This window comes from Oryctolagus cuniculus, chromosome 17 (assembly GCF_964237555.1).
Source record: "Oryctolagus cuniculus chromosome 17, mOryCun1.1, whole genome shotgun sequence".
NCBI classification, from domain to species: Eukaryota; Metazoa; Chordata; class Mammalia; order Lagomorpha; family Leporidae; genus Oryctolagus; species Oryctolagus cuniculus.
Window position 1 is genome coordinate 2,288,422 of NC_091448.1, and position 67,284 is coordinate 2,355,705.

The following is a 67,284-nucleotide window of genomic DNA, read 5'->3' on the forward strand; positions in this document are numbered from 1 at the left end:
GTGCACTTGAACCCAGGCAGGCTGTCCTGAGCCTTCGAATTTTAGCCACTGTGCTGGAACCACAAGGCAAGGACAGAGATTTCCATCAACCCCCAGTCCCGCTCACTGGGCGCCCGCCCCTGTCCGTCTCCTTATGTTTTTCCCCCTCTACTCAGAGCTTTGAGAAGTCACTGCAGGACTCGCAGACGTGGCCATTTCCAGCAGAGTCCGCGAGCCCTGTCTGACCTTGAACTCCCTCAAGGGCTGGGGGAACCGAAATGTCCCGAGGTGCAAAGCCCTGGCCGCCGCCCAGTCAGAGACCTGACCTGGTGACTTAGGGACGGCGGCCCTGCAGGGCGGTCCCCAGGCAAGTCGCTGGGCCTCGCGCGGTCGGGGTCTACGAAATGGGGGCAGCAGAACTTATCTCACAGGGTCGCTCTGAAAACTTTTAAGTGGGAAAATGTGAGATGAGGAGACACTTTCCCTAGGCTGCAGGGATGTCTTCCTCCCGCGGAGAAGGTAACCGCAGAAGGCAGGGGTGCGGCGCTGCACCCTCTTAACCCTTCTCTACCACGGGGACCTGAGCCTCTTTGCAGGACGCAGAGGGAGCTCAGGGAACAGAGCTGGAGCCCCGGCCAGAGACGCGGGCGGGCGGGGGACAGGCACGCCCTGACCGGGCCTTGCGACAACTTCGCAGGGCGGCGTGTGGCGGAGGGCGCTGCGGCAGTAGGCGGTCACTCGCGCCCCGGGCAGGAGCCTCGCAGACCCGGCGGCCGCACACGGCCACGCCTCGGAGCCGCCCGCCCGAGGCAAGTGGTTGGGCTCCAAATCCGCCCGCGTCCGCGGCCAAGACCGGGCAGGTCCGACGCCCGCCAAGCCGCGGAGTTGAACCGATCCCAGAGAACGAGCCGAGGCCGGCCTCAGCCTCGGGCTGGGAGGACGCGCCGGGGCTTGTGCCGGCCTGGCCGGCTCCCGCGACCCGGGGGCCGAGCAACGCACCCCGGCAGCCCCGCCCCTCGGGCCTCTCCGCTCCGAACTCGTGGGCAGCAGACGCGGGGAGGCGTCAGAGGGGTCGTAGACTCCCGGCGGCCTTGGGACTCCAGGAGGTGAGGGCAAGGGGCACAAAGCCAGGCTCGGAATCCAGGCTGGTACCTTCTTGTGGACAAGGGGGAGGGCTCCCGCAGGCCCCCGGGAGCGGGCTGGAGACCCTTTGTGGGGAGGGGCAGGCGCGGCCGGGCGCCCGGGCCCTCGGACAGCGCGGGACGCGGCAGAAGACCCGAGTTCGGAAAAGCAGGTGTCTCGGGGCGGGCGGGTGCCCACATTTCCGTAAACAAAGAAACGGGGGCAGCTTATGGGGGCGGTTGGGGGAGCGGTAAGAGAATCGCCCACAATTTCCTTCATAAAAATGCGATCTAAGAGTATTTGATTTCCACTTTCACTCCCCCCCGCCCCGACACACGCACCGTCTCCAAAGCACTCAAATTGCAGCCATATGGGGCTGAAGTCCCGGGAAGCGGTTACCTTATTCACTGCAGAGGCGGCGCACGCCAACCTGGCGGTCGCTGCCGCGGGCCCCGCAGCGCGCGGAGGGAGGCAGCGCCACGGGCGCTCGGCTTCGGACACTTTGTCGCGTGGACTCTGGGGCGACGGGCGGTTCCCCAACTTTTCAGGAGGAAAGCGGCGTTGTGGAGGGGAGAAGGGGACAGCGGACCCGAGCCGTCGGGGAAGGGGGGGTCCAAAAAGGAAGGCGCAGGCGGGACCCTTGATCTGTTCATTCCCAAGGCCAGTGCCACCAGCTGACTGGGAGGCCAGGACAGCCTCCCCACGGGCCGGCTCTCCCTCCCCTCGCACATCCGGGGAGACCCCTGCCTCCGCTCTCTGTGAACTGACTACCAGCCCAATTTTCAAACCGGCACCTCTGCTTGGGCCGCGCACTCTGGAGGTGCAGAGGCGACCCCCCAGGGCGCGGGGAGGGGCGGTCTTCCTCGACGGCACGGAGCTCCTCCGCTGCCCGCAGAGTCCGGACTCCCCGCTGCCCTCGGGGTATCGGGTTTCTTTCCCGATCCTCCTATGAATGGAGGTTCCACCTTCGCTGTGGCCGCCCGCAAAACCCTGGACGCCGGCAGACAGAGGCCAACACAGCGGTCTGTACAGAGCAAGGAGCGGTCAGCTTGGAGACCCGCGGGGAGAGGGCGCGGGAAGTGGAGACGAGGCTCACAAGCCCTGCTTAGCGGAGTGGGCGCGCCTGGCGCAGCCATGGGTGTCCTTTGCTCCCTCGGCGCTTCCGAGGTGTTTTGGCAAAGAAGGAAAAATGGGAGAGGAAGGGAGGGGAGGGAGGAAGAGGAAGGAAGGGGAGGGAGGAAGAGGAAGGAAGGGAGAGAGAAGAGAGAACTCGGCGGGAGAAGGCTCTCGGGAGGGAGCTGGGACACTGCAGGCGGCCACCTAAGCTCAGGGTGGGTCAAGGCACCGCCGCAGACAGGGGCCCCGGCTCCAGGACCCCCTTCCGAAGGGAGCCAGCGTTCTCCGCAGGCGCAGGAGAGCTGGAATGGGGTGGGGAGGGGGGCGAGGCAGCTGGGACCCTGACCACTCCGGGCGGACTCCCTGGCTCCCGCCTCCCAGGCGGCCACCCCGGAGCCCGCGCGAAGAACGCCCCGCGGCGGGCTGGCGGATCCGGGAGGGGGCAGGCGGGGCGTGCAGAGCGACCCGGGCCCAGGGCGGAGGGTGGGCTGCTCTTCGGCCGGGGAAACCAGACACGGATAGGCGGCTGAGGCCGACTTTATTTTTACTGCCCAAACTGTTGGAAAGTATTTAAGCTTAAACAGAAACAGCTGTCCCGCTGGCACCGGTCGACGCAACGATTTGTTACCGGGAGGGACCTTGTAACGTGAAAGACGCGGCCGGCCGTCGGATCTCGGGGCGACGCGGGCGTCGCCGGCGCGCGGTGCGTCAGGACGGGACGGCCCGCGGGAGAGGGGGCCCCGTGCTTCCCGGGGCGCAGGAGGGCCCCGCGCCGCGCCCGCCGCCCGCGGCGCCCCTCGCTTTGGACAGGAGGCCGGTTTTCCGCTCTGGGCTTCCTGCCCCTTCGAGTCAGACTCCTTGGCGCGCGGCTTCTCTCTCTCCCTCTCTCGTCCCCTCCCCTTCGCCCACCCCGTCCCTGGCCAAGGTAAACTGGAGTGGCTCTTCGGGGCTGTAACCAAATCCTGGACTCCCCAGGAGCGGGCCCGGGGACCGGGAGCCTGGACGGTTAGCGCGAAGGGCGGGGTGTGGGGGGGTGGCCGGGCCTCCGTGAGCACCGCGGGCCAGCAGAGCCCAGGGCGCAGAGGGCGCGGGCGAGCGCGCCGCGCGGGGTCCGCGGCCCGGCCCTCGCCCCCTCTTCCCTGAGCCCGCCCTCTCCGCGCTCGGGACCCTCCGGCCAAGCCCGCAACAGGACCCCGCGACAACCCCGCCCCCTGAGCTTCCTGCGCTGCCCGTGCTCGCCGGGTGTCCAGCGGGCGCGTCTGGAAAAGCCGTGCACAGGAAGTGCGCGGGCCGGGCGCGGGGTCCGGAGCAAACTGGACGCGCCCCCAGGTGCTCACCCCGACCCTGTGGTCTTCCACGCCCGTCACACGCCCAGGCTGGGGGCCTAGCGAGGGCAGGGGGCAGGTGCGGGCGTCGGGGGCGCAGTCGGAGGGCGCGCGACAAAGCCCGCGGGCGGGGACGGCCTGGCACCCTCGGGAGCCGGGGCAGAGCGCTGCAGCCGGCCCGGCGCACAGGACACGGAGGGCGGCCGAGGGCAGGGCCGCGCTCAGGGACCGAGACACAGGCACATTGATTTGTTAGCGGGACCGGGCGGGCGACGGCGCGGGGGCGGCTGTTGCCATGGAGACCGAGGGTCGGCGTGCGGCTCCGAGGGGAGGGGGCCGGGGCGCGCGTCGCGGGGCGTCGGGGTTCCGCGCGGCCGCGGCTCCCCCGCACCTGTGCATTGTGCATTGTGCGGCGCGGGCGGCGGCGGCGGCGGCGGCGGCGGGGGAGGGGAGGGAGCGAGTCCCGGGCGGTGGGGGCGGGGCGGGCCAGGGTCTGCCGAGGGGGCGGGGCCTGGCTGACACCGCCGCGGGGGGTCCCAGCGAGAGCTGTGGGGGGGACCCCGAGCACCCGAGGGATGATTTGGTGGCGGGGGAGGGGGCTGGGGCGAGGACAGAGGCCAAGCGGCCCCCCTTGCCAGCCCGGCAGACTGACAGCGGCCAGGCCCGGCCTCCCCGCGGCGTCACTTCCGGCGGCGGCCCCCACCTCCGCGCGCCGGGTCTCCGGAGTGGCCTCGGACTCCGCCCCCTGGCGATTGGAACGCGGGTCACGTAGCAACGCGGGGGCGACAGGGAGAGGGGCGTGGCCCGGCGCGCGGCCAATCAGCGCGCGGGGGAGCAGGCCTCGGCCGCTCGGCTTTAGCAACGTCGTTAGCAACACGTGGGGCGGGAGGAAGCGCCGGGCAGCAGGGCGGAGGGAGCCGAGCGCGGGGGCGCGGGCGGGGGGAGCGAGCGCGGCGGGAGGGGGAGGAGAGCTGACGTCAGCGGGAGAGTATTATGGTCTGTCGTGCGCTGGCTGCTGCTTTTCTGCTCCTGGAAGCGGCCGAGGGGGGAAGCGGCGAGTCAACATGGAGCTCTCGGCGGTGGGGGAGCGGGTGTTCGCGGCCGAGGCCCTCCTGAAGCGGCGCATCCGCAAAGTAGGTGCCCCGGGCCTCGGGCCCCGGCCGGCCGGGCCTCCCTCCGGGCCTGGGCTGCAGCCCAGCCTCCCTTCCCCCCGGCCCCGGCCGCGGCGGCGGCCGTGGCGGCGGCGGCGGCGGCGGCTCGGAGCCCGGGCGCTCGCCCTGGACTTGCAGCGATGCGCAGATTGCGTGGGTGGGGGGCGGGGCGGGGAGGGTGGCCGGTGCGTGCACTTTGTGCAGCGGCGGTGCGGCGGGAGCATGCATCGGGTGCATGCATTTGCGCAAGGGTCTCTTGTGCGCGCACACACACACACACACACACGCACCCGCCCACAACGCCCCCCCTTTGCTCCTGCAGGGGCGCATGGAGTACCTCGTGAAATGGAAGGGCTGGTCGCAGAAGTGAGTAGGCGGCGTGCGGTCCTGGGCCGCGCACGGGGGGCCCCGGGAGGTGTCTCTCTGCCGCGTTCCCCTCTTGACGTGGAAATGCGATGCAATGCCACGAGAAAAGTTACACGCGCGCCCTCTGCTCCCGGGACTCACGCCCTCCGCGCCTTCCTGCTCCCCTGTAGGTACAGCACGTGGGAACCCGAAGAGAACATCCTGGATGCCCGCCTGCTTGCAGCCTTCGAGGAGAGGTACCGCCCCTTGGAAGCCCCCCACCACGCTCACCCCCTCACCCCGGGGCCCCTGTCCAGCCCGGACTGGAGCCCCACCTGCCCCTGACTCGCGCTCCCCTTCTCCCCACCTCCTTTCTCCAGGGAACGAGAGATGGAGCTCTACGGCCCCAAAAAGCGAGGACCCAAACCCAAAACCTTCCTTCTCAAGGTAGGGCACAGCGGTGTGGTGATGTCTGGCGGCTCCTGGACGGGGCCTCTCTGTGACGGGAGAGAGGGTCCCCCAGGAGGTGCCGTCCCGTCTGTGGGGGCAGTGAGGGCTGGCCGGGGTGCAGCTCAGCCATGCTGGAATCCCTTTAGACAAAACAGCCCCAGCGTCCAGGAGGGAGGCCTGGGCTGCAGGCGGCTGCTTCCCCTCTCCCCAGACGCCACACAGAAGCCCCATCGCCTGCCCAGCCATGGACAGATCCTCAGGGAGGTCAGGGTGGAGGAGGGGCCCTGAGGGAGGCACCCAGCTCGGCTCCTGACACCACCCTCTCCTCCGCAGGCCCAGGCCAAGGCCAAGGCCAAGACCTACGAGTTCCGAAGTGACTCCGCCAGGGGCATCCGGATCCCCTACCCCGGCCGCTCGCCCCAGGACCTGGCCTCCACCTCCCGGGCGCGCGAGGGACTTCGGAACATGGGTCTGTGTCCACCAGGGAGCAGCGGCAGCACCAGCAGCACCTGCCGAGCGGAGCCCCCTCGGGAGCGGGAGCGAGAGCGAGAACGAGAGCGAGAGCGGGGCACCAGCCGTGTGGACGACAAGCCCAGCTCCCCCGGGGACAGCTCCAAGAAGCGAGGCCCCAAGCCCCGGAAGGAGCTGCTGGACCCCTCACAGAGGCCCCTAGGGGAGGCCAGCGACGGCCTCGCGGAGTACCTCAAGGGCAGGAAGCTGGACGATGCCCCTTCTGGGCCGGGGAAGTTCCCCGCCGGCCATAGCGTGATCCAGCTGGCCCGGAGGCAAGACTCGGACCTGGTGCAGTGCGGAGTGACCGGCCCCAGCCCGGCCGAGGCCACCGGCAAGCTGGCTGTGGACACCTTCCCGGCCAGGGTCATAAAGCACAGGGCCGCCTTCCTGGAGGCCAAAGGCCAGAGCGCCCTGGACTCCAGCGGCCCCAGGGTGCGACACGGCTCTGGCACCCCTGGCTCAGGAGGGGGCCTGTACCGGGACGTGGGGGCACAGGGAGGAAGGCCCTCCCTCATCGCCAGGATCCCAGTGGCCAGAATCCTGGGGGACCCAGAGGAGGAGTCGTGGAGCCCCTCCCTGACCAACCTGGAGAAGGTGGTTGTCACCGACGTGACCTCAAACTTTCTGACCGTCACCATCAAGGAAAGTAACACGGACCAAGGCTTTTTTAAGGAGAAAAGATGAATACCTGGGTGGGAGACCCCAGGACGGGAGAGCAGGCGGGGGCGAGCGCACCCTTGGCAGAGAGCTTTTGATTTCCGGTGGGCCCCGTCCCTCTGGCCGGTCCTGTGCCCAGCGTCATGCCCCTTCCCTTCCTCCTTCCTCCCTCATCAGTTTTGGCTGGAAACGTGATCTCTAGAGTTATATTTTCTATTAGATGTAAATATGTTATTTAAGAAAAATATCTAAATATATATATTTCAACTCTTGAAGTTGTTTTATTTAAGCAAGGAGAGAGGGAGAAAGAGACTGTGTGGTTTAGCGGGGGTAGGCAAGTCGAGTTGGGGGCAGGAGGGGTCCCCAGCCCCCCCCAGGGGCACCCTCGGAGCCGAGGGCGTCTCGGGGTCTCGGCCTGCGTACCTCTGCCCTCCACCCTCTCCCCAAGCCCACTGCCAGGCTCTGGGCACCGAGGCAGGGCCCCGGGTCTTTGCTCTCTTCCCATTGGCCAGCCAGGCCAACAAAAGGTTGGCTCCCCAATCAGAAAAAAGGGGGGTGGGATCAGTCTGATTTTCCTTTTTTCTTTTTTAAATATTAAGAAGTCTGGTGGGGGGGGGGAGTATTAACTAGCATAACTTCTTCGTGTGTGACGTTGGAGTTAAGAAGGCGCAGGAGGTGTCCTCCCGGGACCACGCCGGGAAACGCACTTTACGGGAGGCGCGCGTGTGTGTGCGGGACGCTCGCAGGCCGGGTGGACGTCGGGTGGATGAACTCTGCCCGTTCCCTCCGTTCCTCTCCTTGCTCCGCAGAAAGAAACGAAATGCAGCGAATGTGTTTACATTCCCGAAATGCCAGGATAAATTGGGAGGATTGCGCGGCGGTGCCCAGACCTCGACGCAGTTGTTTTCCAAGAAAAGCGCTCGGGTGGACGCTTCCCTCTCGAGTCCTCCAGTCTCGCCAGGAGACGGCGGCCCCCGCCTCGCAGAAAGAGTTGGAGGAGCGCTCCCCCCACCCCACCCCACCCCCGCGCCCTCGGGGAGGGCTGGCAGCCCGCTCCGGACGGACGCACGGCCCCACCGGCCCACCCTGGGGACTCGCGGCTGGAGGCGGGGGCTGCGCTCCCGGGCCCTGGCGCGGCCAGGCTGGGGGTGCGCGCGGGGCCGGGGCTCTAGGCTTCGCGCCCCGCGCCCAGGCGGGCCGAGTGGAAGGAGGGCGAGGCGCGCCTTGCTTCCAAGAACGCGCATCAGAACTTTGGCTGGTCCCTTCCCCCCTACCCCCGCCCTCCTTCTTAAAAGCAAAAGCTATAATTTATAGGCCTTTTCGATTCGCGGAGTGTTCTCTATTTGAACTCGACTTTCAAACTCCGCCAAAGCGGGGCGGGGGGTGGGGAGCGCTGGCTGGGGGGCGGGGACGGAGGCGGCGGGTCCCGCGCCGCCCCCGCCCTGGCGGCCTCGGCCCGCCGCGCGCCTCTCTTTTGGCTCAAAAGCACAAATTGCACCCGCACCCGCCCCCGCACCTCGGAGCAGTGGTCTAGTGGCTGCCTGTGCGCCCTTACGGGGCCGGTCCAGGGTTCATTCCCAAGGGTTCTCGGGGGAGGGGCGCGGACTACGCGCAGACCCCGACCCACCCCCCACCCCCACCCCCGGCCAGAGGGCGTGGCCTGGAGGTGGGTGCTTTGCGGTGCTGGGGGACAGGCGGGAACCCCAGCCTCTGCGGTCTGCGCCCTCCACCTCGGGCTGCCCGACCTCTCTCTCCTACAGGCTTTCAGGAGAGCAAAAGGGAGAAAGGCGCGCCAGTACTTGGGTTTGGGTTGAGCTCAGCGGCGCCCGCCCCGAGAAGCCCCCGCGTGGGGACTTTGGTCTGCTCACGTTTGTAAGCCTGGTGTTTTAGCCTCTGTTTGTACAAAGAGCCCTTGACCGAGTGTGTATTTCCCTGTCGACGCTGTTTTCCCACGAAACGTCACGGCAGGGAGTGGACGGGGACTCGGGGACCCGAGGCGTCCCTGGCCGCCCCTCCCCTCGCTCCACGTCGCGCCCTTCGCGGCCGATGGTGGCCCTGGCCTGTGCCCTCGTCCCGCCGTCTGTGCGTCCAGTGCGTGTGTATCCTTAGCTCGCTCTCGCGGCGCTGACCTAGGGGGTGGGAGGGCAGGGGCCGAGCGGCTGGGGGGGTCTGCGGACGCGCGCGAGTTGGGTTTCTTGAATTCTTAAGATGTGTGCAAATCTCCAGCCGCCGCCCGCCGCGGCTCGGGGAAGCTTCGGTACCTGTCTTCGGTGGTGAATGTCTGTATCAATGCGACTTTTTATGTGTTCAAATATATACTTTGTAAATACACACGCGGCCTGGCTTCGTTCCTTTCACCCTCCGCCTCCCCCCGGCGGAGGGCAAGACAGGGGCCCCTCCCTCCTGCCTTCTTGCCCATCCCATCCCTCACCGTCGCCCCCGTGGTCGCCTCAGACCCGGAGCGATTCCCCGCAGAGGCCCTAGGTCAGCTGGGGCCGGACGCCACCCAGGAGGGACACAGGCGGGCTTGGGAGGGGGCGGGGTCCCACTCCTCTGCCTCCCCAGGGTGGGCGCGGGGTTGGCAATGTCTTTCTTCACCCAAGACCGCACTTTCCCAAGCCGACGTCGGGCACCCTTCGGGGTTCCCCTTTCCAGTGGCGGGGCTCCCCTCACCCCCGCGTGCCCCACCCCCAGAACGGACATCGACGGCCTCGGAGGCTCGGGGGACCTGGCTGCTGGGCTTCCGGAAGGGCCTGCACCCCAGCAGCGCTGTCGCGGGACCCGCCCAGCCTCGCGCCTATTGATTGAGGAATTGAATTCGCGGGCATTGCTAGGCAACAGCCGGCTCGGAGCCGGCGCAGAGCGCGCTGATGTGATTAGCGAGCCCGCAGCCGCCGCGCCGTCCACGCGGGGCTGGGCCAGGAGCGGCCGAGGGTGGTGCAGGGCGCCCGTGAGGCCGGCGCAGGAGAGCCACCTCCCGGGAGGTCCACCTCCGCAGCCCCCCTCGCCGGAACCGCGGGCTAGGCGCACCGGCACAAGGCGCCCTTGCGGCCTCTCACCTTGGCCGGGGAGTCGGGGAGGGGGCGGCCCCACCTTGGCGAGCTCCCCAACTTCTACCCCCAGCTCTGGCCCTGGTGGGGGGGGGCCGCGGGTCGTCCAGTGCCCTTCGGACGGAAGCTGCCTGCGCCGCGGGCCGGGGGCGGGACGCAAGCCCCCAGGGGTCCGCACGGCGTCCTGGGTGGGGTCAGCTCTGCCCGGGACTGTCCGGTGACTGGGGTGGCTCCACAGGGTCGCGGCCGGCCCCGCAGACGCGGTCCTGCTGCCCGGACGGGGCTCCTGCCCTCCCGCGTCCTCTCCTCAGTTTAGGGCAGCGGAGCGGGGTCGTGCGTAAGGGGAGACGAGAGGGCGCCGGCCCCGCCGCTTTTCCTGGTTTGCCGCCATCACCAACCGTGGCTGCGACCGGAGCTGCCCCGCACCTCTCCGTGTCAGGCGCGGGCGCCCCGGAGCCTGGCGCAGCACGAGCAGCGGCCTGGGGCTCTTCCCGGGCCGTCGGCCGGGGCCATCTTCTGCGCCTCCGACGCCTGCTGCGCACGGATCCTGGCCGAGGTCCTCTGCCGTGCGCGGGAGGCCAGGGGCCCGCGGGCCCGCCCGAGTCGGTACTGGGCTTCCCGTCGTCCCGAGAAGTCCTCCAGGCTCACAGCCCGAGTCCGAGATGGGGCAGCTCACGGCCCAGGCGAGGCTCCGTGCCGTCGCGCCCACTCCCCGCCTGCGATTCCCCCCAACCGCGCACGTCCGAAGCGCCCGCGGCCCCAACTTCGTGGGACGCGCGCGCCCCCTTGAGGCGACGTCCGCCCCCTCCCCAGAGGCCGGTGCCTTTCTGGCTCCCGACGTGGGGCCGCAACGGCCCCGGCTCCCTCCACCCAGGCGCGGCGCGGGAGGCTTACGGCCAGGCGGTGGGGGGGGGGGCGCCCTTGTCCAGTCCCGCGCGTCCCTGTCCTCTGAGCGCCCGCTTTGCCAGGCGCCCTCGAGCGCCATGGCAGCGACGGGGGACACGCACAAAGGCCGGCCTGTGCCGGGTCCCTCCCCGCGGAAAGGGCCGTCGTCGTGGGGGTTGGGGGAGGGCAACGCGGGCGCCTGCTGGCCGGCTCGCTCCTTCCCAACCCCCGGCGGCCGCTCTCAGACCCAGCACTGGGACTGCTGGTCACACTTGCCCTCCTAAACAAAACCGCAGGTGAAGAAGCGACTTCAGCTGAGCAGGTGTCTCTGGAGCTGGCGGGGCTGGGGGCTTGTGTTTCTGCTTCTAGTGGGAGGGTCCGCCTGGCCCAGCACGCGCAGGCCTCCTCTGCCAGCCTTCCCCCGGCCACCGACTGGGCGAAGGGCGGGGCAACACCCAAAGCCCAACCTCTCTCTCCACTTCAGAGCAGCCTGGTCCTCCCTGCAGGCTGAGATGGACGAATACATTCACGTGGGCCGGCCAGGAAGGGTCTGGCCACCAGCAAACCCCTCCTTTGGGAGCCCCGCAGGGCGCCCCTGCGACTGCCCTGGAATTTTACAGCTGCGTCCATCTGAAGTGCTGCCACACGTGGGCAACGGTGCCTTCGGGTGCCGTGGGCGTTTCGGTTTGCTGGAGATGTCTCCGGAAGGGAGCTGTCTTCAGGGGCAGGTACCGCCCTTGGACTTGGCATAGCTTCCTCCCTGGCCCTCACCATCGCGGGGAGGCCGTTCCCGCCACGCCCACACCCAGCCACGCCCACAGCCCCTTTGGCCGCTGTGGTGGGGGTCTGCCCTGTGCCTTGCAGGATTCCACAGCGCCCTTGTTCTGGCGTGGGGCCACTGGCACAGGGACGCTGCCCTTCGCTCGGAACCGTCCTCGGCACCCAGCGGATCGGCCTCGGATCGGCCTCGCCCAAGCCTCTGGTTCTGCTCAGCACCGCCCTCCAGTCCGGGGCCACGTGGGCAATCCACCTCCAGAAAGGGGACGTGAGGTCTCCCGTGTCCCCAGCGGTCACACACAAGGCACGCCAGGCAGCAAAGTTTTAAAAAAAATATTTATTGATATCTAAGAGTTAACAAAATGATGCAAACCTGTGACACCCTTTGCTAATTTCTCCAGCAAAAATAAATTAACACCGCCCTAAAGAAGCTGCACCTATGCTAGTGTTAGTTCCCCCAAATACTCAGAAAGCTCTAGGGTCATGAGGCGCACTGGAAAGTCTGCTCGTGTAGGCACTGCCTCCCCCTCTCCCCAGCCATGAGGGGCTCCCTGGGGGGCACACTGCCCTGGACTGGCTGGTGCTGATTACGCCGGCTGCTGTCCTTTAGGCGAAGGTCTTAAGTTTTCCCAAGGCAATGAAGCAAACAGCCACAGTGTAAGGCAATTACATGTGGCCTATATGGGTGATTTGGCTTTTTTTTTTTTTTTTAATTAAAAAACCACAAATCCAGCCAGTGATTGGCATGGGTTGAAAGGTCAGGCCCAGCGCCCTCGCTAGTCAGATCAGGGTTTTGAGTGTAACTAAAGCAAGCAACACTCTTTTTTGGTACCAAAAATATATATATAAAAATATCTGACCCCTCTAAGGAACAGGACAGACAAGCCATTTCTTCCTACATGATACAGAAGCAAACAAAGACAAGACGGGGTAGGAACGTATTGACACACACACACCATGCTAAGCCTCACCTAGGACCCCAGGGAGGGACACGGCAGATCAGATGGGTGACCGATGCCTAGCTACACACAGATAGCAGCAAATCAAAATACAAAAAGTACTACTTTTATTTATTGGTAAACATAGACATCCCACTCTGCGCATCTGATGCAGTGCCCTGGCAGAGGCTGGGGCCGTGTGTGCACCTGCTGGTCACATGCGCCAGGAAGACACGGACGCAGCGAGAAGGCAAAGTGGCTGGGGCTAAGGTGTTCGCAGACTCAAACTTTGGGATTGCAGAAGCTGGTAAACAAAGGCACCGAATTAGGGCAGGGGAGGTGGCCGGCGGGCGCAGGCGCCCCCCAATTCCCTGACCGCTCAGAGACCCGAGGGCGTGGCCAGGAGCTGCTCCCCTGGCCTTGGGGCCCGCCCCGGCAGGAAACACGCCGTAGAGCTTGGGGTTCAGTTCCCTTGAGAAAGAGCGAGGCACTGGCTATCGGGAGCCAGGATCCCAGGCCACTGGATCCAATCCCCAGGACAGTGAGCTGGTCTCTCCCCAGAACAGCACAGGGGCCGACTCTGGCCCTCGCTGCCTCCTTATCGGGGACCCCCAGGGCTCCAGTCTGCAGACAGGGGCACCAGACCAGGGGGCTGCACCCGGACGGCCCTCGATGCAGTCACGGACAAGTTCTGTCCACAAAGGCACGCCGTTGAGCTCAATTTGGCTTCACCAAGGCCACCTCTTGCTATTTGGCACGGAGGGTGAGGGATCAGCGGGGCCTGCAGGTGAGGCCTTACCTTCCGCCGAGCACCACCACGGACAGCAGACACAGCTGCCGTGCTGGCCCCGCCATTCTTTTTGGCATCACAGAGACCCAGTGACCTACTGCCCTCCGCTGCCACCTCCAGTCTCCAGGCCACCCACGGACCACCTCTCTGCCCCAAGCTGTCCTCTCGGGACAGCAGCTCGGACACCAGTCTTGGGTGGTCCCAAAACACAGGCATCTTGGCGGGGGCAGTTGGGAAGAGGCTCGGCCCTGAGCACTTGCCTTTCTCAGGGAGGGGTGATAGGGCCCCAGCGCCAAGGCTGGCAGACAGAGCCGGGCTCCCCAGGGGCCTTCTGCCAGGGGGCCTCCCAGATGGCACAGGGACAGGGCCTCCCAGCGGAGAGCAGGCAATGAACCCCCAAGTGGGGGGGATTGTCAGGGGAAGTGGCACCCCAGGGCTGGCTCATCCGGCTCTGCAGGCTTCAGCAAACCCCTGCACCACCTCCGGGAGCCGGCGCAGGACAGCCCCGCAATGGCTGCACGCCCGTCTTCCGGTGCCGCGGGGCCAGCCTGCGGGGTCACGGGGAGAACCCAGCGGCTGGAGGAAGAGGCTTGCCGCAGAGGTCGGCTCGCAGCCCAGTCCAGGCCCAACCACTGCCCCAGCCAGCGGAGCTGTGCACCTGCAGCCTACCTCCCCAATCCTGGAACCTGGAAGCGCCCTACTGGGCCCTGGGCAGGGGCACAGGCCAGCAGGAGAGGCAGCAGTGACATCTGTTCTGTCCCCAGAGCCGCTCTTCAGATGGAAGAGCCCTGGGACCAGCCGCCCCTCACCCTCAGTGGACTTCTGGGCCAACAGGGCTGGGGCTGCAGGTGCTCTCCTGAGTTGGGGACAGACAGCACCCAGGCCACCCCCTTCCGGCTCCTGAACTCACCCCAGCAGCTGCCAGCAACCGTCCTGACAGTAAGGCCTTCGCCCTTGGCTGCCAGGAACAGGGTCCACCCCCTTGCCCTTGATTGCCCAGGCACCGTGTTGGAAGGGGGAGGGGTCACCCCTGCTCCACCGTCTGGCGCCTGGAGAACCACCAGCAGAGCCCTTCCTGCACAAACCCACCGCCCCCCCCTTCTCTTCCACCCTGGGGCAGAGCCGTCAGGCTGGGCCAGGAGACCCCCTTCCGGCAATCAGGAGCCGGGCTGCGGGCTGCTGCCGCACAGACTGTCGGGGCAGCCCAGGCTTCCTGAGTGGAAGGGCGAAGCAAGGCAGAGGCCCAGAGAGGTAGGACGCTGGGGGGCTGCAGCCCCTGCCCCAAGCCCAGGTCAGGGGGCGTCTAGGGAGAAGTCCCTGTGAGCCTGCCCAAAGGAGCCCCCTACCCTCCTCCTGACACAGTTCCCCAAAGGGTCTGGGCTGCGGGTCGGCAGCCGGGGCAGGTGGGCCGCGGGGCCTTCAGTAATGTTTCAGGCTGAAGAAGCCCACGCTGGTGGGGGACTCCTTCACGGTGACAGTGATGAGGTTTGCGGTGACGTCAGTGACAAAGACGTGCTCGATGAGGCTGCGTGGGGGCTTCCAGTCCTGGCTGGTCTGGACGGACACGGACAGGTTGTGGCCGGCGCTGGGCAGCGAGGCGGAGTCAGGGTCCGAGTCGGAGCTGCTGTTCTCCTCGCCCGTGCTCATCTCTGACAGTGCAGCTGCCTTCCGGCCTTCGCCAGGGGCCGCGCTGCCGTCCTGCCCGCCGGGGGCGACGCTGCCCTTGACCCCGTCCCTCTTGCCCGTGGGGGTGGGCAGAGCCGAAGCCCTGGAGGCCAGCCTCTCGCCTTTGCTGGTGTCCACGGTCACGCTGCCCCCACTGCCCGCTGTGGGGCCACCCCCGGCGCCCTTCCCTGTGGCGGGGCTGGCGGCAGCAGGGGTGCCAGCCTTGTTGGCGGCGGCCTGGCGGGAGAGCAGGCCCACCCCGGGCACACCGTTCTTGACGCTCTGTAAGTCTAGGACCTGCAGGCTCAGCTCCTGCGTGGGTGCTGGCTGGGGACCGGGGCACCCAGCGGGTACCTTGCCGCCGCCATGGGCATGGGGGGGCCCCACGGTGCTCCCCGCTTTCTGCTCTATGGCCCCGCCGCTGGTGACCTTGGGGACTTTGCTTCCTGGGGGGCTCAGCCCCAGCTCTGCTTTCTGTGTCCTCACCTTCAGGTCCAGCCCGAGGCCACACTTGGTGGCGGCCTGGGCCTTGAGCGCCAGCCTGCTGGCGGCCTGCGCCTGGCCCTGGCTCATCCGGTTCATGTAGTGCACGATGGAACTCTGCCAGCTGATGCCGCCGCGGCTGGGGCTGCCCGCCATGCCCTTCATCAGGCTGGCCAGGTTCTCCGGGGTGGCCACGGCGCTCGGGCCGCCGCAGGCCTCCTTGGTGTGGGCCTTTAGGGCTGCCAGGCCAGCCACGGGGGCGCTGAGCGGCGGGGGCCCCAGGTCCTTGCGGGCCGCCTTCAGCACCTTGGCCAGGCTCACGGGCCTGCGCGCTGCCTTCTGCTCCGGGGGCAGGGGCTTGCGTCCCCGCTTCTTGCGGACCGGGTCCTTCAGCTCCGGCTTGGCCACCAGGATCTGCGCCTTCTTCTGAGGCACTGGGTGGGTCTCGCGGCCCCGGGGGCCCCTCTTGGCGTCCAGGTCGCTGTCGTCCTCTTCGTCTGAGGAAGAGGAGGAGGACGTGGAGGAAGAGGAGGAGCTGCTGGATTTGGACTTGCAGGGCGTGTCGGATTCCTAGAGGGAAAGCGGACGGCGCCTCAGCCTCCCTGCCTGGTCGCACGGTCCCCCGAGCCCCGGGCACCTCACGCGGGCGGCTTCTGCGCCAGCCAGAGGCAGCGAGGAGCGGCTCACCGCCGGGTGGCTCTGGGAAAGGCTTCAACTATAGAAAAAGGTGGCATTGGAGACGGCAGGGGACTGGCACCCGCCATGTCCCGCCCACGCCCGGCTCTCCCGGGGATGCAGGTGTAGCCGCAAGACTCCCGTCTCCGGGGCAGCTGTGAGCACGTCGGCCGTCTTGTGGCCAGACCCGGCCGCCCAGCGCCTGCCAGCCCCCAGGCCTTCTCTCCCCCCAGCGAGGTCCCCACGCTGCCCGCAGAGCTCGGAGCAGGCAGGGGCTGCCTCATCCAACCAGGAGGGTCCCGCACACAGCGGGACTCCTGCACCCCCACCATCCTGCTGGAACTTCCAGGTCAAAGACAAAACGAAGCCACAGACCCTAAGACAGGGAACCCAAATCTCCTAGAAGGGGGTCTAAGTGGCTGGCTCGTGGTCTCAGCATGGGCTGGGGGTGGGCAGCGGCCTGGAGAAAGCAATCAAGGGGACACCAGGGCCAGGACCCCGCCCCTCCTGCCTCGCCACGTCACCGGCAGCAGGACGAGCGGGAGGAGCAATGCCCCAGACTGGAGGTGCGTGCACCCCACCCCACCCCACACTGGGGACCCTGGCAGGCAGTCAGCGCTGGGCGCAAGCAGCCTTGCCTTCCGTGCACCGGAGAGAGGCCCGAGGCCCCAGTGTCCTGGCTCCACCGGCTGCCCGTGAGGGCCCCCAGGCCACGCTCACACCGCACACCCGCTTCCTGTTTCCTGGTCAGCTGCTGGGGCCGGGCAGCCGCCAGGCACAACCCTGCTGCCCGGCAGAAAGCAGACTGCCGGCAGCAGGAAGCGGCTCCGGAGCGGGCTGGGGGGCCTCCCGCAGCCCGCAGCACCCACCTTGAGCTTGGCGCGCCGGCTGCAGGCCGCCGTCGCCGTGTGCTTCCGCGGCCGGCCCCTCGGCCTCTTGCCCCTCTTCCGGTTCTGCGCCTCCTTCTCGTGCTCCCTAAAGACACAGCAGCAGTCGCGGGGGCGGGGGCGGGGGCGGGGCAGTGTAGAGCCCCCCACCCCCACCCCACGGGAGCCCCGCGGCTCCTGGCACCTCCCCGACGGACGGCCCAGCCCGGGCCATCGGCGTGGCCGGGAAGACACACCCAGCAAACGGCACACAACCCCCCAGCGGAAGTCCAGACCCCACTCTGCAACGCCTCCTGGAGCCCTCTGGAAGTCAACCTATCCCCTTAGACTCGGGTAAAGATGAGCCTGAGCAATAAAAACATCACGTCTTGGGGAGCCTACCGCGGGCTAACGAGACGCAGGCCTTGGGGTCCCCCAGTCCACACAGGAGAAGGAAGCCCGGGGCAGGGGTCCCCCTCCACACCTGTGCACCTGAGCCCTCACTGGCCCTGGGAGCAGGGACAGCACCAGCCCCGACGCCGCCCTTGGCTCTCCCCGTCTCCCTTTCCCAACACCCCTGTTCCTACTGCTCTCGACGGAGATGACGGTGGCCACTGACACCGGTGCCCCACGCAGCGCCCCTGGTGCAGCCCCAGCCCCCAGCGAGCCTGTCTTTGGGACTTTGGTCCTGGGAAGGGGCGCGATCTGCAGACTAGGAAGCCGAGACAGACCCCTCGGGCCGTCCGGAAGACAACCTCCCGAGGATCCGATTCACACACCAGGCAAGGCTTCCCCGCAGCCGTGGCCCCTGACCTGGGATCTCCGGGAAAGACAATGGGGCTGTGAGCCCCTGGACACCACCTTGCGCACTGCAGGTCTGGAACCTGTGACCTCCCCCTCTGCGCAAAGGCCATGTCTGCCCTGCACCCCACAGTGGGCAAGCTCAGAGGGCGCTCTGGTGGGTGGGGGGGCAGGACACCCCAACCGCACTGCCCTTTCTCCAGGATGCAGCCCAGACTCCTCGCGGGCATCCCCTGGACACCTCTGCTACCGCCGAGAGGCAGGTCAAGGACACCCCCCCCCCCCCCAGGATCCTGCCTTAAACACCCGCAGCCCCGCCCCCAGGCTCCCAGCACCAACGCTGTAAATTAAACGCAGACAGTGGAGCTGCTGGGAGGACTTTACCAGAGGCACTGCGCACAGGTGCCAGTTATTTCAAACAGTGCCTGCAAAAATGGAATGAGAAGACAAGCTGCATTCAGAAAAAATTTAAAAATCCACACATCCGGGGACAGGCGTTTCCTACGGAGTTTTTGAAGACCCGGCTGTGCACCCTCACCGTGGGCCTCTGGGAGACCCGAATGTCCAGCTTCCAGCATCCCCAGGGAGCGGTCCGTGCAAACAGCCGACACCACTCAGAGCTCAGAGCACGCCTGCCGGCTCGGCCGATCCCCCTGCTCGCAGCAGCACAGCACATCCGCTGCCCACCCCGGACCACCGCTCTCCACAATGGCCGTAACACCTGGAACCCCAGCCCCAAGCCGGCTCTCAGGGAGTCACCCAGGATCTTCAATAAAGTCCATGGGAAAAGTGCGTGAGAGTTAAAAAAAGCCAAACACCACGCACGTACCTCAAGAAGCTTTTCTGCACCAAAAGCAACTCCTCTTTTAATTCAATTTCTGCGGGACCCGCTAGGACAGACCCTGGGGAGCCCCCTCCCAGAGGGGCGGGGCAGGGCCAATCTACCATCCCAGTGGTTCTTAGTGTTAGCCCACCGAGGCGCTCAGCCCAGACTACTCAAGACCGCACGGCGCGGCCGCCGGCGACCTCAGATTCAGCCGCGCCCGCCCCCGGCCCCCAAGCCCCCCCCCCCCCCCCCGGGAGCTTTCTCACTTCTTCTGGAACGCCAGGAGCAGCCGAGGGTCCAGGATGTTTTCCTCCGGCTCCCAGCTGTTATGTCTGGAAGGCAAAGAGGGGGGCGCGTCAGACCCCAGGCTGCGACCCTCGGACCCCGGGCAGCCACGGGTTTGAGGGCAGGGGCGCCGCGGCGGTCCCCAACCGCAGGCCCCGGGGGCCCTCGCTGCCACCCCAACCCCCCAATTAAAACAGACCACAAGAGGGCTCCCGCAGCTGCGCCGGCGAGGAAAACACGTTCCAGTAAAACGCAAACTTGCAGAGGGAATCCCCCAAAGCCTGGCCGGGAGCCAGGGCGGGGAGGCCGAGGGGACCGCGCCGCGGCCCGGACCGAGAACAATGTGGCCGGGCGCGGGCCGGGGCGCCGCGGGGGACGCGCAGAGTCGGGTGCCGCGGCCGCTGCCACGGCCCCTTCCGGGGACACCGGATTCCCCCTCCTCCATTCAAAGAGGGCAGGAAAAAAAGAAAAAAAGCTGCCTCGCATCCATCAATAGGAAGCTCAGGTTACAGCGGGGAACTATGCACGGGAGGAGGGGGCTTGGGCCGGGCGGGGGGCGCATGCAACAAATGGGCGCGGAGCGGCGCGCGCAGCGCAGGGCGCAGCGGGCTCGGCCGCGGCCCGAGGGGAGTCCGGGCCCCAGGCCGCCCAGTCCCGCGCCCTGCGGGGATGAAAACAAAGGGCGGCCCCCGAGGGACCGGGCGCCCCGGCGCCGCCGAGCCCAGGGCACTCCGCGAACTTCCCGCCCCGCGCGCGCGGACGTCCCTGGCCCCCGGACGGCGCGGCGGGGCGAGCGGGCGCCGCGTGGTGAGAACTCACTTGGAGGACCAGCCGCGCCACTTGACCAGGTACTCCAGCTTGCCCTGCGGAAGAGAAGAGGGGCGCATGAGCCGGCGGCGGGGGCGGCCCGGGGCGCGGGGCCCGCACGCACGCACCTTGCGCAGCCGCTTGCTCAGGATGCACTCGGCGGCGAAGACCTGCTCGCCCACGCTGCTCAGCTCCTCCATGCTGCCGCGCCCCGCCCGCCGCGGCGCCCGCAGCCCCGCACCGCCACCGCCGCCGCCGCCGCCGCCGCGCTCCCGCCGGCCGCACACAAAGCACCGCCCCCGCCCCGCGCAGGCCCGCCCCGCGCACGCGCGCCGCAGCCCGCCCCGCGCGGGGCCCAAACCCGAGCCCGGCCAATGAGCGCGCGGGGGCGGGCGCGGGGCGGGGCGCGCATTGTTCGAGGCGGGCTGGGCCTCGCGCCGCGGCCGGGGCTGGCGCGCGCGGGCCGGGGCCGGGGTGAGGGCGCGCGCGGGGTCCGGGCGCGGGGTTGCGAGATGGCCCCCACCCACCGAGCGCCGTTGGGTCCCCCGGGGCGCGCGCGGGCCCGTCTGGGCTCCGCGATCCGAGCAGAAAAACGCTGTTATGGCCCGAGGGGCGCGCGGCTCTCGGCGAGTGGACCTGGGTTCCCTGGGGGAGGGCCGGGGGTTGGGCAGGGAGGCGGGTAGCGCGGGGGACGCGGAGCTACAGAAGCGGAGCGCGCCCCCTTCTCCCAAAAAAAGGCGGGAGAGGATAGGCAGTCTCCCGAGGCAGCGGGCACCGTGGTGGGCAGCCGGGCCCGCGCACGGGCGGACGGGGCTGCTGATGACTCGGGAGTGGGCAGTGGCCAGCCCGCCGGCACGCTGGGGTCCTGGACGGGAGTGCGGGTGCGGGTGCGTGTGAGCATCGTCCCTCGGAGCTGCTCGCATTTTGAGTTGGAGCGTGGCCCTTGCCCAGCGAAGGAGTGGTCCGCTAGCCTCGGCCTCCCCGCACCGACGCGGGGGTCGCTCGGAAAAGCCTCTTTCCCGCGTCGGTTCTAGGAGCATTGCGTGCGGTGCTGGGCTCGGAGAAGCCGCGTCTTGGCGCTGGGTCGCTGCCCTGGTGGGGAGCGTGCGCCGGTCCAGCAGGCCAGAGGCCGCTTCTGCCTGGTGCCCTGGAGAGAGCGCCGTGGGCCCGGCGTGGGCAGTAGGAGCTGGGCGGGGCGCGCCCTGGTTTGGGGGCCAGAATGGCCTCTCTGTGACAGAGCCGGCGCAGGCTCTTGGGCAGCCCCGTTGGTGTCCCGGCCTGTGCGACTGGGCAGTGTGCTGTGGGCTGCGCACAGAGAGTCCTCAGGTCGCTGGCCCCTGGCTGGACAGTGTCCCCTCCCGCTTCCTTGCAGAGTCCTCTGTGGGTGTAGGATTTTGCCCTGGATGTGTCCAGTGTCCTCCCGGTCCGCGGTGCAGGCGACACCAGCTTATCCCTTCCCACCTGCCTACCTTCATTTCTTTAGGAAAAGCTGGGGAGGGGGGGTTCTTTCTTCCCCTAAAAGATAAAATTGTCTGGATTCGATAATCACGTATTGGGGCAGGGAATGTGCTGGAAGGTTTAGCACACACATCACCTCTCCGATTCTGAGTGCCCAGGCGGGTACCAGAAGGGATAATTCACTTGGAGAAACAAATGTGGTGGATTGGACGGGAATGAAATCATCAGATAACCAGAGCAGGGCATGATGGAAAGTGTGGGAAGTGTCTGGAACAGAGCTGGGGAGGGGGCGGTGAGGCAGAGCCCCTCCGGTCCAGTTGTGTAAAAATGCAGGGTTCTGTCGCATCTTAAGAATTATCACGGGGCCAGCACTGTGGCAGGTAAAGCTGTCACCTGCAGTGCTGGCATCCTATATGGCGCTGGTTCACGCCCCGGCTGCTCCACTTCCAATACAGCTCCCTGCTATGGCCTGGGAAAGCAGTAGAGGATGGCCCATGTGCTTGGGCCCCTGCACCCACGTGGGAGACCTGGAAGAAGCTCCTGGCTCCTGGCTTCGGATCAGCCCAGCTCCAGCCGTTGCGGCTGAACCAGTGGATGGAAGACCTCTCTCTTACTCTCTCTGCTTCTGCCTCTCTGTAACTGCCTTTCAAACAAATAAACAAATAAATCTTTAAATAAAGGAGTTTTTACAGTCAGAACTAATATTTTGTTATCCACTCAGCCTTGTTCAGCATACAGGCAGTGCTGTTGTGAGAGGCCAGGGCGGTGGTTTGGTTTCATGGGGCTTGCCCAGGACAGCAGCCGTGAGCAGCCTGTGGCTGGGGCACATGGGGGTGTGGCTGGTGCAGGCCAGGAGCTGATTTTAACTGTTATCAATTTTTTTTTGACAGGCAGAGTTAGTGAGAGAGCGAGACAAAGGTCTTCCTTCCGTTGGTTCACCCCCCAAATGGCCGCTGCAGCTGGAGCACTGCGCTGATCCGAAGCCAGGAGCCAGGTACTTCTCCTGGTCTCCCATGGGGTGCAGGGCCCAAGCACTTGGGCCATCCTCCACTGCACTCCCGGGCCACAGCAGAGAGCTGGCCTGGAAGAGGGGCAACCGGGACAGAATCCGGCGCCCCGACCAGGACTAGAACCCGGTGTGCCGGCGCCGCAGGCGGAGGATTAGCCTAGTGAGCCGCGGCGCTGGCCCTGTTATCGAATCTTAAATTACTTCAGGAGCCACGTGCAGCTGCAGGTCAGTGTGCTAGACAGCAGCTCTGCGGAGTCAGCGGGAGTGCCCTGTACAGGTGCTGTCCGTGAAGGGAGCCCAGCCCTGGAAGTGAGTCGTGGAGTTGTGTGTGTGTGTGTGCGCGCGTCTGTGTGCGTGCGTGTGTATGTCCATGTGCATGTGTGTATGTCTGTGTGTGCATGTGTGTGTGTGTGCACGTGTCTGTGTGTGCATCCGTCTGTGTGTTTATGTCCGTGTGTATGCGTGTGTGCGTGCATGTGTATGATTGTGTGTGTGCGCGTGTGCATCTGTGTGCACGTGTGTGTATGTCCATGTGTGTGCATGTGTGTGTATGTTCGTGCATGTGTGCACATCTGTGTGTGTATGTCCATGTGTGTGCGTGTCTGTGTGTATGTCTGTGTGTGTCTGCGTCTGTGCATGCATGTGTATGTTTGTGTGTGTGCACGTCTCTGTGTGTCCATGTGTGTGCATGTGTGTGCATGCGTGTGTATGTCTGTGTGTGTGCATGCGTGTGTGTGTGGGTGACCTGCCCTCACGTGTGCTTACGTAAAGGAGAGGCTGTTTTCACTGAAGATCCCGTCGGAGCCAGCTCGGCCGCTCTGCGCGCAGCGCACCCAGTGGACGTGCTCGCGGTGCTGGCTGGCGGCAGGCATCCCAGCTGCAGCGGTGGGCCAGGTGTGGGGGAGCCCTGCAGGGGCTGGGGGCCGCTGCAGCTCGCAGGGCCCATTCTAGGGAGAGGCCCGGGAGCACTGGGGCGGGGGTGCTTGGAGTCGGAGTCGAGGACGCTGCGGCTGGCACAGCTGCGGATCAGTCAGGAGAGGAAGGAGCCGGCCCGAGACCGCTTCTCCGCTCCGCCTGACGCTTGCGTGCTGTGTGGGCTGCTTTCCTAGCCCCTCGTCTAACAGAGTCCAGCCCCCCCCTCCCCAGAATAAACAAAGAGGGGATGTTCACCAGGTACGAAGCGCACAGGCGGAGGCAGAAGGCACAGCTGGCGGGGCGTGAACGCTGCTTCGTGGGCCAGCGGCGGCCTCAAGGCTCCGCTTCCGAGGCACCACCCGGAAAGCTGTCTGTGGATGCCACGCCTGTGGGTTGACCATCAAGGGCCAAGGTCAGGGGCTGCGTGCCCAGCGTGGAGCCAGCAGGCAGAGACCTGTGATTGACACTAGCACAGGGCTGGGCGGGGGAGGCTGGATGGGGCCGCGGGAGCCGCCGGAACTCCTTATACTAAGTCTTATACTAAGTCTCCTAATACTCAGAGCACCTGCAGCCGGAAGCCAGCCCCTTGCGGCCACGTGGTCTGAGGACGTGCCACACCCGTGTTCTGTGCGGTCACCGCCCCTCCCCTCCGTGTGGCTCAGGGCTGGCCACGTCATGTCCCGCCATTCCTGTGTATGTCACGGGTAAATATTATATGCAGGCGACAGGTGGTGCTTACATATCAGCACTCAAGTAAAAATAAGCACCCCCGGGCACCTTGGGGCTTCCTCAGGCTGCTGGTTTCCTGAGAGCGGCTGGGCCCCGCCCTGAGCCCCTGACCCCTGGGTGCGCCCATGGCACCCTCTGATCAGACCATGTCTTACAAAGCTTTACAGGGAACTTGAACCTGGAGCTGTGGCAGGTACAGGTTGGGAGCCGCCCTTCCCCTCTGCCGGGGGCAGGCAGCAGGGCCCTGGGGAGCGGCGCCGTGGCTGGCCAAGGGGCCTTCCGGGGTCCACTGTGGCAGACGTGGCCGCTACATAAGCTCCAGGGACTGTCCTGCTCCAATGCCCTGCCCAGATCGGAGCCCACCCCCACCACCCTGGCCCCGGTTAAGGAACACAGGTACAGGAAGTGGGAAGTGGACAGCTGACCTCTTGCGAGACAGGTGAGAACCCCTCATGGGGGTGTGGGTTGCACGAAGCTGTCTCTTACGCGGTGCCTTGTGTGAGTTCTGCCAGCCGCCCGGTCCCTGGTTCCAGCTGCTTAGCGTCAAAGCACTGCAGTGGCAAACGGCTCATGTTGGTGTGTGCCGGGCGTGTGTGCCGCTGCCGCTCCGCTGTCCCCAGGCTGTGCCCAGGCGGACGGGGCTGCCTCTGTCCCCTCCGTCAGCTCTTCTCAGTGCGCCGCAGTCGTGAGTGTGGCCAGGGCGTCCCGGTGCACAGCACACTCCACATAGGGGCATTTGCACACCCCGTCTCACGGTGGTGCCACCTGCCGCAGCGGCTTTGTGCCGAGAGCTTTGCCTGGTGCAGAACCGTCACAGGGTCCAATGGGATGAGGCAGCTTTCCCGGGTGAGAGGCCTGCCTGCCTTCTTTCTATGTATTTTATTTATTTGAAAGGCATTGCTATGGAGAGAGAGGGAGAGAGAGAGAGAGGGAGAGAGAGATCTTCCATCTGCTGGTTCACTGCCCAAAGGCTGCAACGGCCCAAGTTGGTCCAGACCAAAGCCAGGAGCCAGGAGTTTTATCAGGGTCTCCCACACGGGTGCAGGGGCCCAAGCACTCGGGCCGTCTTCCACTGCTTTCCCAGGCGAGAGCTGGCTCAGAAGTGGGAGCAGCCGGGACTCACAAAAGAGTGTTCAGGGCACGCGGCAGCTTTGCCCGCTGTGCTACAACAGCGGCCCGAGATGCACTATATTCACAAGTTATAAACTACTTAAGTCTAAAATCTAGGGAGAAGTGCTTATTTAAAACCACATAATTAATTAGTTTAGGGACTCCGAGTGGTGAGCAGACGCACAATTCACCGGTGGGCTCACTGCTCTGCCCGTGCTGGAGACGGGCTCGGCCCTCGAGGTAAACCCTCGGAGACAGCGTGGCAGACCCCCTGTGAGGCCAGTGCCCCCCCACAGAGAGAGAGAGAGAGAGAGGGAGAGAGAGGTGGGGGGCTCTCCCACTCCCACCAGCAGGTTTATCCCCTGAAAACCTGAATGGCCAGGGCCAGGCTGGGCTGAAGCTGGGAGCAGAGAAAGGAATCCAATCCATGTCCCCTCTGCGGGCTGCAGGAACCCAGTTGCTGGAGCCAACACCGCTGCCCCCAGGGTCTGAGTGAGAAGGAAGCCGGGGCCAGGAGCTGGCGCCAGACAGGCCAGGCTGGTACTGACCCAGCTGTCCTGGCCGCTGTGCCCAAAGCTTACCCCTTTGACAATTTCTGAGCACCGACCTCGCACTACAAGTGGACAGTTCCTCACCATGAGGCTTTGTCTCATGTCACAAATTATTTAAAGTATACAATTACCTTTTTAAACTATTTATTTAAAAAGCAGAGTTACAGAGAGAGGGGGGAACAGCCAGATCTTCCATCTGCTGGTCCACGCTGAGCCAGGAACTCCATCCAGGTCTCCACGGGGCTGGCAGGGGCCTAAGCACTTGGGCATCTTTCATTGCTGTCCCAGGCCGTTAGCAGGGAGCTGGCCTGGAAGTTGAGCAGCCGGGATTTGAACCAATGCTCATACGGGATGCCGGCATCACAGGTGGCAGCTTGGCCGGCTGTGCCACAGAGCTGGTCCTAATTCCTTTCACACTACGTGTATAAGGTGCGTATGAAACATGGATAAGCATTGTGTTTAGACTTGGGTCCCGTCCCCAAGATCTCAAAATCAGAAAAAAACTTCCAAAATTGTAAAAACTGCGATCTGAAGGGTGGGGGATTGTAGCACGTGAGGACGGGGGACCCAGACAGTGTCTAGTTTGGCTGGGTGGGTGTGGGCCTGAGCCGGCTCCCAGTGGTGCAAGGCAGCCGCTGGCCAGCAGCCCGGTGGCCGATGCCTCCCCTCCCCCGCCCTACCCCTCCGATCTCTGCTTCTCCGCCACATGGGCCTCTGTGGCTGTGGACCCAGCCGGGAGAGGGGCCTGCCCAGGGTGCCACGGTGAAAGGACCTCCCCTCCCCATACCCAGAGCCCACTTTCTACTCTGGGGACCACCACCGCTGTCACTTCCTGGTCTCCCTACTGGCAGAGTGCCCGTCCCGGCCAGGACGCGGGCTGTTGTCTCGAAGCTGCCCTCCCGCCGCTTCTTCCTGTCCCACACACGCTGCCCTGCCCGGCTCACGCCCCAGCAGGTGCGCAGACTCGACGCCACCCTCTTGGCCTTTCCACAGGCTCCACCACCGTTTCTCCGGGGAGCCGCCGGCCGTCGGAGGGTGAGTGGCTTCTACGACTTAGCCTGTGTTGCATCACGGTGCGCTTGTTCAAAAGAAACAAGTTTGTCTGTGCGCTGGACTCAGAGAGAAGCGGTCTGCAGTGGCGGCCGCCCTGGTGGCTGCAGACTGGCAGGGTGGCCCCCACACCATCTCTGCAGCTCACGAGGCACAGCCGCGTCCCCGCAGCCCCGGGTCGGAAGTTCTCTCATTCCAGTTGCTGGGAGTAAGGTGTCCTAGTGGACCCCGTGTGCACTCGGAAATAGCGGCTCCCACGAGGGCAGCGTTGGCCGCTGTCTCGGGTGTGTTGTCTGGACTGTTCCTCCGGGAGGCGGAAGCCTCGTGTCTTGTATGTCCCAGCTACACAAGCAGGAGGTTTGCTGTGGGCGTCAGCTTTGTGACACAGCCGTCCCGACAGGCGGGTGCTGTTCAGAGTGGCCGCACCGGACATCAGCAGGACAGAGCAAGATGGCGGGATAGTCCAGACAGGAATTGTGTGTTTCTGGAAGTTTCCATCTAATGTTTTTGGACTATGAATTACCCCTGATGCGGGATAGCACTCAGAAGCGGAGGGAGCTCCTATTTGTTAGCCTCAGCTTGCAACAATCTTGCATTTGCTTTCTGTGCTGTGACAAAGTATCACAGAGTGGGTCCTTCAGTTATAAAGAGATCAATTAGTTTAGTTATTTGAAAGGCAGAGGGTTGCAGAGAGAGCGGTCTTCCACCCACAGGTTCACCTCCAAAATGCCTGCAACAGTCGGGGATGGGCCAGGCTGAAGCCAGGAGCTTCTTCCAGGTCTCCCACGTGGGTGGCAGGGGCCCAAGCACTTGGGTCAGCCCCTGCTGCTTTCCCAGGTGCATAAGCAGGGATCTGGATGGAAAGCCCAACAGCCCGGACTGGAAGAGGCGCTCTGATACGAGGTCGAAGCGTCATGAGTGGCGGCTTAACCCGCTGCACCATGATGTCAGCTCCTGGTGGCTTTCCAATGACAGAAAGGACTCTCAGAGTTATGGAGGCCACGTCTGAACTCCAGGTGTGAGCTGGGCCGCGCTGTGCGGCTGGGGGGTGGCTACAGGTGGCTGCCGCCCATGTCTCTCCCTCCTGTCTCCTGTGTAGACGCAGGCCTCGGACTCAGGGCGCTGAGTGCAGGGTGAGTGCCTCTCGAGATCTCTGATTCCATCTGCAAAGATCCAAAGATGGATGCCCGCAGGCCCTGTTGTCCGAGGGCCGTGTGCTGGTCAGGGCCGACACCAGCATTGGCTCAGAGCGTCGCACTCATCTGTCTGTGGCCTGGGAGCAGTTTACATTTTGTTAACCCTGTATGGGGGGGTTCTTAAAATGTTCACGGAAATTGCATATTATGAAAAAACTATGCATGGATTTCAATTTTTTTAAAGGTCTGAGTTGGGGGGAGGGGAGAATCTTCTGTCTGCTGGTTCGCTCCTCAGTTGGCTACAATGTCTGGAGCTGGGCCAGGAGCTGCATCCAGCTCTCCCATGCAGGTGCAGGGGCCGGAGCACTTGGGCCATCTTCTCCTGCTTTCCCAGGCCGCAGCAGAGAGCTGGATCAGAAGAGGAGCAGCTGGGACTTGAACCGGCATCCATAAGTGATGCCAGCACTGCAGGCAGCAGCTTCACCCACTGTGCCACGGTGCCAGCCCCAGTTATTATTAAAATTTGACAAACTGGACTTCGTCACCGTTTAAAGCTCAAGTTCATCATGTCTGGGGGCTGGGGGAGGAGGGGTTGCGTGTGCCTGGGACGCTGGCGTCACACACCAAGCATCAGCTCCCACTCTGGAGGCTCCACTTCCAGTCCTGCCACCTGCTAATGCACCTGGAAGGCAACAGGCTATGGCCCCAGTGCACCACGTGCAAGGCGAGGACGGAGGTCCTGGCTCCCTGGCTGCCGTGGCCTTTCGGGGATTGACTCAGCAGATGCTCGCTCTCTCTCTCTCTCTCTCTGTCTCTCTCTTTCTCTATGTCTGTCACTATGTCTATGTCTATGTCTCTCTGTTTCTGTCACTCTGCCTTTCAAATAAATCAAAAACTTTTTTTTCAAAGCTGAGAGCTCAGAACTCATCCAGGTGTCCCATGTGGGTGGCGGGAGCCCAAGTCCGTGAGCCATCACTGCACCCACCAGGTGCATTCGCAGGGAGCTGGGTCCAGGGACCAAAGGCAGACACTCGTGTGTGATGTGACAGGGCCACCCTAACAGCGGGGTGGACCACAAGGCCAAACTCCTACCCTTCCTGGGAGTTTTTATTATTGCTAAGATGATGTGGCCAGCACCGTGGCTCAATAGGCTAATCCTCCACCTGTGGCGCCGGCACACCGGGTTCTAGTCCCGGTCGGGGCGCAGGATTCTGTCCCGGTTGCCCCTCTTCCAGGCCAGCTCTCTGCTGTGGCCAGGGAGTGCAGTGGAGGATGGCCCAGGTGCTTGGGCCCTGCACCCCATGGGAGACCAGGAAAAGCACCTGGCTCCTGCCATTGGATCAGCAAGGTGCGCCAGCCGCAGTGGCCATTGGGGGGTGAACCAACAGCAAAAGGAAGACCTTTCTCTCTCTCTCTCACTGTCTACTCTGCCTGTCAAAAAAAAAAAAGATGATGTATTAATTTTTATATATTTTTAATTTTTTTATTTTTTTGACAGGCAGAGTGGACAGTGTGAGAGAGAGACAGAGAGAAAGGTCTTCCTTTTTGCCATTGGTTCACCCTCCAATGGCCGCCGCGGCCAGCGCGCTGTGGCCGGCGCACCGTGCTGATCCGATGGCAGGAGCCAGGTGCTTCTCCTGGTCTCCCATGGGGTGCAGGGCCCAAGCACTTGGGCCATCCTCCACTGCACTCCCGGGCCACAGCAGAGAGCTGGCCTGGAAGAGGGGCAACCGGGACAGAATGCGGCGCCCCGACCGGGACTAGAACCTGGTGTGCCGGTGCCGCAAGGCGGAGGATTAGCCTAGTGAGCTGCGGCACCGGCCCAATTTTTATATTTTTTATATTTGAAAAGCAGAGTGAGAAAGAGAGAGATATCCTCCACGCTTCGGTCCATTTCCTAAATTCTTACAACATCTAGGGCTGAGCCAGGCAAAGGCAGGAGCCCCCGGGTGGCAACGACACACGACCCTGAGCCATTCACGCAGCGGGGGAACCGAGGTCCCACTGCCTCCTGCAGCTGCGTTCCACAGTCATATCCCAGGGTCAGCGTGTGCCAGGGTGGGTGTCCCAGGGTCAGTGTGTGCCAGGGTCAGTGTGTGCCAGGGGTAGGGGTCAGTGTGTACCAGGGTCAGTGTGTGCCAGGGGTAGGGTTCAGTGTGTGCCAGGGTCAGTGTGTACTAGGGGTCAGTGTACCAGGGCCAGTGTGTCCCAGGGTCAGTGTGTGCCAGGGTGGGTGTCCCAGGGTCAGTGTGTACCAGGGGTCAGTGTGTGCCAGAGGTAGGGGTCAGTGTGTACCAGGGCCAGTGTGTCCCAGGGTCAGCGTGTGCCAGGGTGGGTGTCCCAGGGTCAGTGTGTGCCAGGGTCAGTATGTGCCAGAGGTAGGGGTCAGTGTGTACCAGGGCCAGTGTGTCCCAGGGTCAGTGTATGCCAGGGTCAGTGTGTGCCAGGGTCAGTGTGTGCCAGGGGTCAGTGTGTCCCAGGGGTCAGGGTCGGGTCGAGGCTTTTGGTGCTAGAACGAGGGGGACCCTGAACAAAGCAGGACGGACAGCGAGCCTGGCATTCCAAGCACCTACCCCAGCCTCGCCGGCTACACCGCGGGCTCCCTGTCCCAAGCATCACAATGCGATTGTCCAGCCCCCTGGACCCCCGCTCCGGGCCTGCTCCTCCCGGTCTGGCTCTGTGTAGAGTCGGGGCCTGCGTCTAGGTTGGATGGGGCTGTGCAGGGCATGGGCTGGGCTGCAGGGTGCCCGGGGGCCTCTGAGCAGCCATGTGCACCCTCAGGTGTGGACAAGCTGCCAGGTCTCTGCTGCAGCGGCTCTGAGAGCAGAGGTGGCTTCCAGCTGAGACGGGCAGGTGACGCGTGCCCAGCGGCCCTTACCCTCCCACGGCGCGAACCGGGCTGGCCTGCTTGTCCCGCCTGCATCCCTGTTTCCACCTGGACCAAGCCAGGGGACCCAGTGACGTTACTGACGAGGAGTGGAGGGAGCCCTCCAGCAATTCACTTGCCACCCCGAGACGGTGTGCGCCCTCCTGGTCACCCCCACCGCTGCTGGTGGTACTGCCTCCGCCCGGCCCAGCTTTGGGCACTCGGCCCTTCCTGCCTGCCGGGCTTGGACTTTGCAGCTGTCAGGTCAACAGCTGGGAAGGTGGCTTCTGCCCAGACCAGCTGGGTCCCCTGTGGGCTGCCTTGGCTGGCCCCGCGCTCCTGCCTGGCCACTGCGGTCCACTGCAGGAAGTCCTGTCCTACTGGCTGGGCCCCGCCCAGGCCCCATGCCGGCTGCTCCTTTTCACAGATCTGCAGCTGGCTCTGTCCCCACCGGTGACCCAGAGGCAGGAAGGGGCTTGGCCGCACTGGGCGTGGGTCCCGGTGTGCACACTGAGTGGGGGAGGGAAACCGGGTATTTCAGACTGGGTCTTGTACCTTCCGTAGGTACTGTGTTTTCCGTGTACATAAAGGCAGTGTACACTCAGTGTGAGAAAGAGGCTCACATTCTGATTCCAACGTTTATATATTTAGTAGACTTGAATTACATTTGAATACATTGTGTATTCCATATATAAATAGTAATATAAGCTCATGGTAAAAATATATTTATAGTGCATTTAATTTTTTTCATGTTTTGTTTTGCAAATATATAAAAGTAACAAGCGCTAATGGCAAAAATAGTTTTTAAATTCGAGGTTTAACTTACATACTTAAATATTACAGATCTCAAGGAGGTATCTTGATCTATTGCATGTGTAATACAAAGATATTTTTAAAAAAACTCATGACAAAGTGGAACGAAAATGTTTATTTAGTTGCAAAATTTTTTCCATTATTTTTTTTTCTCATTTTAAGGTGTATACTTTTATTTATTTTTAAAAATTTTTTAAAAACTTTTATTTAATAAATACAAATTTCAAAGTACAACTTTTGGATTATAAAAGTTTTTTCCCCCCATAACCACCCTCCCACCCACAAACCATCCTATCTCCCACTCTCTCTCCTATCCCATTCTTCATTAAGATTCATTTTTAATTATCTTTATATACAGAAGATCAACTTAGTAAATACTAAGCAAAGATTTCAACAGACTACACCCACACAGACACACAAAATATAAAGTACTGTTAGAGTACTAGTTTTACCATTAATTCGCATAGTACAACACATTAAGGACAGAGATCCTACATGGGGAGTAAGTGCACAGTGACTCCTGTTGTTGATTTAACAATTGACACTCCTATTTATGGCATCAGTAATCAGCCGAGGCTCTTGTCATGAACTGCCAAGGCTATGGAAGCCTCTTGAGTTCACCAACTCTGACCTTATTTAGACAAGGTCATAGTCAAAATGGATGTTCTCTCCTCCCTTCAGAGAAAGGTACCTCCTTCTTTGATGGCCCATTCTTTCCACTGGGATCTCACAGAGATCTTTCATTTAGGTGTGTGGTTTTTTTTTTTCCCCCCACAGTGTCTTGGCTTTCCATGCCTGAAATACTCTCATGGGCTTTTTAGCCGGATCCGAATGCCTTAAAGGCTGATTCTGAGGCCAGAGTGCTATTTAGGGCATCCGCCATTCTATGAGTCTGCTGTGTATCCCGCTTCCCATGTTGGATCTTTCTCTCCTTTTTGATTCTATCAGGTGTGTACTTTTAAATTTAAACTCTTATTTGTTATGTATTTTCATTTTTATTTGAAAGACAGAGAGAGAGACACAGAAGATCTCCCATCCACTGGTTCACTCTCCAGACACCTGCACAGCTTTGTGGGGGCGGGGGTGGGGGCTGCGCCAGAACTGGAGCCGGGGCCTGGTGCAGAGTGCCCACGTGGTGGCGGCTGTGGGAGCCGTCGCCACTGCCTCCCCTGGTCTGCTTTAGCGGGAAGCTGGAGGTGGGAGCCAGAGCCGGGGATTGAACCCAGGCCCTCAGACAGCTGGAGGTGAGGAGCACCCGCAGGAGGCGCCTGCGGACTCCTGCCGTCAGCTGTGTTCTGCCGGCCGCCCTAGGCGCTGGCTCCCTGGCGTTAGAATTTCCTGGAGATGGAACCGCCGCCTCTTCCCAGCCTGACTCTGCGATTCAGAGAATTCGTTTTTATCGCTGAGGAGTTTGCCGTGAAGTGTCTATGCCACAAAATATCTTTAAAATGGCATTGATTTGGGGGCCAGCACTGTGGTGTAGCGGGTACAGTCTCCGTGTGCGATGCTGATATCCTTAAGGGAGCCGGTTCGAGTCCCGGCTGCTCCACGTGCATCCGGCTCCCTGCTATGCGCCTGGGAAAGCAGCAGAAGGCGGCCTGGGCCCCGGCACCCACGTGGCACATTAGGAGGGAGCTGGTATCTGCACACGAAACAAACCCAGAGCAAGGCCAGCGGCTGGAGCAGCGGGTTGGGTCGTGCTGCCACCTCCGATCGTGGGCATCGTCGTGCCGGGGACCGGGGAGCGGCTCCGGACACTGGAGCGGGCCCCGTGCCCACCACGTCTTTGGTTCTCACCCCACCTTGTGTCCGCACAAGGGCCTTCCCGGGGCTTCAGAGAGGGCTGGCTGTCGACAGGGGTCTTGCCTCGTCCCCAGCTGGCCTGCGCCCCGGCGTCAGCTGCAGACTTGCTGAACCCTCTCCAGGCCGAGGGGGAAACACCCTTCGCTTGGCCGGTTCGTTCTCCTCTGCCCGGGCTGCCCCGGCCGCTCCTGCTGGCTTTGCGATCCCCTCTTGGAAAGCCGAACCTTTCTCCCGCAACCACTCTGCACGGCCAGGGTTCCCCACATCCTGCCCAGTAATCCTCTGGCTTTGCTTTGCCCTTGGCCGGCTGTGACCAGTCTGTGCCTAGGTGTGTGTGTGGGGGGGCCCCACCACTTCCAGGCCGGCACAGCACGTGGCTCGGTTGCTGCCACCTTCCCGGGTGCACCCCGCCTCCTGCCAGCTCACTTCCTCCGTGGGTGTGGACAGGCGCACACAGCGTGGACACCTGCTCTCTCTCCTGTTACAGGTTACGCACAGCACTGAAAAACCAAAACACCAGGGCCGGCGCTGTGGCGCAGCCGGGACAGCGGATGCCTGTGATGCAGCCTCCCTTATGTGTGCCAGTTCGAGTCCTGGCTGCTCCACTTCCGACCCAGCTCCCGGCTATTGCCCAGGAAAGCAGGGGAGGATGGGCCATGTGCTTGGGCCCCTGCACCCACATGGGAGACTTGGATGGAGCTCCTGGCTCCTGGCTTCAGCCTGATCAGCCCCAGCCATTGTAGCCATTGGGGAGTGAGCCAGTGGATGGAAGACCTCTCTGTGTCTCTCAATCTCTCTCTTTGTTACACTGACTTTTAAAGAAATAACCTTTTTTTTTCTTAAAGAAGAAAAACCTCAAGTGATCTTTCTCTCTCTCTCTCTCTCTCTCTCTCTCTTTCTTGCCAGGCAGAGTTAGACAGTGACAGAGAGAGACAGAGAGACAGAGACAGAGAGAGAGTTATAGACAGTGAGACAGAGACGGAGAGAAAGGTCCCCCCTCTGCTGGTTCACTCCCCTAATGGCCACTACGGCCGGCACTGCGCCAATTCTCCTGGTCTCCCATGGGGTGCAGGGCCCAAGCACTTGGGCCATCCTCCACTGCACTCCCGGGCCACAGCAGAGAGCTGGACTGGAAGAGGAGCAACCGGGACAGAATCCAGCGCCCTGACTGGGACTAGAACCCGGGATGCCAGTGCCCCAGGTGGAGGATTAGCCTAGTGAGTCGCGGCGCCAGCCCAAGTGATGTTTCTTAAACCAAGCAGCACCAAGCGCTGTCCAGGAGCCAGGCCACCCCCCCTCCAGTGGTTGGCTGCCAAGTGTGACGTGTGGCTGCCAGGTGTGATGTGTGGCCCCCGCTGGGACCTCCTGTGTTCGCCAGGTCGCGTGCAGCCACCACCACCATTGCCAAAACTTCCTCACTTGCAAAGTGGAAGCCGTGCCCCCCTCCCACCCCCATCCCACCCCCGCCCGGCAGCCTCTACCTGACCCTGCACTCTGTGAACGTGGCCCTCTGGTGACCCCGGAGGAGCCACACCTGTGGCCAGCGGCCAGCGTGCTCAGCTCTTCCAGGCCCCCTGCTGCAGGTGTCATGGCTGCTCTTCTCAAGTCTGCAACAAATGGGAGGCGGGGAGAGGGGAAAGCCAGCAATCCAATGGGGCGCCAGGCCGTGACTGACAGGTGTCACTCTCCGCACCAGCTGACTCACCAGGGTCTGTTGACACCCTGCATGTGGCCCGGCCCAGGGAGGCTGGAAGGCCGGGCAGCTGGGTGCCCGGGGGTCCCCGTGGTAGGGGTGGGGCCAGTGTCCCGTGGTGGGGGCGGGGCGGGTATCCCCACAGTGGGGCATCGCCGGTGTCCACGCTAGGGACACACAGGCTGTCTCCCTGGCTCCCCTCACCAGCCTGACCTCAGCAGCCACACTTATTAACCACCAGAGCACAGGGACTGGCCGTGGGGAGCCTGGCACAGACGCGCTGCGGCGACGCCGTGGCCGCTGTCCAGCCTCCCGCTGTGTGTCCCCGTTGGTGGAGTCCCACAACCTGGTTTTGTTTTCTCAGTTGTGGTGAAATACTCCCAAGTTTCCAGTTACCATTTCCGTCACTTAGAAATGTGCGGTGCGGTGGCTTCTGGCACAGTCCCCTAGCCGCGCCACCGACCCGCGCCCTGAGTGGCGGCTCCCCCACCCCCAGCCCCAGTCCCAGCCCCACCCTGACCCCCACACCCAGCCCCACCCTGACCACCACCCCGACTCCCAACCCCAGCCTCAGCCCCAGCCCCATCCCCACCCTCACCCCCAGCCCCAGCCCCAGCCCCAACCCCAACCCCGACCCCCACACCCAGCCCCACCCCCACCCCCCAGCCCCAGCCTGACCCCCGCCCCCACCCCGACCCCCACCCCCAGCCCCACCCCCACTCCAGCCCCAGCCCCAGCCCCACTCCAGCCCCAGCCTCAGCCCCACCCCCACCCCCCAGCCTCAGCCTCAGCCCCAGCCCCAGCCCACCCCACCCCGACCCCCACCCCCAGCCCCACCCCCACTCCAGCCCCAGCCCCAGCCCCATTCCAGCCCCAGCCTCAGCCCCACCCTGACCACCACCCCCATCCCCACTCCAGCCCCAGCCCCAACCTGACCCCCACACCCAGCCTCAGCCCCACCCCCAGCCCCAGCTGCAGCCACTTCCTCCCCCCACGGATTTGCACTCCTTGGAATCCTCCAACACGCGGCCCTTTGTGCCTGCTTCCTGCCTTGGCGGGATGTCCCAGGGTTCACGACACTGCAGCACACGCCAGTACTTCCTTCTTTAAAAGCTTCTAAGGGGCCGGCGCCTGCAGCTGCCAGCGTCCCATATGGAACCTGTTAGAGCCCCGCTGCTCCATTTCCAATCCAGCTCCCTGCTAATGCACCTGGGAATGCAGTGGAGGACGGCCCGAGTGCCTGCACCCGCGTGGGAGACCTGGAGGAGGCTCCTGGCTCCTGGCTTTGGATCGGCCCAGCTCCGGCCGTTGTGGCTATTTGGGGAGTGAACCAGCGGATGGAAGACCCCCCCCCCCCCGCCTCTGCCTCTCCCTCTCTGTAACTCTGCCTTTCAAACAAATAAATGTCTTTTAAAAAACAGATATTTGAAAGGCAGAGTGACACCCACGCAGCTCTCCCATCCACTGTGTTACTCTCCAAATGGCTGCAGTGGCCAGGGCTGGGCCAGGCCAAAGCCAGGGGCCTGGAAGTCCACTCGGGTCCCCCCTGGGGGAGGCAGGGACCGGAGCACTTGCGCCATCACCTGCTGCCTTCCGGGCGCCTTAGCAGCGCGTCTGGCACTTGGACTGGTGCTGACCTGAGGGACGGCAGTGCCGCAGGTGACGGCTTAACGCGCTGCGCCACAACACCGCCCCCCCAAATAAAAAATCTTTTACATTATTCATGAGAAGCACACAGAGAGAGACACCCCCCCCCCCCACCGCCCAGTCTGCAGGCTCACTCCCCAGCAGGGCTGGAGCCGGGAGCGGGAACTCACGGGGATGGCGGGAGCCCGGGCACCTGAGCCGTCGCCGCCTCCCAGGTGTGCATGGCAGGAAGCCGTGATGTGAGAGGCCCCAGCACTTTCTTCCAATTAAACTATTTGTATGTTTTTAAATAATTAGCTGCTCACCCAACCATTCCTCCGCAGTTCGACCACGCACAGAGCGTTGACTTAAAATGCTGTATTCCTGGGACCCTGAGACCCCCAGTATTGGAACCTGGACTGAGTGATCAATACAATCGATTGATTGACCCCATCCGTGTAAATACAGGAAAATCTCGGTCTGTATGGAACACGGAAGTTCCCGGGTTGTCGGACACCTGACTTACTCGGGGGGACGGGTTGTGCGTTCCAGATGGTTCCTGCGCCGTTGGTGAACCTGCGGGTCATCCCAGCAGGTCAGGATCCAGTCTACACCAGTCTTGTCAGAGTGGATAATGAGAAAAACCGCCCACGCCTGGGCAGTGGGGGGCTCTGGCAAGAGCTGTGTCACCCACATCCGGGGGCCCAGTGCTGGACGCTCCGTGAGAGTGGTTGGCTGCTCCTCCAGCCCTCCCCCCACCATCCAGGTCAGCCTTGAGGTCTGGGGGTCCTGGGCCCCTGCGCCCCGATGGCTGCGCGGGCACCAGGCCCTGGCAGTGCGAGTGCCCGGGGCTGCTCGGGGCCGCGGTGAGCGGCGGGGTGCAGGTTACCGCGTCAGGACCAACTGCGCCCGGAGGTGACTGCAAGGGTCGGGCTCCGCCGGGAGCCGAGGGAGCTGCTGCCCGCACTGCAGGCTGCGGACCCCGGGGCCCTGCTCGGAGCGCGCGTCCCCCGGGATCTCCCGTGTGTGTGTGTGTGTGTGTGTGTGTGTGTGTGTGTCTGGGATGCGGCGGGAGGAGGCGTGCACGGTGTCGGCGTGCGTATTTGCATACGGGTGTGTGTATGCGGCGCGTGTTGTGCGTATGTCTGTGGGGTGCGCGAGGTCCCAGAACCCCCGCTCCACCCGCGCCCCAGCTCCGGGGACTGTGGCCGCCGCAGCGGGTGGCGCGGGAACCCCGGGCTGCGGGTAACCATGGCAACAGAGGCGCCTGCATCCCTGCCACGCACCTGGGGCGGCCGGCGTGGGGGAGGGGAGGCAGGGTCGCTCCCTGCGCTCAGCCTGGCGGCGGCGCGGGGCAGCTCTGCAGGGCGCAGAGCCCACCCGGAGTGGCCGCGGCCCCTCTGACTTGGGTCTTTCCCAGCTGCTGTCAAGGGCGGTGACTTCGCAGTGTCCCATCCAGGCCAGCGGCGACAGAGTCACCCGAGAGCTGGTCTGTGTGTACACACGTGTTGCATGACTGCTCGGTCTCTGTGTGTACATGTTTGTTGCACGCTTGCATGGTCTGTGTGTACACACGTGTTGCACGCCTGCCTGGTCTCTGTATATACACGTGTGTTGCATGGCTGCTTGGTCTCTGTGTACATGCTTCGTGCACGCCTGCCTGGGCTGTGTGTGTACACATGTGTTGCACGCCTGCTTGGTCTCTGTGTGTGTACACCCGTGTTGCATGCCTGCCTGGTCTGTGTGTACACGCATGTTGCACGCCTGCCGGGTCTGTGTGTACACGCATGTTGCAGCCTGCCTGGGGTCTATGTACACGCATGTTGCACGCCTGCCGGGTCTGTGTGTACACACATGTTACATGCCTGCCGGGTCTCTGTGTGTGTACATGCATGTTATGCCTGCCGGGTCTAATGAGGTGGTCTAACACTGAAATGTGAGACCCAGTCCAGGGCGGCCCTGGTGCTCGCCCGGCTGCGGGAGCCCCTCCCCTCATGGGCCCCAAAGGAAGTTCTCTGTTTCCTCTCTGAATGGGCGTGTGCCCCGCTCCCCGCTCTCCGTCCAAGACAGCAGACGTGGCGAGGCCCCCACGGCAGATCAGAGCCGGAGCAGAGGGAGGGGGAGCTGGGATTCCTCCGCGCCCGGACGCCCCTCCCGGAGACCCACACAGCCTGCACAGCCCGCGTGGAAGCCTCTGGACAAAGGGGGCTTTCTGAGGGGGGCTCACCTGGCCACATGGGGCCCTGGTGCACACCTGTGCCTGGATGGGCCGATTAGGAGGTGGCCGTGGGCTGGCGGAGCCTGGCGGGTGCACGATGTCTCGGTGTGATTCGTCCCTGGCCCTGGCCGTGGCCTCGGGACGTGGTGGCCGGGCCTGTGGGGCTGACGGGGCAGTGTGGTGTCAGGGCCAGCCGGGGCCCGCGCTCCCCATTGCTGGCCTGGAAGGGGCAGGGCGCCTGGGAGCCACAGTGCAGCCCCACAGAGAGGCCGGGCGAGGGCAGGATCTTCCGGAAGCTTCCTGGGCCGAGTGTTGGCCCAGTCTTCTGTGGTTGTAGGAAATCCACCTTGTCTTTAAGCCGGCCTTTGTGAGGTGAGCGGGAAGTTGGTGGCACGGGCCCAGGATCGCCCAAGGCCACAGACAGACACATCACCAGCGGCTGCAGTGCAGGGCCCGACCCCCTGTGCGCACAGGACAGGCGTTCAGATCTTTCTGGAAGCACCAGCGGGCTCCAAGGCAAATTCGAATGTTTATTTTCATCTACTTGATGTGCAGAGCAGGAGAGAGGCGGGGAGAGAGAGAGAGAGAGAGAGAGGGAGAGAGAGAGGGAGAGAGAGAGAGAGTCTTCCATCCGCTGGGCTAGGCGGGGGCCAGGGACCAGGAGCTCCATCTGGGTCTCTCACGTGGGGGGGGGGCCCAAGCACCTGAGCCTCCGCCTGCCGCCTTCCCGGTTGCGTCAGCAGGAAGCTGGATCGGAAGTGGAGGAGCCAGGACTTGAACCTGCACTCTGACATGGGGGGGGTGCCCCCTGCTGTGCTGGCCGGCACTCAAAGGCGTATTGAAAAGGGGTGGGTGGGACTTTCTCAGAGGGAGGGGCACCCCGTCTCTTCCCATGCAGGCCCTGTTCTTGGCAGTGTGCAACGGTAGCTCCCGGGACCCCAGGCCGCCCCCACCCCCAGACAGCTACCACTCCCCTCGCCCGGACCCCAGGGCCGTCCACCCTCTGAGATGGCCCCCACTCCTCCCCGGGGGTTCCCAGAGCCGCCCACCCTCTGAGACGGCCACCATCCCCCCCCCCGGACCCCAGGGCCGTCCACCCTCTGAGATGGCCCCCACTCCTCCCTGAGGATCCCAGAGCCGCCCACCCTCTGAGACGGCCCCCACTCCTCCCCAAGGATCCCAGAGCCGGCCATGCTCTGAGACGGCCAGCACTCCTTCCCCGGGATCCCAGGCCGCCCCCCACCCCCAGATGGCTCCCACTCCTCCCCGGGATCCCAGGTCAGGAAGCCAAGGCCCAGGGCTGGGGTGCAGGGCGGGAGCTGGACTTGAATCCGGACCGTGTGCTTTGGCGGTGCTGACCCCAGCCGCCCGTGGAGGGAGGGGTCGCGGGCCCTGAGTGATGAGACAGCTGGGGAGGCTCACACGAACTTCCGGTCCTTTCTCGTCCCTCCCTCCCGCCCTTCTTTCCTGTCTCTCTTCCCCTTTCTAAAGTCCATGCCGGCTCAGTCCCGGGATGGGGGGGGGGGGTGCTCACGGAGCAAACACACGTGGCAGGGACCGGGGGTCCCAGCAGGGCGGGGCCTCTCTTGGAGACAGGGGTCGTGGTCACGCCGGCGCCAGCCAGCACTCGCTGCTGCTCCAGCCGGGGGCCTGGGGACCCTGGGGACCCCGGGGTGTGGGTCGGGCAGTGGGGTGGGGCTGGGGGCAGCCCTTGCAGAGAGGAGCCGTGCTTGCTGGCGTCTGAGGAGCTGGGAGTTCCCTCAGCGCTGGGGCCGCTGGCCCGAGCGATGGGGGCGGCACGGGGCTCGTCGTCTCGCGGGTGCTTCGTGCCTGGACAGGGGCCCTCCAGGGACCCCGGCCGGTGACCACAGCATCCTTCCCGCCCGTGGCCGGGGCTCCGGCGTTGCTCCCGCGCGCCCCCGTGTGGCCGCAGACGGCAGCGCCACTTCGTGGGTGGGGCGGGTTTAGTCGGAGGGAGGGAGAGGGGAGGGGCACGTTTGGAGCCTAAGACGTGAGTGACATGTGTTTTGCTCCGGCGGGAGGACTGTGACTCCAAGGGACAGAGGATCACGGGAGCCGGGCCCCTGGGCAGGCTGGCACTGCCCTGGCTCTTAGGGAACGCCCCTAAGCCGACCGCAGAGGGGCTGGAGGTGGGGGTCATTGAGCAAGGCGCCCCTCCCCCATCCTCCACCGGGACCTCTAACCTGGAGCCCAGCGGGCGTCACACGGCCTTGGCCAGCAGAAGCGCGACCCCCAGCATTCCCATCACCGGGGGCGGCCAGCTGCTCGGAGTGGACCCTGTGGAAAGTGGGGAGAGCCAGTGAGGGAGGTGGGCCCCTGCTGACCCCACCCTGCTCCTGCGGCCTGCCCCTCTCCAGCCAGGCCCCTGCCCGTGTCAGCGTCCAGGTGACCTCTGCCGGGAGGCGGGTCAGGCTGGGAGTGAGGGGGGTGTGCACGTGTGTGTGCACGGGTGTGCATGGAAGGCTCCAGACAGGAACCCCGTGGCAGGTGGCCGCACTGCAGGGCCAGGAGGGGGCCGCACAGAGCCGGCCATGGGCAAACCACTGCTTCCCCCTCGAACCCTGGGCACTGCGAGAGCGAGGCAGCTGACCCCTCCCACACCAGCTGAGGGGAAGGCGGGGCTGGGGCGGGGAAGGCGGGGCTGGGGCGGGCAGGCGCAGGCACAGGCGCCCAGCAGGGCGTCGGCCAGGACGGCTCACCGGAGCGGAGCAGGGGCCGCAGCACGCCCGGGTGCCCGTCGTTGGCCTCGGGCTCGATGTCCAGCAGCTGGCACATGAGCTCATACACATGCACGCTCTCGAAGGGCTCGGCCTCCAGCCCCGCCCTGAAGCTGGGGCCCACGGCGCGGAAGATGGTCTTCATGTCCATGTCCTCGTTGTCGAAGCCGTGCTCCCCGTTGTTGAACTGGACGCTGTATCTCTGCCGGGCAAAGGCGGGGCTCCTGGGTCCCCGCCGCGGGCACCCCCACCCCTCCCACTCCACCGACGCTTGCGTGGCACGTGGAGGCACAGGCTGCGTGAACGCGCCGCGAGGACGGTGGCGCTAGCAGCCCTTGCACACACACGTGCACATGCACACACACTCAGCAGTCGCCCTGCACACGTGCCCGTGCCCACGGCGCCTCTGCACACGGGCCGCTGTCGCACAGGCGTGGCTGCGTCCCTGGGGTGGCCGGCACCCCTCAACCTGGGGACCAGCTGGGGCAGGGGCCTCACCCCGTGGATGACGTAGCCGGGGTCGCTGTACATGAGCAGGGGCGTGATCCTGGGGTGGCCGGCGTAGCGGAAGGCCCTGGGGAAGTCCTCCTTCCTGTACACGTGCAGCCGGGGGTGGGCGTGCTGCAGGGCGGCCAGCACCTGCTCCAGCCGGCCCTCCTTGGGCAGCAGCATCCCGTTGGGGCCGTAGTCCAGGAGCTCGAACTCGACGTCCTGGAAGGTGAAGTCTGGGATCTTGTGGAGCTCCACCAGGTCGCTGGCCGCCTTCTGCACGGTCCTCATGCCGTGGTCGGACGTGATGATGAGGTTCAGGCTGGCCGAGAGGTTGTGGCGCTCGATGCTGTCCCGGAGGTAGCCCACGGTCCTGTCCACTTGCGCCACCATCTGCTTCCTCTGCGGGGACTCGGGGCCGTACCTGTGGCCCGTGGAGTCCGGCTCCCCGAAGTACAGCGTGACCAGGTGCAGGTCCTCCCGGGTGAGCCAGGCCATCACGGTGTCCACGTTTGCCCTCCACTCGCTCTCGTTCCCGTAGTCATGCAGCACACCTTCCTTGCGGCTCAGCGTCGGGGCCATCCCTTGGTAGGTGACGTTCCCGCCGGGGTAGAAGAAGGAGCCGGTCCGCAAGCCCTGTGGGCAGGGGGCGGGGCAGCGCTGCAGCCTGGGGGACCGACGCCCTCCTGCCCTCCCCGTCCTGCGGCTGCTCCCCTGGGGGCCCCTGGGTGGGGGCGTTACCTGCCTCTGGGCTGACGCCCTCCCCGTCCTGCGGCTGCTCCCCTGGGGGCCCCTGGGCGGGGGCGTTACCTGCCTCTGGGCCGTGATCCAGATGGGCAGGCTGCCGTTGTCCCACCACCTCTGGACGCCCAGCGTGGCGTGGTAGGGCAGCTTCACCTTGCTACTGGTGTTGTAGAACATGTTGTGCACCACGCCGTGGTTCTCCACGTATTTGCCTGTGGGAGAAGCGCGGAGGGGGGATGCACCGGGCTCCGGTGGCGATGGTGGGCGGCAAGCAGGGGTGCAGGGGCCGGGGGGGGGTCTGGACTGCTCCCACCCAGTGGGAGCCCGCCCCTGCGCGTGGACTTTGAGTCCTGCAGCCCCATGCCCATGACACAGACGTGCACCCGGGGACCTCAGCTGCAGCCAAAGGTGGGAGAGCCCCAGCTGGGTCCCGGGAGGCAGCGCCCATGTGACCCCAGCCCAGCCCCCGAGGAATCCCAGGCTGGGGTTTGGGTCGACCCAGCGGTGATGCATGGGGTATTGGAGAGCTGACTTTTGCTTTTGCTTTGCTTTGCTTTTTTTCTTTCCCTCCCCTCCCCTCCCCTCCCCTCCCCTCCCCTCCCCTCCCCTCCCCTCCCCTCCCCTCCCCTCCCCTCCCCTCCCTCTGTCTCTCTCTCTCTCTTTCTTTCTTTCTTGATTTATTTGAAAGACAGAGTAGAGACAGAGAGAGAGATCTTCTGTCCTCTGGATCACTCCCCAAATGGCCTCAATGGCCAGGACTGGGCCAATCCACAGTCAGGAGCTCCGTCCAGGTCTCCCGTGTGGGCGCAAGGCCCGAGCACTTGGACCATCCTCCGTTGCTTTCCCAGGCCATAGCAGAGAGCTGGATCAGAAGTGGAGCAGCCGGGACTCAAACTGGCCCCTATATGGGATGTTGGCACTGTAGGAGGCGGCTTCACCCCCTGAGCCACAGCACTGGCCTGAGGGGGACGGGGTGGGGGCAGAGCTGGGGGCAGGGACAGGCCTGGGGGTCTTTGCTCCCCACCTCCCACCACACTCCCTGCCCTGGAGCCCTGGCGGCTGCTGGGAGCACTGTTTAGGGAGCCCACTGGCCGTTTTGGACCCAGGTGCACCTGCAGTGAGGGCCCCCACAGCCATGTCCGCGACCCGTCTCCCAGGGGGCGTCCCATACCGAGGCCAGCACTCACCGGTGACCAGGGTGAAGTGGCAGGGGCTGGTGAGGGTGATGAAGGCCGGAGTCATGTACCGTGCCTTCACGCCCTCCCGCGCCATGGCGTCCAGGTGGGGGGTGTCCACGTCCTGGTCATAGTCCCAGCGGAAGCCGTCGAAGGACACGAGGAGCAGCTTGTTCCGGGGGCCAGGAGGGAGGCCCCGCCTGTGGACAGGCGCCCCGGAGCCAGGGGCCAGGAGGGCGGCCAGAACCACAGCGACCAGTACGGCCGGGCGTCGCATGCCGGGCTCTTCAGACAGACAGGTGCGTGGGCTGGCTCCTGCCCAGGAGGTGACCAAAGTCCCAGGGTCGGCCTGGCAGTCTCGGGAGGTGGCCAGGCCGCCCTGGGGCTGCGCCACCCTCGGCCCCGGCCCTCATGGGCTGGAGCTGGGGCAGGAGCTCAGAGCTCAGGACGGCAGCTGGGCCCCTCCCCAGGCCTCGGAGCTGCATGGTCCGTCCATGCCTCTCACTCAGACCCGAGACCGGTGGGACACAGGGGGCCCCGTCTCCAGCCTGCAGCTGGGGTCCTCGGGCCTGCCTGGGTGAGGGCCTCTGGGGTCGGCTGGCCTTGTCCCTGAGGGAGCCGGCCTGCACCCCTGCTGGCCTCCCTGCTGTGGGAGGGGCACCTGGGAGGCAGGGAGCCCTGTAGCCCCCCTCCTTCTCGGGGGCGGGCGTTCTCCCTGGTGGACATGCTGTGGCAGGAGGGAGGAGGGCAGCGCACAGCTCGCCCAGCCCCACCCCCACCCCGTCTCTCTCTTACCGCCACCCCCCCCCCCCCCCCCGTACCTATTAAGCAGGTTCTGTCCCGGGCAGGGTTCTAGGTTCAAAGACCTAGAAACAAAGGAAACAGGCGGCTGACTTCTGCCCCCTGGTTGGGGACACAGGCGCTACAGGACGAATAAGCAAGACCGGGGGCAGGGCGGTGGTGGGGGAGCCGGGCAGCGGGGGGCGGGCTCAACGGCAGCAGCTGATTCAGTGTTTTTTTTTTTTTTTAAGGCTCCTCTTGCAGGTGGAGTGTGGCCTACAGGAGGGCGGGTGGACGTGGGTGGAGCCAACACTGCCCGTGTCCGAGCAGGACGTGCATGGTGGCCGCGGGGCGTGGGGTGGCTTCCGCAGGCTTTGCCGAGGGCAGGTGCCACTGCGCTGTCTGGGGACGCGGGGAGAGACCTGCGTGGCCCCGTGGACGTCCCGAGCCACAGGCCTGCCACATCCTGCTCGGCCTCAGCTTCGTGAATCCCACCAGTCCTGCTTGGCCAGCGTCCCGAGCCCTCCCTCTGTGCCCGTCACCTGCCCTGAAGGCCGGCCGGCCAGGAAGGGCCCAGCACGCACACGGCCCGGCCCCCTCCCTGGGGACCCAGGGATGCCACGGGAAGCCAGTGCTCATGGGAGCTGCAGGCCGAGGGAGAGGAGGTGGGGGCTTCATGCTCATCAGGGTGGGGGTCTCGGAGAATCTGATGGACTGAGGCTGGAGGCCCGGGCCAGAAGCCAGGGCAGGAAGGCTGCAGGCCGGGGGTCACACAGGGAGGTGATGAGGCGGAGGGGAGGGGTCAGGCTTGGGGCTGGGAGATGTGCAGGGGTCAGCTGGGGCCTGTGGGTCATGGTGGGAGAGGGGCCTGGGTTTGATGCGGGGTCTTATCTTCTTCCATGGCAACATGGCTGCCAAGGAGAAAGACTACATCTCCCAGCATCCCATGCAGTGAGCCATGGCCATGTGACCGTATGTGGCCAATGGGACAAAAGCTGCATGTCCGTGACAGCCCAGTGCCTCTTCCTGGAGCTAGTTTGATGCCTCTTCTCCAGAGTCTTCCTCCATCTGATGCCTGGCGCTCCTGGGCTCCGCAGGTGTGGGCAGAAGCAGCTGGACCCTGAGGGCGTCCTGGACGGCTCAGCTGCAGCCACTCCCAGGGAGGAGACACGTCTGTCTTGATCCAGTTCCTGATTGGGCTTCTGTCTCTGGGGCCAGGTCTGCAGGCGGGCGGTTCCCTGGCTGTGTCCCTCCGCCTGCACGGCCAGCATCCCACGTGGGCGCCGGTTCTAGTCCCGGCTGCTCCACTTCTGATCCGGCTCCCTGCTAATGCGCCTGGGAAAGCAGTGGAAGACGCCCGAGTGCTTGGGCCCCTGCACCCACCTGGGAGACTCGGGTGAAGCTCCCGGCTCCTGACTTCAGCCTGGCCCAGCCCAGGCTGTTGCGGCCATTTGGGGAGTGAACCAGCGGATGGAAGACCTCGATGTCTCTCCTCTCTCTGTGTAACGCTGAGGTTCAAAATAAATAAGTCTTGAAATAAAACAGTGCTGGGGGCCAGTGCTGCGGCTCACTAGGCTAATCCTCTGCCTGTGGCGCCGGCACCCCGAGTTCTAGTCCCGGTTGCTCCTCTTCCAGGCCAGCTCTCTGCTGTGGCCCGGGAGTGCAGTGGAGGATGGCCCAAGTGCTTGGGCCCTGCACCCCATGGAGACCAGGAGGAGGCACCTGGCTCCTGAAGTCGGATCGGCGCAGCACTGGCTGTAACGGTCACTGGGGGGGTGAACCAACGGAAGGAACCTTTCTCTCTGTCTCTCTCACTGTCTAACTCTCTCTGCCAAAAAAAAAAAAAAAAAAAAAGAAATAAAACAGTGCTGATGTGGGTACCTGCCTCTCTCCCTTCCTCCCTCTCTCTCCCTCTCTCTCTCTCCCTCCTTCTCTCTCTCTCTCTCTCTCTCTCTGGTTACTATGGAGGTCCTAGCAGTTACTTGGTGTTACAGCCGGGGGTCGCTGTGGGGGACGGGGGCTGACCCAGCTCCAGTGTGCTCCCCAGGACCCTCAAGCCCCGCGCTGGGCCGGCATCGCCCACGACGGCAAGCATCCCACCGGCTCAGTTTAGCAAAGCTCCCGCGTGCTCCCCTCTGCACCTGTCGGCTCTCTCGCCCCCGCTCCTCCGGCAGGAGCCCCCCACCTGGCTGCCTCCTCTTGGTAGCTCTCTGTCCCGAGTCCCCTCCTCCGTGGCGCCAAGTTCCATTCCTTGTGGGAGTCAGGCTGAGCCCCACCTCTTAGCCCACGGGGGCCGCGGCTGTCTGAGCCCAGTCCCCTGTCCCCGAGGAGGGGAGCAGCCACGGCTGCCCTCGCAGTGGGTGCCGCCTTCCTCAGGCTGGGTTAGCTTTTAAGTTCCCTTTCAGTAGCTGAGTGGTGGGAAACGGTATCTCGGAGAACGAAGGCAGAGGAACTGGGAGATGGTCCGTGTCAAGTTTATTTTTTGTTTAATTGAAATTTTACTTATTTATTTGAAAGTGAGTGGGGGGGTGGTGCTGGCAGAGAACCAGCCGCTGGTTCACTCCCCAGATGGCAGCAGTGGCCAGGGCTGAACCAGACTGCAGCCCGGAGCTGGGAACTGGGTCAGGACCTCCCACACGGTGGCAGGGACCCGGACACCTGAGCCATCACCTGGTGCTCCCCAGGGCTCTGAGGCGGGAGCTGGAGTGGACGTCACCCCGGCACGCACCTGGGCACGCAGGTGTGACCCCGGCACGCACCTGGGCACGCAGATGGGAAGCAGGCAGCAGCCCCCACCCCAACCTGGGTGTGTACTCCTGACTCTGCCCCTTGGCCACAGGGGACGCACAGGCCCCAAGTTCACCGGATGGGGCTCTGGGGGCAGCAAGGGGCCTCAGGAGTGCTCGCCTCCCTCCCTCCCTCTCTGAGGGCACTTGGCGGGCTGGGCGGGACCCTCTCTGTAGGGGGAGCCGCCGCCGGCCCCCCACCCCCCAGATCCCAGGAGCTGCTTGGTCACTCGTCAGCTGGTGCCTCGGGGCCGCACCTCTCGCTGTTGTCTTTGCTGAACTCTGCCTCCCGTGTGGACTCCCGGGCACCTGGCCCGCTGGCCTGGAACTCTCCGGAAGGGCTTGTCCTGGGGATGTGGACGAACAGGCTTCCTCTGTGGCTGTCCCCGTGGCTGCCTCCGTGGCTGCCCCTGTTGGGCGGCTGGGGAGAGCGGCTGCACCCGTCCAGGGGCCTGGGCTGCGGGCGGCGTCTGGGTCTCCTGTCCCCTCCATCAGCCCCTGGTGGGCGGGGTGGGTCCTTCTGGAACCGCGTGGCCCCACAGGGAGACGCACAGGCGTCCTGCCCTCATGGGATCTTCCCTTACAGCCTGGTGTCTGTCGTGGCCTGGTACGGAGAAGGGGACAGCGGTGCACCAGATAAGGGGCTACCTTTGGCCACGCCGGGCTGATAAGGAAATGGCAGTTTGTGCGGGCCAGGCGGCTCCTCGCTCATCCCCAGCTGGGGACACATCGCCTGGGAGGGGCTGGCTCTGTGGGCCGTCCCTGGAAGGAAGCCCCCTTCACGGGTCCCACGGCCACCCTCGGCTCTATCCCACCCTCCTGGGGCTGAGCTGAGCTGCACTGCAGGTCGCCCGGAGCTATGGGGGCCGGTGTGGGGGTCGCAACCCAGCGGGAACATTGCGGCCTTGTGCTGTCGTGCTGGGCGTGGCTCCCATGCGTGGACGACTTGGGGGGCTCCTGGCTCAGCTTCTTTGTCTCTGGAGCCGCCCCCTCCCACTGGCGTTTATGTGCACCTGCGTGGACAGGAAGGCAGACGCGTGCCTGCTTCCCGCTCTGCATAGGGCCGACATGCGGAGGGACTAGGCCAGCTCAGGGCCCACGGCACCGTGGAGACCGCGGGGCGGGCGTCAGAGGGGTGCCGCGGCTGTGCCTGGAACGGGTGCTGTCTCTGGGCTCGGCTGCGGGGACCTGGGGCCTCTGGCGGGAGGAGACAGTGCTCTGCCGGGTGGAGCCGCTGTTTTTGCCGGCCGCGCCTAACCTGAGATGGGCACAGATAAGATGGCGCCAAGTCATCAAGTCCCCTGGGGCTCAGGGGCCGCTCAGCACCGGGCAGCAGCCTGCTTCTCCGTGTCCTGGTGGTTTCAGGGCCTTGGGCGGCGGCCTCTCCCACTGCTGGCCCACTGGGGGCGGGGCGGGCAGGGGGCAGGGCCACAGCCCAGAATAGGACTGGGTGAGGGTGTCTGGCGGGGTCCTCGAGGGTCCTGGGGGTGAGGGCAGCCCTGCCCAGAGGCCTCCCCGTGCACCTGTCGCGCATGGGGCTGGAGCCAGGGCCCACGAGGCCAGGGTGACCTCTCTCGAGCTCAGACTGCCCATCTAGTGGCTGAAAATCACGCACATTGGGAGCAGAGGCCAAGGCCCCAGGGGGCTCCCGGGGATGGAATCCAGGTGTGGGCAGGGCTGGCCCCAGGGGGCTCCCAGGGATGGAATCCAGGTGTGGGCGGGGCGGCCCTGGGGGGCTCAGGGGGACGGGCGGCTTCCTCGTCTTTTCCAAATTCTGGAGGCTGTTGTGGCCATCGGCAAGGCTGTGACCTCTGACCCTGCCCCCCCTTACAAAGATGCTTGGGCTATACGGGGTCCACCTGGAACACGAGGGCCACCTCCCCTCTGCCGTGGGAGGTGCCATAGCCACAGGCTCTGGGGGTGAGGGCGTGGACATCCGGGGGCAGGGTTCTGCCCCCCACAGAGGGGCGTGGGGGGTGCCGGACCCCCGCCGAGCGTCTCTGCTGTACTCAGACCCAGCGCAGTGGTGAAGAGAGGGAAAAAGCCCGAGACAGGTGGCGCCCAGCGTCCTGGACCAGGCAGGGGCCCCACTCAGGTGCGCAGACCCCCAGAGGAGAGCCCACGGGCCCCTGGGCACCCGCGTCCCCAAAACAGAGGGGCAGGAGCTGATTCCGCGAGCATCAATGGTCTCTTGGCCAGGGCCCCGTGTGGGCAGGGCTGTGGGAGCCATGGGGGACACCCACGAGGCAGGTCCAGCGGCCACAGCCCAGGCCACCTCCTTCCACTGGCCTTGTCCGCCCAGGACCCGTGCAGAAGTGGCGGTCCCTCGGCTGGCCGCTGTGAGGTGGTGACATTTCCGGCCCCGCCAGGCCATGTGGGTTTCCCCGACGCGGCTCAGGAGGGGAATCCTCCGCACTTCCTCTGTGCTGTCCCAAGTGGAGGGGGGCCCTGGTGGGTCTCTTTGGGTTTCCAGCAAAGCTGGGTTTTGTCTTTTCTGCCCCTTTAAATCTGCTTCCAGGTTTTGCGCCCTTTGGGCACTTCAGCCAGCGGCAGCCGCTGCTGCTGTTTTGGGTATTTGTCTCGGCTTTGGCCAGAGGTGCCTCCCGTGTCACAGACCTGGGCGGCAGCGACGGCGCCTGCAGAGAAGCAGCTCCTTTGAGGGGCTGGGCTGGGCCCTGTGGAAACTGGCCATGCCTAGGCAGCTCCTGGGGGTGCCCAGAGCCCCTGCTAGAAGGGAAGAAATCCCACCCGGAGGAGCCCCGGCCCAGGAGCTCCCGGCGTTGGCAGGCTCTCACACGTCCACCAGGTGGCGCTGTCCAGCCGTAAATCCCGCAGCTTTGCACCTGGGCAGTGCTGGGGGCTCAGGCCAAGCTGGAGGGGTAAGGAGGGGGCTCTCTCTGTCTCCCACAGGGAGGGACCCGCACCTGTCGCCACCACCTGGAATTCACAACCCTGACATTCCCCATCACCTGCGGGGGGGGGGTCAGAGAGGAGGCACGGCCTTGGGGGTCCCAGCAGAGGCGTTGAGGGGGGGGATCCCCTCTTCCACGCAGGTCTCTGCTGACCCCACCCTCTTGGGGTGCCTGTGCCAATGTGGCCCTCGGGCCCGGGGCCCCAGGATCTGCTCCTGTCCCTGGCGTCTGAGTGCCCGGCCGCGGAGCTGGGTTGGCCGGTGTCAGGGCCTGGGTTAGGCAGCTGGACTGGGAGGTAGAGCTAGGGTGCTCCTGTCCGTACACCCTCCTCCTAGGGGCCTGGAATCCATGGGGACCCCAGCGGCTCTGCTCCTCTTTCTTCTCAGGCACGGGGGTCCCAAGAGGGGGAGGCGCTGCCTCCAGGAGCAGGGGTCCAAGCCTGGTCCGGGTATCTCCAGCGGGGACACCCCGGCCACCTGGGCAGACGAGGAGGAGGAGGGGCGCCAGCTCTCGTACCCCCGTGGCTTCTGCCGGTGCTCCTGCCTCTGCCCACCTGGAGCTGTCCCCCTGGCCATCCCCTGCCCATGGCCTCTCTCCTGCAGGTGCCAGGTGGCGCCGGTTGGAGGTGGCCAGGCCTGGGCTCCGGTCCTGCTCTGTCCCCTCCCCGGGGCCTGGCGGAGCTGGCAGATGGTGGGCTGGGAGGGGGGGCTGCCCAGCCAGACGGACCGACTGTCGGGACAGATGGCGGCCGGGCGGGGGTCCGGAGCCTGCCCATCTGCCCCGGCCCCTGTGGGACTTCTCTCATCCGCTCGGGCTGAGCTGAGATGAGGCTCAGCTCATCTGAGCTGAGTGAGTGCCCGCCGGGCACTCTCAGGGCTGGGCGTCCCCTGCTGGTGTGCATCTGGGGCCCCATGGTCTGTGCTGCCCACACTGGAGGGGCCCCTCGGGGCCTGGGGTGCCTGTGCTGAGCACCCCCCCCCCCCCGGGGAGGGGGCACAAAGAGGCCCTGGACAGAGGGAACATCAGCCTGGCTCTGAGACCGGCAGGGGATGAATTGTGAGGGTCGTAATGTGAGCAGGGTGGGCAGCGGCCGGCCCGGCCCAGTGAGAGGCCTGGGGTGGTCGGGGCTGTGTCTCAGTGGGGGGCTGTGCGCCGAGGCCTCTCCAGGCACAGCCAGGAGCTGGGGTGGGCGGCCACCTTCCGGCCATGGCGTGGCTGACAGCCTGTGGGCTGGGGTCCCCCCACCCCCAGGCACCTGTCCACGCCCCCCTCTACCTCCAGGTCCTGCTGGGGTGTGCGCGTTCTTAGACCTTGTCCGACTCCCAGGCTCGCTCCTGCAGCCGGGGGCTGTGTGGGACCCCAAGGCTGGCCACCTTGCCGTCCCCTCTCAGGGGCTCTGGGCCCTCCCTCCAAGCCGGTCCCTGAGGCCCCGCCTTCCTCCCCTACCGCCCGCCTCTGCTCCTCGTGGCTGCCCCAGCTTTGGCCCAGAGCTTCTGGGTTCCCTCAGGGACTCCCAGGGCATCCCTGGTCCTGTGGGTGTTACCTGGGGCCCTTGCTCAGCTCTGCCTCAGGCCCTGGGCTCCTGGAGCCTCCCCTGGCCCGGCTCTCCCACCCAGAGAAACCCTGGTGAGTCTGGAAGCCCAGGGTGGGGGCTTTGCATTCTCATGGAAGGGGCCCAGGGCCCCTCGGGTCCAGAGCAGTCTGTGGCATCCACCCCCTGGGGACAGTTTGGGGACACTGCTGTGGGTGTGACCACGCGTGGTGGTAACCCGCGCCTCCATTTCACAGTGGGGACCGGAGTGGTCCAGGGTCCCACACGGCCCCTGCACCAGGGCTGGCTCCTGACCCAGGTCTGTGCAGCTCCCAGGCCAGGGGTGGCTCCTGGGTGCTGCCTGGGACCTGGGGGACCCAGAGAGACCCAGGGAGAGGCCCTGCACCCGCGGCCTGCAGCTCTGAGCTCCCCCAGCCTGCCCACGTCCCTGGCGCCTCTGCCGGAGCCCAGTGGGGATGCGGCCGGCCCCTTGCTCGGCGAGCTGTGCAAGTCCCGGTGGACACCGTCCCCTCCACTGCTGGGACCAGAGGAGCAAGGTGGGCCCCCAGCTCCCGCACCTGGCTCTCGTCACCGTCATCACCATCCCGAGGCTGAGGACCACACACGCGTGCACAGACACACGCACACGTGTGCACCGGGTGCACACACTCAGGCACGCCCCGCGGCAGCCCTCCCGCCTCTGTCCAGCCCTCCTGGGGCCTCTGAGTGAGCCCTGGCGCTCCTGGCTCCCCTGCCTCCAGGGGGCGCCGCTGTCCGGCAGTCTCTGCCCAGGAGCCTGGAGTGTCTGGTGCTCCCGGCGGTCCGCTGGGAGGGGTGTCGGCTTGCTGCCCCCACCCCGGGGTCCCGCTGGGCCCTCCCCTGTCCATCCTGGGTCCCTTCACTCGGGCTTAGTTCCCGGGACCTGCGGGAAGCAACGGTGTTCATAGGCTGCTTCGATGGTGCCCGCGAGGCCGTGGATCAGCGTCTGCCTTTGTTCTGGGGTCGCGGGCAGGCGGGTGCCCCTGGAGCCACTGGCGAGGGCTCGGGGGGGGCAGAGGGCCGGCACCCCCGAGGCTCCTCGCTCGGCAGGAAGACGGAGAGCCACGGCCCCAGGCTAGACCGGAACCCTCCTCATAGGTCCAGAGGCCGGGAGCCTGGACGGGCAGCTGGAGCCCCTCCCCTGCCTGCGCACCCAGGACAACAGCGAGTAGGGGTGGAGGCACCAGGCCGGCTGGGGGCTGGGGGTGGGCGCGGAAGGGCCTGGCAGTCGCAGTCTCCCGGGGTGTCTCCTCCACTCTGGTTCTCGGTGGCCGGGCGTTCCCCAACACCCCCCAGGTCTGCACAGCTGGGTTGGGGGGGGGTGCACGGGGCTGCAGGACCCGCCCTGTCCCCTCCCTGCAAGGCCGGGTCAGGCCTGGCCATGGCGAGGTTACAGACACAGAACGAAGGCGAGGATGAGTTCATGAGACTCCAACAAACTGGAGCCCCGGGCACACCTGTGCTTACACAGTGGCCGCCCCAGAAAGCGCAGGGGGCCGGGGCCAAGCGGGAGGTGGTCAGAGTGGCTCCCTACGGGGGGGCAGGTCCAGGACGGCGGGGGAAGCGGGGCTGGCTCCCGGGGCTCGCGCTGGCTCCCCTTTCCAGCCCCAACAACAGAAGCAGGGGGCAGGGCAGCGGCAGAGCCTGGGATCTGGGCCCCACCTTCTGCTCTGCCCACCCCCCCGGGGTTCCCCACCATCGGACGTCTTAGAATGCGAGCTGCCCCCACGCTGGGGCCCCCACCGCCCCTGCACGACTCCCGGCTCGTCCCTGCCGCCGCGCCGACCCTGACGACGCCCCGCTTTGGGGTCCACCCCCACCTCTGTCTCAGCCCCCAGCGAGGTGGAGAGGCCTTCCAACTGCTGGCTCACTCCCCAAACGCTCACAACCCTTGGGCTGGGTCAGGTCCACACCAAGAGCCCAGACCGCGATGTGGGTCTCCCATGGGGGCGGCAGGGACCCAAGCTGCCTCGCAGGGTGCGAAGCCGGCCCCGAAGCGGGGGAGGGGGACTGAGACTCAGACCCAGCACCCTGAGGAGAGCGGCACCAGTGCCCGTCCCCCCGCATGGAACCCGCCTGGCACCCGGGCCACAGAACCGAACCCCAAGTTGACGGTTCTTCCCCGTTCACGCCTCCACTCTCCGTGATGAGACAGCAAGGGACAGCAGAGGGCACACACTCCTCCCGCGGGGGGCACCACACACACCCAGGCCCTCCCTTATCCTGAAGGCCGTGCCGACGGGCAGCTGGGGAAACTGAGGCACCGCGCGTGGCCAGGGGAGACGGGCGGGATTTGCGCCCAGCCCCCACCGGAGCGGGCGGCCATCGGGGACGGCGGTGCAGCTGCGGCGCGCCCAGCCCTGCCGTGAACCGGACCCGAGCGACGTCTTATTCATTCTCCTGGCAGGCCTGGCTCCGTCGCCGCTGCTTTTTAATTTCCTGCACTGTCTCGGGAAGCCTCCGTGGCCATCATCTCAGACCGTCCCCTGAGCCCAGGGCCAGTGGCCTCGCGTCAGCGCCGCCCGCGCCCCCGCCCACTCCCGCCTGGGCTGCGGCCAGGAGGCCGGGTCCGGCCAAGGGTGCCGGCTCCTTCTGCACAGGAGAACGCGCTGCCATGAAGAGGCGAGTCTTTATTCCACGAGGTTGAATAGGATGCAACTTAAATAAAGATTCCCAGCTGGTTAAATTTAGGGCGAGGGAAGAGGTCCAATCCCAGAATACTCCCTGGCCGCGCGCCCGCTGCACAGCTGGCCGCCATGCACTTGGACGCTCGCACGGCAAGCGCTGGCCTCGCCACATGTTTTTTTTTTTTTTTTCCTCCCTTCTTTAGAGTTAGGCAAGCACGTGTCGATGGCGGCCTGGCCAGCGAGGGGAGTCGTGCTGGCTTAGAAGAATCCACTTCCCCGGGGTTGCCGGCTACGGCGGCCTCGCCCGCGGCCCCCTCCCTGCGCCGGTGCACGGCTCCTTCTTCCCGGCCTGCTCCCTGGAGCCCTGACCAGCCCCTGCCTCACACTGGCTGTCGCGGTTCCGGTGCCCCCGGGAGCCGGGGAGCTGCACCCGGTGGCCTCGGCGGACGGCCAGGTGGCCCCGGGCACCACACTTGCCCTCTTTGGGTCACTCTGCGCTGGTCTGACGGCAGAGAACCGCCACGCAGGCGCCACGGTGCTGTCCCACCCTGCCAGGCCGGGTCTCCCTTGCTGGCTCAAACCAAGGCCGACCCAGGAAACAGGGCAGAGGCGCTCTGGGAGCCTGGACCTTAGGAAGCCTGGGTGCTCGTGCACGTGTGTGCATGTATGTGTGTGCACGCACACGTGTGCATGTGTGTGTACATGTGTGTGCACGTGTGTGTGCACGTGTGGGGCCACAGTGACCCTGAAGGAGTCGCAGTAGAGGGTCTCGTGGCCCAGAGACCCCACCAGTGGGCGGAGGTGGAAGCCGCTGGGGCGCTGGAGCTGTGAGGACTCCAGGGCGTGGCCTCCGCCCAAGGTGGGGCCAGGGACCCAGAGACCCCCGTCCCCTGTCCTCCCTTCCCCCTGCGGCTGCTGGTGAGCTGCCATCTGCTGTGCCATGCGGGTGAGCTACCAGCCAGCCCAGGCTGAAGACACCAGGCCTTGCCACGCAGCTGATTCCGCCGGGTCTCTTCCCTGTGCCTCGACTTCCCGCCACTATTCCGGGCTGGAACCACAGCCCACAGGCCTCACCTGCCGGCTCCAGCTGGCCCGGTGCTGGGCACAGTCGGAGCAGACTGCCGGGCAGCCGTGAGCCCATCTCTAGGGGTGATGCCCCACAGGACCCGAGGGGAAGCTTCAACCAAGCCCACCGCGCAGGTGCACACCTGGGCCACCGGAAACAGCCTCTAAGTCCAGTTCAAGTCTGACGGGTGGGAGGGGGCTGCAGGGAGACCCCTGACTGGGCAGCCTGACTGGACAGTGGGTGAGCCTGCTGCTCCCCTGAGACATGGGGGTGCCCTCGCCACACGCTTGTGCAGAACGGTGGGTGGAGGAGGCCACGGGAGGCAAGGCTCACAGGTCAGGGACCACGCCCACTTCCTGTGCTGGCACAGGAGCCGATCCCGGGACAGAAGGCCTGAACAGGGAGCTATGGCAGCTGGGTATAGGCAGAGGCCGGCACAGAGCTGTGGGGTGAGGGGCGGGTGTTTGGTGCTATGCACTCTGCGCCCAATTCCAGCTTCCTGGGAATGTGAACCTCCTCCAGGTACCCCCCCCCCCCAGCCTCACGCCTGTGCACCGGCTCCCTGGGCCCATGCCAGCCTGGGCATCAGTTTCCACCCGGCGCACATCTCAGCCTCCTGAGCCCGCCTCCTCCAGGAAGTCTCCCCAGTCCTCCAGCCCCCGTGAGGGGCGCTCGGCGCCCTGCATCGGCTGTGTCAGGGTTCGGCTGGCTGGCTGTCCGTGGTGCTGAACGCTGGCCTGCTGATGGTCGGGTCATGGCGTGTCTTGGCCTCCCCTGTCCTTGAGGTGGCGACCCCTCCAGGACACGGCTCACTCTGCCTTGGGATGTAGAGATCCTGATGTCGCCCGGTGACCTCCGAGGGGACAGGAGGGCAGAGTCCCCGTGAGCGTCTCCTGGGCGTCTGGTGAGGAGGGGGCTTGGGAGTCTCACGCTGCTGTGTGGGCTTCCAGGGCTGGTCTGAGAGCCCAGTGAGGGCCACGAAGTCTGAGGCCGGGGCCGGGGGGAGCTGGGACCCCTCCCCTGCAGACAGGTGGCAGGCAGTGGCCCTGGGTGACTGGGTGCGTAGGGGGCAGGGGTGGGCCAGGTGGGAGGGGTGATGAGCAGCTATGGCTCTCAAGGCCCCTCCCGGGGGCGGGGACACAATGGCCCTGTGGGGGGTAGGGGGACGGCCAGGGCAGCACAGGTGCCCCTGGGGGCAGGGGCGGAGCACAGAGCTGCACCTGGCCCAGCTCCCCAACCTGGGGGCCTTGGGGAAGCGTCACCAACAGCTCCGAGAGGGTCCGACCCCATGAGGCCGGGAGATGTGGGGGAGGGGTGAGGGCAACAGGGCCTGGAGGGAGGACCCAGTGACCCTGCAAGCGCTGGGAGACGGGAGGAAGCCCCTGGCTTTAAGGTTTTACTCATTTATTTGAGAGGTAGAGTTACAGAGAGAGAGAGAGAGGTCTTCCATCCACTGGCTCACTCCCAGATGGCCGCGACAGTCAGGGCTGAGCCAGGCTGAAGCCAGGAGCCAGGAGCTCCATCCAGGTCTCCCACGCGAGTGCAGGGGCCCAAGCACCTGGGCCATCTTCTGCTGCTTCCCAGAAGCCTTAGCGGGGGCTGGATGGGAAGTGGAGCAGCCGGGACTCGAACCTGCGCCCACATGGAATGCCGGCATCACAGCTGCAGCCTTACCCGCTACGCTACGGTGCCGGCCCATGTCTCACCTTCTGTAAGCACTGGTTTTTACCGGCCCTGGAAGCAGCCTATCTCCATCCTCTGACAGTTCCCAGTTTGTGACTTGTTTCCCCACCTGATTTGCTTTGAATAAAATTTTACTGTTTTCAGATTTTCTTGACCATTTCCTTTATGGTTTGTGTTTTTTGTTTTTAAAGACCTTCTTACTGCGGGGGATGGAGAATCTTTTCCTTTGCAGCTTCTTGTGGTGTGGGTGGGATCCCTAGGCTCCAGTGTTGCGGCATAACGGGTTAAGCTGCCGCCTGTGACGCCGGCATCCCCTATGGGTGACAGTGTTGATCCCCTTCCCGTCCAGCTCCCTGCTGTGGCCTGGGAAAGCAGCGGAAGATGGCCCGAGGGCCAGGGCCCCGCACCGCCTGGGAGACCTGACGGAGTCCCCTCGCTCTGTTCCGGGTGAGCCCTGGCCGTTGTGGTCGTCTGGGGAGTGAGTCAGAGGCTGGAAGATGTCTCTCTCTCTCCCTCTGCCTTTCAAATACATATTTTTTATTTACCTTTAAAGATTATTTATTTACTTGAAAGTCAGAGTTATACAGAGAGAGAAGGAGAGGCAGAGAGAGAGAGAGAGAGAGAAGAGAGAGAGTTTTTCCATCCACTGGTTCACTCCCCAGATGACTGCAACAGCTGGAGCTGTGCCAATCCGAAGCCAGGAGCCAGGGGCTTCTTCCGGGTCTCCCACATGAGTAAAGGGGCCCAAGGACTTGGGCCATCTTCTACTGCTTTCCCAGACCACAGCAGGGAGCTGGATCAGAAGTGGAGCAGCCAGGACTCGAACCAGCGCCCATATGGGATGCCAGCACTGCAGGCAGTGGCCTTACCCACTACGCCACAGAGTCGGTACCCCAAATAAATCTTTTAAAAATGATTGTTTAAAATATAAAAGAACACACACTAGGGTAAGCAGTGCTGGGAGAAGTGGGCGCCGGCTCGCGGGGGGATGACCCAGAGCCCCTGCTCATCACCTGCGAAGCCGCCTTGTGGGCCGAAGCCTGAGGCGGGGCCCGGGCCTGGACAGCAGTGGCAGAACAGGCTGGCCTGGGCAGGGCTCTCCCCGGGGCGCCGCTGGGTGACTCCCTTCTGCTGATACAGCGGTGTCGCCGTGCTGGCCGCCCGCTGGAAGGACAGGAGCTGAAGTCCGAGCAGGGCACCACGGACGAGGCGGTGTCACACCGCACCAGCTCTCGGGCTGGGAGCTTGGGTGTGGCGGCCAACGCCTCGGTGCCCACTGCTCCACGTGGGGGCGTCCACCTTCCTGAGCCTTGGCCTCGGGGCTGCCCCGGGGGCCCCTGCAGCCGCCTCTTCCCAGCTGCCCAAGTGCAGGGCCAGGGCCAAGCCTTGGAGGCAGTGGGCAGGCTGAGGCCGGGGCTGGAGGGAGGAGGGCCTAGCCAAGCAGGGGAGGTGGGGTGGGGGGAGGTGGGGGTCCTGAGACCCCCGAGCACTGTCAATCCCACAGAGGCCCCCACTCCATATCAGAGCGCCCAGGGCCCAGTCCTCACTCTGCACCCTGTCCCAGCTTCCTGCTGGCGAGGGCCCTGGGAGGGGCAGGGGGTGGCTCAGCACTGAGGTCCCTGCCGCCCCCGAGGGAGACCTCAGCTCCTGGCTTCTCGCTGCTGCAGGCGTTGACGAAGGCGAAGAGCGTTGGGCCACCTCTGCTTCTCAAATACATAACAGGAGGCAACAGGAGTCAAGTTCATTGCTGTCCACCCATTTAGCCTTTGGCTGGGCAGCAGGAGATCCACGCGGCCCCAGGGACTGCGTCCAGTCATTGCTGCTGTCGCTGTTGCTGTGGTCAGCACTGTGAGGCTGCACTCAGCACGGTGCTGGGCAGCCTGCAAGGCACTGATGGCTGCCACCGGTCTCTGCCCCACAGGGACGTGCTGGCCCCAGGGCCTGGGCAGGGCTGGGGTTCGAGTTTGCGCTCAGGCCCAGGAGGAGGTCGTGCCAGGCTCTTCGGTCTGTGCTGTGGCTTCCAAGGTCATTGGGCCTGAGGAGGAGGGACACAGAGAGGGGTCTCTGCTGCACAGGTGGCTGTGGTCACCTGCCCGGGTCTGCAGCCAGAGCACCGCCCACCCACAGAGGGGACCTGCTGGGCAGGGCTCCTGGGCTGGGGAGAGGCCAGGTGATGCCAAAGGACAGGGCCAGGGAGATCAGGGAACCTCAGCAGGGAGGAGCAGCTGAGTGGGGAGGAACAGCTGGGCAGGGAGGAGTAGCTGGGCAGGAAGGAGCAGCTGAGCGGGGAGGAACGGCTGGGCAGGGAGAAGTAGCTGGGCAGAAAGGAGCAGCTGGGCGGGGAGGAGCAGCTGGGCAGGGAGGAGCAGCTGGGCAGGAAGGAACAGCTGAGCAGGGAAAAGCAACTGGGTGGGGAAGAGTAGCTGGGTGAGGAGGACTAGCTGGGTGGGAAGGAGCAGCTGGGTGGGGAGGAGTAGCTGGGTGGGGGATGTGGAGGGGAGGACCAGCTGGGCAGGGAGGAGTAGGTGGGTGGGATGTGGAGGGGACGTGGAGGGGATGTGGAGGGGATGTGGAGGGGACGTGGAGGGGATGTGGAGGGGGATGTGGAGGGGGATGTGGAGGGGACGTGGAGGGGACGTGGAGGGGACGTGGAGGGGACGTGGAGGGGATGTGGAGGGGGATGTGGAGGGGATGTGGAGGGGACGTGGAGGGGGACGTGGAGGGGACGTGGAGGGGACGTGGAGGGGGATGTGGAGGGGACGTGGAGGGGATGTGGAGGGGGATGTGGAGGGGATGTGGAGGGGACGTGGAGGGGGACGTGGAGGGGACGTGGAGGGGGATGTGGAGGGGACGTGGAGGGGGACGTGGAGGGGACGTGGAGGGGGATGTGGAGGGGGATGTGGAGGGGACGTGGAGGGGACGTGGAGGGGGATGTGGAGGGGACGTGGAGGGGATGTGGAGGGGGATGTGGAGGGGACGTGGAGGGGACGTGGAGGGGGATGTGGAGGGGACGTGGAGGGGATGTGGAGGGGGATGTGGAGGGGATGTGGAGGGGACGTGGAGGGGGACGTGGAGGGGACGTGGAGGGGGATGTGGAGGGGACGTGGAGGGGGACGTGGAGGGGACGTGGAGGGGGATGTGGAGGGGGATGTGGAGGGCACGTGGAGGGGATGTGGAGGGGACGTGGAGGGGACGTGGAGGGGGATGTGGAGGGGGATGTGGAGGGGACGTGGAGGGGATGTGGAGGGGACGTGGAGGGGGATGTGGAGGGGATGTGGAGGGGGATGTGGAGGGGATGTGGAGGGGAGGTGGAGGGGGACGTGGAGGGGACGTGGAGGGGATGTGGAGGGGACGTGGAGGGGGACGTGGAGGGGACGTGGAGGGGGATGTGGAGGGGACGTGGAGGGGACGTGGAGGGGGATGTGGAGGGGGATGTGGAGGGCACGTGGAGGGGATGTGGAGGGGACGTGGAGGGGACGTGGAGGGGGATGTGGAGGGGGATGTGGAGGGGACGTGGAGGGGATGTGGAGGGGACGTGGAGGGGGATGTGGAGGGGATGTGGAGGGGGATGTGGAGGGGATGTGGAGGGGAGGTGGAGGGGGACGTGGAGGGGACGTGGAGGGGATGTGGAGGGGATGTGGAGGGGACGTGGAGGGGATGTGGAGGGGACGTGGAGGGGACGTGGAGGGGGATGTGGAGGGGGATGTGGAGGGGACGTGGAGGGGATGTGGAGGGGACGTGGAGGGGACGTGGAGGGGGATGTGGAGGGGGATGTGGAGGGGACGTGGAGGGGATGTGGAGGGGACGTGGAGGGGACGTGGAGGGGATGTGGAGGGGATGTGGAGGGGACGTGGAGGGGACGTGGAGGGGGATGTGGAGGGGATGTGGAGGGGACGTGGAGGGGATGTGGAGGGGGATGTGGAGGGGATGTGGAGGGGGATGTGGAGGGGACGTGGAGGGGACGTGGAGGGGACGTGGAGGGGATGTGGAGGGGACGTGGAGGGGATGTGGAGGGGACGTGGAGGGGACGTGGAGGGGATGTGGAGGGGACGTGGAGGGGACGTGGAGGGGGATGTGGAGGGGATGTGGAGGGGATGTGGAGGGGGATGTGGAGGGGACGTGGAGGGGACGTGGAGGGGATGTGGAGGGGGATGTGGAGGGGGATGTGGAGGGGATGTGGAGGGGACGTGGAGGGGACGTGGAGGGGACGTGGAGGGGGACGTGGAGGGGACGTGGAGGGGACGTGGAGGGGGATGTGGAGGGGATGTGGAGGGGACGTGGAGGGGACGTGGAGGGGATGTGGAGGGGGATGTGGAGGGGATGTGGAGGGGACGTGGAGGGGACGTGGAGGGGACGTGGAGGGGGATGTGGAGGGGACGTGGAGGGGACGTGGAGGGGACGTGGAGGGGACGTGGAGGGGATGTGGAGGGGGATGTGGAGGGGACGTGGAGGGGACGTGGAGGGGACGTGGAGGGGGACGTGGAGGGGACGTGGAGGGGATGTGGAGGGGGATGTGGAGGGGATGTGGAGGGGATGTGGAGGGGATGTGGAGGGGGATGTGGAGGGGACGTGGAGGGGACGTGGAGGGGATGTGGAGGGGGACGTGGAGGGGACGTGGAGGGGATGTGGAGGGGGATGTGGAGGGGATGTGGAGGGGACGTGGAGGGGACGTGGAGGGGGACGTGGAGGGGACGTGGAGGGGAAGTGGAGGGGACGTGGAGGGGACGTGGAGGGGACGTGGAGGGGATGTGGAGGGGGACGTGGAGGGGACGTGGAGGGGACGTGGAGGGGGACGTGGAGGGGACGTGGAGGGGGATGTGGAGGGGACGTGGAGGGGACGTGGAGGGGGATGTGGAGGGGGATGTGGAGGGCACGTGGAGGGGATGTGGAGGGGACGTGGAGGGGACGTGGAGGGGGATGTGGAGGGGGATGTGGAGGGGACGTGGAGGGGATGTGGAGGGGACGTGGAGGGGGATGTGGAGGGGATGTGGAGGGGGATGTGGAGGGGATGTGGAGGGGAGGTGGAGGGGGACGTGGAGGGGACGTGGAGGGGATGTGGAGGGGATGTGGAGGGGACGTGGAGGGGATGTGGAGGGGACGTGGAGGGGACGTGGAGGGGGATGTGGAGGGGGATGTGGAGGGGACGTGGAGGGGATGTGGAGGGGACGTGGAGGGGACGTGGAGGGGGATGTGGAGGGGGATGTGGAGGGGACGTGGAGGGGATGTGGAGGGGACGTGGAGGGGACGTGGAGGGGATGTGGAGGGGATGTGGAGGGGACGTGGAGGGGACGTGGAGGGGGATGTGGAGGGGATGTGGAGGGGACGTGGAGGGGATGTGGAGGGGGATGTGGAGGGGATGTGGAGGGGGATGTGGAGGGGACGTGGAGGGGACGTGGAGGGGACGTGGAGGGGATGTGGAGGGGACGTGGAGGGGATGTGGAGGGGACGTGGAGGGGACGTGGAGGGGATGTGGAGGGGACGTGGAGGGGACGTGGAGGGGGATGTGGAGGGGATGTGGAGGGGATGTGGAGGGGGATGTGGAGGGGACGTGGAGGGGACGTGGAGGGGATGTGGAGGGGGATGTGGAGGGGGATGTGGAGGGGATGTGGAGGGGACGTGGAGGGGACGTGGAGGGGACGTGGAGGGGGACGTGGAGGGGACGTGGAGGGGACGTGGAGGGGGATGTGGAGGGGATGTGGAGGGGACGTGGAGGGGACGTGGAGGGGATGTGGAGGGGGATGTGGAGGGGATGTGGAGGGGACGTGGAGGGGACGTGGAGGGGACGTGGAGGGGGATGTGGAGGGGACGTGGAGGGGACGTGGAGGGGACGTGGAGGGGACGTGGAGGGGATGTGGAGGGGGATGTGGAGGGGACGTGGAGGGGACGTGGAGGGGACGTGGAGGGGGACGTGGAGGGGACGTGGAGGGGATGTGGAGGGGGATGTGGAGGGGATGTGGAGGGGATGTGGAGGGGATGTGGAGGGGGATGTGGAGGGGACGTGGAGGGGACGTGGAGGGGATGTGGAGGGGGACGTGGAGGGGACGTGGAGGGGATGTGGAGGGGGATGTGGAGGGGATGTGGAGGGGACGTGGAGGGGACGTGGAGGGGGACGTGGAGGGGACGTGGAGGGGAAGTGGAGGGGACGTGGAGGGGACGTGGAGGGGACGTGGAGGGGATGTGGAGGGGGACGTGGAGGGGACGTGGAGGGGACGTGGAGGGGACGTGGAGGGGGATGTGGAGGGGGACGTGGAGGGGACGTGGAGGGGACGTGGAGGGGACGTGGAGGGGAAGTGGAGGGGGATGTGGAGGGGACGTGGAGGGGACGTGGAGGGGACGTGGAGGGGATGTGGAGGGGATGTGGAGGGGACGTGGAGGGGACGTGGAGGGGATGTGGAGGGGACGTGGAGGGGACGTGGAGGGGACGTGGAGGGGACGTGGAGGGGATGTGGAGGGGGACGTGGAGGGGACGTGGAGGGGACGTGGAGGGGGATGTGGAGGGGGACGTGGAGGGGACGTGGAGGGGGATGTGGAGGGGACGTGGAGGGGACGTGGAGGGGACGTGGAGGGGACGTGGAGGGGGATGTGGAGGGGACGTGGAGGGGACGTGGAGGGGATGTGGAGGGGACGTGGAGGGGACGTGGAGGGGATGTGGAGGGGACGTGGAGGGGGATGTGGAGGGGACGTGGAGGGGACGTGGAGGGGATGTGGAGGGGACGTGGAGGGGGACGTGGAGGGGACGTGGAGGGGACGTGGAGGGGACGTGGAGGGGACGTGGAGGGGGACGTGGAGGGGACGTGGAGGGGACGTGGAGGGGACGTGGAGGGGACGTGGAGGGGATGTGGAGGGGGATGTGGAGGGGACGTGGAGGGGATGTGGAGGGGACGTGGAGGGGGATGTGGAGGGGACGTGGAGGGGACGTGGAGGGGATGTGGAGGGGATGTGGAGGGGGATGTGGAGGGGACGTGGAGGGGACGTGGAGGGGACGTGGAGGGGACGTGGAGCGGGATGTGGAGGGGACGTGGAGGGGACATGGAGGGGACGCCTCAGTGGTAGCGTGGCTGCTGTGTGTGAGTGTCCGGCCGGTTCCCCGGCACTGGCGGGGGTGCTGCTGGCGGTGTTGGGGCCGCCCACGGACACCAAGGGGGCTTTTCCAGGTGGGCAGGCGTTGTCCGCCAGGACCCAGCCTCCCTGTTTGTCACAAGAGACGTCTCTCCCGGCCTGTCTTTCTGGATTTCACGTTTGTGCCTTTGTTCCCTTCTGAGAGCTACAGGGATCTTGTGGTGCGCAGGGTGAACCCGAACTCCCCCGAAGATCCCCCCCCCGCCCGGTGGTGATAACCCACCATTCCGCTCTCACCTCCGTGAGCTCCCCGTGCAAACGCGCCGGGGCCACTCACAGCGCCGCCCCCTGCCTTGGTGGTGGGGGCGGGGGCTGACCGCGTCGCACCCAGAGCAGGGTCCCCGCCAAGGGCATCCTGCTTTCGGACAACACCGAAGCCGAGCCAGCTTAGGGAGGTGTGGGCAGGGGGGGAAGGGCGAGGGACAGGTGGCCTGGGCACTAGGCCCATAGCCCAGAAGTCCTTGTTGGCACTGAGCCTTCTACAGGGGTCTTGGGGCATGGGGCAGGGGTGGGGGGAGCAGCCTCAGAGCAAGACGACTTCATCGTGAGACAGAAGCGGATTCCTCCCCAGGCGGGAAGAGGCCCTCAGCTACAATTAGAGGCTGGCATGTGATGAGAAGGCCTTGGAGTTGATCCCCCTGGCGTCGGTCACCGGGGGCCCCAGCACGCTGAGCCCACACGCACGACTCCCGGCAGGCGCCGCAGCCGGGGCCCACCAGGCGGCGGAACCTCCACCGAGCCCTCGTCGCGAGCTCTGAGTCTGACCGCCCCACGTCCTCCCCAAGGCCGACCATGAGAGTGATTAGCGGCTAATCAATGTTTAATTAAAACCCAGCCATTACTTACGGGAAGCGCCGTGGCAACTTGGGAGTGAAATGTGGATCCGGTTTCCTTATGCGTGGCTGGTGACCCGAGCACACGAGTACGAGGTGTGCGTTCTGTGTCTGGTTTCTTCTGGGACTTTCGCCTGGGAGGAGGGGGAGAGCAGGGCGGGCTCCTCGGGGCGACTGCTCCCCGGTTCTCCCTCCCGCTCGGCGGAGGCTCTCGCCGGCTGCCGTGGCTCTTCCCACACGCGAGGTCCCGTCTGTCTCTCCAGGGCACAGCTGCACACCTGTGTGAAGTTCCTAATGCTGCCTGCATGCTGCGGTCTCCAAGGGGGGGTGAGAATTTTCTGGGGCGGGCGCTGTGGCGCAGCTGGTTGAGCCCCCACTTCCGGCACTGGCGTTCCAGACTGGAGCACTGGACGAGTCTTGCCACCCACGTGGGAGACCGGGAGGGACTTCCTGGTTCCTGGTTTTGGCCTGGCCCATACTTAGCTATTCCAGTCATGTGGAGAGTGAACAAATGGATGGAAGATCTTGCATTCTTTCTCTCTGTCTCCCGTTGCTCTGCCTTTCAAATAAATGCATCTTTTAAAAAATATTTTTTAAAATTTTGTCTCAAAGACTCAGTTACAAAGTTGGAGAGTCTTCCACTCGCTGGTTCACTTCCCAAGTGGCCACAGTGACTAGGGCTGGGTCAGGCTGAAGCCAGGAGCCAGGAGTTCACGCCAAGTCTCCCACCCGGGCCATCTCCCACTGTGTTCTCAGGCTTATTGACAGGGAATTGGTTCAGAAGTGGGGCAGTCGGGGCTCAGCCTGGTGCCCATATGAGATGCCAGTGTCACTCGCAGTGGCTCAACCCACTGTGCCACAATGCCAGTCCCTGCATAAATACATTTTTTTGACAGGCAGAGTTAGACAGTGAGAGAGAAACAGAGAGAAAGGTCTTCCTTCTGTTGGTTCACCCCCCAAATGGCCACTATAGCTGGTGCTGTGCCGATCTGAAGCCAGGAGCCAGGTGCCTTCTCCTGGTCTCCCATGGGGTGCAGGGCCCAAGCACTTGGGCCATCCTCCACTGCACTCCCGGGCCACAGCAGAGAGCTGGCCTGGAAGAGGAGCAACCGGGACAGAATCTGGCGCCCCGACCGGGACTAGAACCAGGTGTGCTGGTGCCGCAGGCGGAGGATTAGCCTAGTGAGCCGTGGCGCCGGCCCATAAATACATCTTAAAGAAGATTCGTGGGCACGCTGTGTGTGACCCTTGCGGGAGCAGGTGGCCGCGGTGAGGATGGACTTGTGTGGAAGCGGCTGATGTGGACAGAGAGGCCGCCCGGAGCGTTGACAAGGACGGAGACCGACTGGGGCCCTCGGCCGTCCCTGGAGGGGCTGTGAGCGGGAGCCGCCCAGCAGAGCCTGCTCGAGCTGACCACTGCGCGTCCAGCACCGCCCAGGCACCCGGGCCCAGCACACCACGGAGTCCTGGGCCCATCCGGGCTGCGCCGCTTTCCCAGCCCTCACAGGGTGGCGGTGGCCACGGAAACTGCGCCCCGTATCCTGGGACACGGAACGGCACTTCTCCACCTGCAGCCTCCTCACGGCGGTGTGGCGCCAGGGAAGCCGGCCTCGGGCTCGGCTGGGGCTCGAAGCCTGGGGTCTGCAGGGGGCCTTGCCTGGCATCCTCTGCGGGAGGAGGGGCAGCCGTGTGAGTGTGAGTGTGGGGGTGGGGACCCTGGGGACCTGTGCTGTCACATTTCCTGACCTCAGGGCCGTGGCACGGGTTGTCCTCTGGGACTTTCCACGGGGCATAGGCTTGCCACGTGTGTACTTTTGGGCACCTGCATTATCTTTAAAAAATTTTAAAATAACAAATACAAAGCTCAGCCCCCAGCTAGGAAAATTGGGTTGCAGCGTGGCAGATGGATAAGATCCAACAGGACGGTGCTTCAACAACTTGGGTACTGGGGCCCGCGTCGACTGCACACGCATGCACACGCATGCACACGCGTGCACACACGTGGTCTCCGGTCCTGCCATGGGGTGTCCTGTGCCACCTCGGGACTCTGCCAGCACGGAGCTTGCAGCAGGTGAGGCCGCTGGGCCTTGGAACACCAGACCCTGAGCCGGAACCAGCCTCTCTCTCTGAAGCAGCCTGCCGGGTGCCGTGTCAGAGCCGTGAGACAGACGCCACCTCCCAGCTGGCCTCCTGCTGTGAGTTAGCGCTGTGGCCTCCTCGCTGGGCGCCTCTCACCTCCCTCTCGGGCTGTGTGAGATGATGAAACTTCCAGAACTTTG

General features: G+C 65.1%; 3 protein-coding genes across 3 annotated transcripts; 1 reads left to right on the forward strand and 2 right to left on the reverse strand.

Annotated features, from left to right (window-relative positions):
* Positions 1-4,500: 4,500 nt before the first annotated feature.
* On the forward strand, positions 4,501-6,933 carry CBX8 (chromobox 8). The gene is made up of 5 exons (XM_051828345.2): positions 4,501-4,675; positions 5,016-5,059; positions 5,230-5,295; positions 5,419-5,485; positions 5,822-6,933. Exons 1-5 carry the CDS (start codon positions 4,607-4,609, stop codon positions 6,683-6,685), a joined length of 1,110 nt encoding a protein of 369 aa, XP_051684305.2. The 5' UTR covers positions 4,501-4,606; the 3' UTR covers positions 6,686-6,933.
* A 4,759-nt stretch (positions 6,934-11,692) lies between these two features.
* CBX2 (chromobox 2) lies at positions 11,693-19,783 on the reverse strand. The gene is made up of 5 exons (XM_051828343.2): positions 19,635-19,783; positions 19,519-19,562; positions 18,681-18,746; positions 16,791-16,896; positions 11,693-15,816 (listed from the first exon to the last, which is right to left on the reverse strand). The coding sequence occupies exons 1-5, from the start codon at positions 19,704-19,706 to the stop codon at positions 14,518-14,520; spliced, it is 1,587 nt and encodes a 528-aa protein (XP_051684303.1). The 5' UTR covers positions 19,707-19,783; the 3' UTR covers positions 11,693-14,517.
* Positions 19,784-40,704: 20,921 nt separating this feature from the next.
* ENPP7 (ectonucleotide pyrophosphatase/phosphodiesterase 7) lies at positions 40,705-43,937 on the reverse strand. Its single transcript, XM_070060892.1, has 5 exons — positions 43,642-43,937; positions 42,521-42,666; positions 41,720-42,346; positions 41,204-41,423; positions 40,705-40,781 (listed from the first exon to the last, which is right to left on the reverse strand). Exons 1-5 carry the CDS (start codon positions 43,904-43,906, stop codon positions 40,705-40,707), a joined length of 1,335 nt encoding a protein of 444 aa, XP_069916993.1. The 5' UTR covers positions 43,907-43,937.
* Between the last annotated feature and the right edge of the window lie 23,347 nt (positions 43,938-67,284).

Bases quoted from the DNA above. Each gene is read 5' to 3' on its own strand.
- CBX8 (XM_051828345.2), top strand. From the start codon at position 4,607: ATGGAGCTCTCGGCGGTGGGGGAGCGGGTGTTCGCGGCCGAGGCCCTC. The intron at 4,676-5,015 runs GTAGGTGCCCCG...TTGCTCCTGCAG, and splicing joins TGAAGCGGCGCATCCGCAAA to GGGCGCATGGAGTACCTCGT. The intron at 5,296-5,418 runs GTACCGCCCCTT...TCCTTTCTCCAG, and splicing joins CTTGCAGCCTTCGAGGAGAG to GGAACGAGAGATGGAGCTCT.
- ENPP7 (XM_070060892.1), bottom strand. From the start codon at position 43,906: ATGCGACGCCCGGCCGTACTGGTCGCTGTGGTTCTGGCCGCCCTCCTG. The intron at 42,347-42,520 runs GTAACGCCCCCG...CCCTGCCCACAG, and splicing joins GGATCACGGCCCAGAGGCAG to GGCTTGCGGACCGGCTCCTT. The intron at 40,782-41,203 runs GTGAGCCGTCCT...CACTTTCCACAG, and splicing joins GCGGCCCCTGCTCCGCTCCG to GGTCCACTCCGAGCAGCTGG.
- CBX2 (XM_051828343.2), bottom strand. From the start codon at position 19,706: ATGGAGGAGCTGAGCAGCGTGGGCGAGCAGGTCTTCGCCGCCGAGTGC. The intron at 19,563-19,634 runs GTGCGTGCGTGC...TCTCTTCCGCAG, and splicing joins TGAGCAAGCGGCTGCGCAAG to GGCAAGCTGGAGTACCTGGT. The intron at 16,897-18,680 runs GTGAGAAAGCTC...CTGTGTCTTTAG, and splicing joins CTCCTGGCGTTCCAGAAGAA to GGAGCACGAGAAGGAGGCGC.